The following is a 72089-nucleotide window of genomic DNA, read 5'->3' on the forward strand; positions in this document are numbered from 1 at the left end:
ATAATTACAGCCATACCCTACCTCTCTCTTTCTCTCTCTATCTCTCTATCTCTTATTCTTTCTTTTTTTCTCTCTATTTATCTCCCTCTCTCTCTCAGTCTGTTCATCATATACACACTCTATTATCTATATTTATCTTCCCTTCTCTAACCTGCCTCAGAATCCAGTCTCTCAGTTTCTCACAGCCTGAGAGATGCTGGTCTGGCTCGGTCTGTAGATGTCACTCTTGTATATGAAATGGATCTACAGGCTCTGCTGCTGCCCTGGAACGCGTACACACACCACACACACACACACACACACACTTACACACACTCGGCTCGGGTCTCAGAACGCAGACTGGAGACTTTAAAACAGACACAGAACTCAGAATAAAGAATTTAAGATCATACTCCACAGTTTACAGGAACTTTCTGCAGAAATTACAAAGAAATAATCTTCTATATCCTTATAAATAAAGGTGCTACAGAGGTTTGAGAGAAAATCCGGCCAAAGGAGGACTACTGGGTATATACATAAAGAACAAGAATTAAAGAACTAGAAATAAAGAAGTGTGAGTGTAAATAGAATAGAAATAGAAATAGAAATCAACCATGATAAGAAGTCTAATAAGTCTTTAAAATAAAAGTTTCACCACACTCACACTTCATACCTTATTACTTATTACAAAAAATATATATATATATGTTTTTTAATGGAATGAAAAGTAGTTCTACAGTGGCAGCACTGTCTTGGGTGTATAGTACATCATAATTTGCTGATCTTTACTAAGGAATCATCATCTATATCATTAAAAATACCACAAAACAACATTAAATTAACCGTAAAGCATCAACTAGCATCACAATTTTACAACAAGATTGTGTGTAAATATATATATATATATATATATATATGTATATATATACTTTCATACGCTGCAGCCAACAGCTCTTTCACTTTTACATTACATTATTAGTACATTAATATTACAAATTAAAATCAATCTAATATGCCTTAAAATTGAAACTTTACACTGGTAGTATATATATATATATATATATATATATGACTATACAAGTTTGTATTGGCCAAATGCGCACCCTGATACAGTCATATGTAAAAGTCTGGACACCCCTGATCATATATAAGTAAATGAACGAACACAACTGACATTTAGAATATGAACCCATTTTTGGTTATTTAACATAATATAACACATTTAAATGAGCAATTTTATAGGAGAAATAAAAAGTATTCCTAACTACAGAAGAAGTCAATGTAAAAAGATTGTATTCCAAGTGATTTTGGAGCATTTCTATTGGTCCATTCATCATGAAATTTGGACACGAGTATGTTAAATTCACATTATGTAAAGAAATTCAAATGGCAAAAATGCTGATACAAGTTTTGACAGTTTTATTAATGATATAAACAGGGTACAGGTGTATGTATTAATGTGAGATATCAAACTGTTAAAAACAGCAAAAAAGGAGGCATTTGGAGACATTAATGAAAGTTAACTTATCACTGCTTTAAATCGCTACTATGTTCAATAACTACACTGACCATGTATACATTGATGTAACACTGCAAATTCCCCTGATTTGGGATTAATAATTAATCCTTTGGGATTAATCTTCTCATACTTTAAAATTTTACAAAGTGACAGTGATTGTATTTATATTGATGATAAAGTTGCAAAGGATTTACTAAAAACATAGTTTTACACTTATTTAAAGTTTCTTTTATTTAAAACAGGAAACAGGCGCAGTGTTTCATTTGTTTCATTTGTACAGTTCATTTGCACTGGATGAGCAATTATTCCATTTGTTTTCATCACTGCTTTTCATAACGAGCGCATTATCATACTGTTCATGGACAGTGATAAAGTGGAAAGTGGAGGGAGTGTAATGAGGACCCTCAGTGGAGGTGCAGCAGAGGAGTGCAACACTTTCTCAAAATAAGAAAAATAAAGTTACGGATCTGACGACAGAAGAGTTTCATTCTGACATCAACACAATGCATACATACCTTACATTTACACTCTGACACACACTCACACTGCACTCCAAACCTGGATACACTGAATTTACTGCAATAATTTATGGAAATTAGTTGCCTAAAGACTTGTAATCAACATCTACGTACTAAAAACAATTAGTTATATAAACTTAAAACCTATTTGTAAATTTATTTAATGTATCTTTCTGTGTTGTATCAATTGCTTTGCACAATAATTCTACTTAGAATTTTATTGTCAGGAGAATGAAACTTGATTTTTTTTTTATTTATTCTTCTGTTAGGTTTCATTTAACAAAAAAATTGCCTCGAAATACACAGGAAATTAGAGAATGTTGGAAGGAAATGCTATAGAGTGAACACACAGATGCTAATTGTTCTTACAGCCAACAACATAGAGACCAGTCAGTTAATCATTATATACAATCTACAAGTTTACCTAAGGTAGCCTGTGGGGAATGACTACACACTGACAGTAGGGCTGCAACTATTATAATTATAACTGCTGCCACATTTAAGGTGGATTGGAAAATTTGATAAATGTGAGTGAGATCTAAATGTACTAAACAAAGGGGATACATCTTGTTTAACTACTCTAGCAGCCTCTAGTAACATTGACTAAGAGAAAAAAATATATGATTTGTATGAAAAACATTGGCTTCACTAGAACTACAGCTTGTTTTGGGACTACTGGTCGAGCTGCCACATTTAAGGTGGAAGTAAAAACTTGGGGGCTAAAAAAAATAAGTTGCTGCCAGCTATTTTAATAATTGTTTTTAATTGGTTTAATCAAATAGTTGTTGGAGCCCCAATTGACAGTGGTGCCAGAAACTCAAAGATTTCTGTTTTAATGGACTGTATATAAAATAAAATAAGAGAGCACTTCAGTTTCTGAATCAGTTTCTCTGATTTTGCTATTTATAGGTTTATGTTTGAGTAAAACGAACATTGTTGTTTTATTCTATAAACTACAGACAACATTTCTTCCAAATTCCAAATAATAATATTCTCATTTAGAGCATTTATTTGCAGAAAATGAGAAATGACTGAAATAACAAAAAAAAAGATGCAGAGCTTTTAGACCTCAAATAATGCAAAGAAAACAAGTTCATATTCATAACGTTTTAAGAGTTCAGAAATCAATATTTGGTGGAATAACCCTGGTTGGTTTTTAATCACAGTTTTTATGCTTCTTGGCATCATGTTCTCCTCCACCAGTCTTACACACTGCTTTTGGATAGCTTTATGCTGCTTTACTCCTGGTGCAAAAATTCAAGCAGTTCAGTTTGGTGGTTTGATGGCTTGTGATCATCCATCTTCCTCTTGATTATATTCCAGAGGTTTTCAATTAGGTAAAATCAAAGAAACACATCATGTTTAAGTGGTTTAGGTTTTTTTTTCCAGAGCTGTATATATTTACAGCTCAAACTCAGCGTTTGAAGTAATTTGAGTTTGAAGGAATTGTGGGTTTACAGTGTGGCACAACCAACACACTCACATTTAAACACATTTAAACACATTTAAACAGGTTTAAACACATTTAAGCACACATAAACATGTTTAAACACACTCTACACTCTACTCTAAGCATGCTGGCTCACACACACACACACACACAGTGCGAGAGATGCGAGAGATGTGAATATATCAGCCGGGCTCGGGCAGGCAGGCGGGCGGGCGTTTGGACAGCGAGTGCTCAGTCTGACGAGCCGCCGCTCTCTGATTAACTCCGAAATGTATCTTTCAGGCATTTATTATCAATTTAGGTTTTATCAGCGCCTTACAGGCGGCGTGAAATCTCACCCTCATACCAGTAATTAAGGTGAGCCGGGCGCTTAAGTGCGTGTTGATTTGCGGCGATTGCGCGGCGAAGGCGCTGAGCAGAGCACCGCTGTGACCTGCGGGGCAGGCTGAAGTGCTCCTGGCTGCAGCCGCTGCTTATTTAATTGATCTCCACAGCTTTACATCGGGATATCACGGCGCGGCGAGCGGCTGCAGATGGGTTTTGTTCCTCGGCGCGGCTGAAGGGGGGGATTATTCGCCGTGCAGATCTGACCTGATGGTTTCTCTACTCTTCTGTTTGCTCGCCCTGCGACTCGCCGCTCGCGCTCCCCGGCGTCAACTCCAGACGCTTTTAATGAATTTCAGTGACTGGGAGTGTGTGTGTGTGTGTGTGTGTGTGTGTGTGTGTGTGTGTGTAGGAGTATAGGAGTCTTTATTTTTCTTTAATGCACATGAATATGGATGTAGGTCTGATTTACTGTATATCATTGCTGTCCTATAAAAAAAAAAAACACTTATCTCCATTTTTGTGGATTTTTAGTTTATTACATAATTTGAACAGATAAACTGTCCCTTATACTGTGCCAAAATTTCTTGATGAACGGACCAATAGAATTAATTTAAAATGACCTGAAATAAACTCTTTATACATCGACTTCCATTGAAATTTTACAAGATTCTTTCTCTCTCCTGTAAAGTTGCTGTTTTGGAGATAAATGTTTTTCATTGGACAGCGACGATATACAGTGTAAAACCCAATAAATTGAGTAAATTTTAAGTTTAAGTACAGTAAATAAATACATGTTTTGAAAAGTAAGATTTTCCTGAACTTATATAATTTATTTAAGTACTGTGTACTACATTGGTTTTAGTTAACTGGTGTTAGTTATTTACATCTATTGCTTTGCACAATAATTCTACTTTGAATACAACGAGCATGTAAATAAAAATTGTAGATTTGTATTTTTTCTTCTTTTTGACTTCATTCAACTATATATTTTTTAAATATTAATAGAAAAGTACAGTAGATGAGAGCAGGAAACTGTATAGAGTGAACAGTATTGAGAGCACAGCCAACACAGAGTTACTGCAGCAGCTCAGAAAATGCTGCTTGTTCTTACAGCCTACAACAGAGATCAGTTAATCACAGTAATATATGATCTACAATTTTACATTTAACAGTCAACATATCTTTATTTAAAAAAAATTGTGTTAACATGAAAATGTAACCAATTTAACAATTAATAATTTAATTTATGTCGACATTAATTGTATTATGTAAATACTGTGCACAGTTTTCTGCATTCTATAGTATTGTTCTACTTCTGTAAAGTTGCTGGGTCAAACTTTATACTTATTTATTTTTTTCTTCCCTCTTTATTTAAAGTTACTTAAAGTTTCAGCTTTGGAGACTATTTGGAGTCGTTTTTTTTACGTGATAGTATATAGAGTCTGACTATGTACTGTTTATATATGTAACAGTTTATAGATTAGGATATAAAGCTCTGGGAAAAAATGAAGAGACCAGTTTCTGAATCAGTTTCTCTCATTTTGCTATTTATAGGTTTATGTTTGAGTAAAATGAACATTGTTGTTTTATTCTATAAACTACAGACAATATTTCTACCAAATTCCAAATATAAATATTGACATTTAGAGCATTTATTTGCAGAAAATGAGAAATGTCTGAAATAACAAAAAAGATGCAGAGCTTTCAGACCTCAAATAATGCAAATAAAACAAGTTCAAATTCATAAAGTTTTAAGAGTTCAGAAATCAATATTTGGTGGAATAACCCTGGTTTTTAATCACAGTTTTCATCCATCTTGGCTTCATGTTCTCCTCCACCAGTCTTACACACTGCTTTTGGATAACTTTATGCTGCTTTACTCCTGGTGCAAAAAATCAAGCAGTTCAGTTTGGTGGTTTGATGGCTTGTGATCATCCATCTTCCTCTTGATTATATTATATTTTTAATTTGGTAAAATCAAAGAAACTCATCATTTTTAGGTGCTCTCTTATTTATTTTAGAGCTGTATATACAAGTTTACTGACAAGTTCATATTGATAAATATTCATTAGTATTTGTATATATAGCATGTACGCATGCACAAAAAGACATATCATAAATATGAATTAACAAGTGCTTATTTAAGTGATGAACTGTGTATGCAAATGGCAGACGTGACAGATATTATTTATTTATTTTAACGTACGATAACGATGAATATAAACTGATGTTTGGATCTGTGTACACCCTACAGCTGTATGTATTAATAGCACATATTCATAAACAAGTGTATATTTGTGTATGTGACTGACAGTGTGAGTGAATACTGGCATATATATTATTTACTGACATTGACATTTATTTATGTGTGTATATACAGTATGTGTGTATTATATTTAGTAACAAAGTGGCTAAAATATATTTATATATTACATAAATTAATATAACATCACTAAGTTAAAGTGATAATAAGATCAAATTCTCGTTTTTTAGTTCAACAATGTGTAAATTCACAATTGAAGACTGAGGGCCCTATTTTAGCAATCTAATGTGCTCCAGTCAATAAGGGTGTGTGGGTGTGTCTTTGGTATTGTGAGGGCACAAAAAATAAGCCTTGCTCGGCTCGAATTGCGCAAAATGCATGACCTAATTCTCTTAATTAATCATGGTTGTGGTTAATTTTGGGCGGAATGTAAAATAAACCAATCAGTGTGTCAATAATCTTTCCCTTTAAGAACCAGGTGAGCTCTGACTTTGGCGCGTTCTTATCTTAACAGCGCAGCATGTTGTGAATCTCAGCAGAGGATACTGAGCTGCTCATTCACACTGTGAAAATACACCAGCAGTTCATTTAAGGGCACAGCAATGTTATTTTATTCTTTATTACGTTTATTGTTAAAAGTTAAATGCTGCATTGTATAGCTAAGTTGCCTGTTGTCAGGGTTTTAATCAGTCAGTGGCGCACCTGGTACCAGACCACCACGCCCATCAGTGTAGATTTATTCCTAAACTCTGACGCTATTTTAATGCTGCGAATGCAAGACGTGAAAATAGACTGTTGACAGGGTGTAAGAGATAGCAATGAGCATTGTGATGCGTCTTGCACAGGGTGTATGATAGGCCTTTATCCATAAACGGGCACCATAATTAGCATTACAACAAATCACATTAACACAACGTTTCTAAAATACTACACACTGCACTTCCCTATACTCTTACATACTCTAATATACTCACACACACACACACACACACACACACACACACACACACACACACACACACACACACACACAGCACCTAATACTGAAATGCCACATCACTGTCAGAGAGACAGAGAGATCAATAAACAATATATAAGCAATACAAAAAAAAAAACAGATAGAGAGAGAGAACTACAGAACAGAATGAAGAAACTACAAGAAAAAAAGAGAGGGAGTGAGAGTGAGGGAGAAAGCGTGGGAACAAAAGCATGAAAAAGTAAAGATAAAATGAGATGTAATAGATACAGCAGAAGTAGATAAGCAGAAACAACAGAAAACACAGAAAGAAAGGATGGAGAGAGAAACATGAAATTACAGAATGATGAAACAGGAAGAAAAAGGGGGGAACAAAAATGAGAGAGAAAATAAGTGAAAAAAATCAAAAGCATGAAAAAGGAAGAATAAGAGAGGGGAGAGAGAAAGAATATGGTAGAGAAAGATACAGGGGAAAGGGGGAGAGAGAAAGACAATAAGTGAATGAGTGATAGAGTAAGCATGTAAGAGAGAGAGAGAGAAAGATGAAATGATGGGCTGATGGGAGAAGAGAGAGAGAGGGAGATACAGTGAAAAAGAGAGAGGAATTGGGAGTGAGCGAGAGAATATGAGCAAAATGACAGAAGAAAAGCAGAAAAGCTGAGAAAAGGAAAAAGAGAGCGAGACAATAAGAGTGATAGAGAGAGAGAGAGAGTGTGAGAGAGAAAGAGAGAGAAGGAGAGGAAATGATGAGCTGATGGGAGAAGAGAGTGAGAGGGAGAGAGAGGGAGACAGAGGGAAAGAGAGTGAGATAAAGATATAGTGAAAAAGAGAGAGGAATTGGGAGTGAGCGAGAGAATAAGAGCAAAACGAAGAGAAGAAAAGCAGAAAAGCTGAGAAAAGGAAAAAGAGAGTGAGACAATAAGAGTGATAGAGAGAGAGTGTGAGAGAGAAAGAGAGAGAAGGAGAGGAAATGATGAGCTGATGGGAGAAGAGAGAGAGAGGGAGACAGAGGGAAAGAGAGTGAAATAGAGAGAGAAAAAAGAGAGAGGAATTGGGAGTGAGAGAGAGAGAATAAGAGCAAAATGACAGAAGAAGAGACAGTAAGTGAATGAGTGAAAAAGTGAGAGTGTAAAAGAGAGGGAGGAAGAAAGAGAGAGAAAGAAAGATGAATTGATGTGCTGATGGGAGAAGAGAGAGGGAAAGAGAGAGAAACAGTGAAAGTGAAGGAGGAATTGGGAGTGAGAGAGAGAATAAGAGGAAAATGACAGAAGAAAAGCAGAAAAGCAGAGAAAAGGAAAAGGAGAGCGAGACAATAAGTGTATGAGTGATAGAGTGAGAGTGTAAAAGAGAAGGAGATAAAATTATGGCCTGGTCGTAGAAAAGAGAGAGAGTGAGATTGAGAGAGAAAGAAAACTGAATTGATGTGCTGATGGGAGAAAAGAGAGAGAGAGATATAGTGAAAGAGGGAGAGGAATTGGGAGTGAGAGAATAAATGAAGAAAAGAAGAAACGCCAAAAAAGCAAAAAAAAGTAAAGAAAGAGAGACAATACCTGGATGAGTGATAGAGTAAGCATGTAAGTGAGGGAGAGAACGAAAGAGAGAGAGAGAGAGAGAGAGGAATTGGGAGTGAGAGAGAGAATAAGAGGAAAATGACAGAAGAAAAGCAGAAAAGCAGAGAAAAGAAAAGGAGAGCGAGACAATAAGTGTATGAGTGATAGAGTGAGAGTGTAAGAGAGAGAGAGAGAAGGAGATGAAATGATGGGCTGATGGGAGAAAAGAGAGAGAAAGGTATAGTGAATGAGAGAGAAGAATTGCGAGAGAGGGAGAAAATAAGAGCAAAATGACAGAAGAAAAGCAGAGAAAAGGAAAAGGAGAGTGAGACAATAAGTGTATGAGTGATAGAGAGAGTGTAAGAGAGAGAGAGAAGGATATGAAATGATGGGCTGATGGGAGAAGAGAGAGAGAGATACAGTGAAAGAGAGAGAGGAATTGGGAGTGAGAGAGAGAATAAGAGGAAAATGACAGAAGAAAAGCAGAAAAGCAGAGAAAAAGAAAAGGAGAGCGAGACAATAAGTGTATGAGTGATAGAGTGAGAGTGTAAAAGAAAGGGAGAGAGAGAGAAAGAAAGATGAATTGATGTGCTGATGTGAGAGGAGAGAAAGAGAGAGAAACAGTGAAAGTGAGGGAGGAATTGGGAGTGGGAGAGAGAATAAGAGCAAAATGACAGAAGAAAAGCAGAAAAGCAGAGAAAAGGAAAAGGAGAGAGAGACAATAAGTGTATGAGTGATAGAGTGAGAGTGTAAGAGAGAGAGAGAGAGAGAAGGAGATGAAATGATGGGCTGATGGGAGACGAGAGAGAGAGAGAAAGAGAAAGAGAGAGATACAGTGAAAGAGAGAGGAATTGGAAGTGAGAGAGAGAATAAGAGGAAAATGACAGAAGAAAAGCAGAAAAGCAGAGAAAAGGAAAAGGAGAGAGAGACAATAAGTGTATGAGTGATAGAGTGAGAGTGTAAGAGAGAGAGAGAGAGAAGGAGATGAAATGATGTGCTGATGGGAGAAGAGAGAGAGGGTGAGAGAGGTGGGGAAGGAGAGGCAGAGGCGGCGAGTGTCATCGCTGGTGAATAAGGAAGTGATGGGCATCCTCTCGGCCGTCTGGTCGGCGCTGATTTTAATGAGTCATTTCGATGCACGCTATGAAGATTAGGAGCCGGTGACGGCAGAGCGCCATCTGTAAGGCTGTAAGGCTGTAGGGTAGCCGAGCGGTCACGGTAATCCCTCTCTCGCACACTGGCAGAAGGAGTGATGGCATGGCAAGGTCACTACAGGTGGAGGGCTGAGCACGGTGACAGGACGGGCGGAGGAAGAGCCGGGCCTTTCAAAGCTTTAATGAGACGTCACCGCGTTTCTGCCGCTTTTCTGCTGAAACGAGTCGAACCCGAAGAGGAGTCGAAGCTGCGGGATGACTGAAACGGCTTCAATCCCTCATCCCGCCCATAATTACCCGTGTCTGCCTCAATCTTATTCTAATAGTACACTATATTTTGGCAATTTTAGCGCCGGTTCCCCCAATACCGCCCGGATCCCGTTGCAGTGCGGCGGCGCCTGACACATCATTCTTCCACCGAACGCCTTCATTATACATATCAAGTGTTTTTCAGTTGCCAAGTGGTGTCAAATATCTCAAAGCAAGCTGTAAAGGCAGGAGCGCACCTCGGCTATCGGCGGCAAATTATACACGGTGAATCATTCAGCGCAAAATTCTTTCTTACGTTCATTATTTTCGCAAGGACACATACGCGATTAGCGCTAAACGAGAGCCCATTTCGCTCCTTAATGGCAAAGGATTGCATGAATGACACATATATGACTCACGCTGAACGGCGCTCAGTTAATCTGCTCTCGCCGCCGCGCCGTATAAACCGTGTCCTCTGTCATAAACGTGATGTTTTTTGCTTGTATAGCTCTGTTATACGCATTTTCTTGCTTAGCTTTACGACTAAAGACAGCTAAAGCCAAGTCAAGCAATGCAACCTTCCCCTATCGGCAGGGTTAACTGTCTCTAAATATATACACTAACACAACTGGTGCGACCCCTTTCCACAACAACTTTAATGTCCACCATTTTTTATTTCATTTTCTCTACTGATATCAGTGTCTTACTGATGGCTTACTGTTGAGTTACTTGGTACAAGACAAGAAAGTTTCACAGTTTCCTTTATGTAAAAAAATATAAAAATGTATACTCTAAATCAACAGTGCATTTATACAAGAGAAAAAAATATAGTGCATCCAACAAGACCAATATCATCATCTACTGTATCATACAGTGCTGTGAACAAATATTACATTTACAAATATTACAAATATTACATTTTTTGGATTATCAAACAAAACTTTAATAAAAAAATATAACCTGAGTAAATACAAAAAGCACTTTTTAAGGATGATTTCATTTATAAAGAGAAATAAAGCTATCCAAACAAAACCTGGCCCTATGTGAAAAAGTAATTGCCCACTCATAAATAAAAAAAAAAACTGTGAAAAAATAAAACGGCCAGGTCTGATAACTTAAACAGAACCTTTCTGACATGACAAAATGAAGCAGCTAAATGTGACCCCTTTCCACAGTATCTTGAATATCCACCATTTTTTATTTCATTTTCTCTACTGATATCAATGCCTTACTGTTGATTAACTTGGTACAAGACAAGCAAGTTTCACTTTCAAGTTTCTTTTATGTGAAACAAATATATACAAGATAAAAAATATAGTGCATCCAACAAGACCAAAATCATTATCTACTGTATCATTCAGATTATCAAACAATTTTCTTTAACATCAGAAATCAAATATAACCTTATAAATATAAAAAGCATTTTCAAATAATAACTTTATTTATGAAGAGAAACAAAACCTGGCCTTATGTGAAAAATAGTAAATGCCCCCCATGAATTAACTGTGATTAACTACATTTTTGGGAATGCTCAGACTCACTAGCCATAACCAGTCCTGATCACTTAAATAGAACCTGCCTGACATGACAACATGAAGCAGCGAAATGTGACCCCTTTCCACGGCAACATGAACGTCCACCATTTTTCATTTCATTTTCTCTACTGATATCAATGCCCTACTGATGTCTTACTGTTGAGTTACTTGGTACAATACAAGCAAGTTTCACTTTCAGGTTTCCTTTATGTGAAAAAAAAATATATATATATCATAAAGTACCCTCTAAATCATTAGTGCCATACCTTTATACAACAGAAAAAAATATAGTGCATCCAACAAGACCAATGTAATCGTCTATCACACAGTGCTGTGAACAAGTACTTAAGAACTGGTTCTCAGACATTTCACCCGGTAAAAAAAAGGTTTATAAAAATACATTTTTTGAAAAAAATTCACTAGCTACAACCAGACATCTATCTATCCATCCACCCACCCACCCACTGTTCTATCTATCTATCTATCTATCTATCTATCTATCTATCTATCTATCTATCTATCTATCTATCTATCTATCTATCTATCTATACAACCACCCACCTTTCTATCTATCTATCTATCTATCTATCTATCTATCTATCTATCTATCTATCTATCTATCTATCTATCTATCTATCTATCTATACACCCACCCACCCACCTTTCTATCTATCTATCTATCTATCTATCTATCTATCTATCTATCTATCTATCTATCTATCTATCTATCTATCTATCTATCTATCTATCTATCTATCTATCTATCTATACAACCACCCACCTTTCTATCTATCTATCTATCTATCTATCTATCTATCTATCTATCTATCTATCTATCTATCTATCTATCTATCTATCTATCTATCTATCTATCCATCCATCCATCCACCCACCCACCCACCCACCCACCCACCCATCTATCTATCTATCTATCTATCTATCTATCTATCTATCTATCTATCTATCTATACAACCACCCACCTTTCTATCTATCTATCTATCTATCTATCTATCTATCTATCTATCTATCTATCTATCTATCTATCTATCTATCTATCTAGAACCTCTTTAGTAGTACTGAGTGAATAACTGACAGTAGTTACAGTACAGTAACACAGTGTGAGTGTGTGTTGGTGAAGGCCCCGGCTGTGCCGCGTGCTCTGCCGGTAGTTAGTAGTGCACACAGAGGGTGATACGGCATTAGTAATTGGGATAAAACGCGGGTTTGTCTGGCCGAGACGTCTTCGTTCCCCAGGGATCAATTACAGAAACACTCGTTCAGCCGCCTCTATTCAAACGAACACCTGAAGAGCCGGCTCCATGTGCGCTCTTTAAAACCGCAGATATTACAGGATAAACAGCATCCCGTAAAGAGCTCATCAGCACTAATGCCCATACATTTAAACACACAATCAGGAGCTTTATTTTCCTGAAGAGGGAGTGTTCTCACCCGTTACATCCTCAGATGTTATCTTATCGCCCTGCGGAGAAACAGGCTGAAGAATCGTTCTATTTCAGGACACTTCAATATGGAGCGCTTTCACTGTCCTGATGAGGGCCAGTTTCATCATAACATTTTTGATGGTCTTTGTGATTGCACTTAATGTACTTTTAAAGTATTTTTTTCTTTACTCAGATGAGTAATTCTTGGCTTAATCTGGATTAGAACATTACTTAAATATTCTATATTCACTGTATACCTGTAACTCTACCTCTTCACTACTTTACTTTAACTGATGCTCTCAAACACTTTATTAAGAGGCAAGAAATTCAAGTAATTAACTCTTGATGAGTTCAGCACAGCTGTTAACTGAAAGCCTGAATTCCAGGTGTCTCTACCTCATAAAGCTGAGAAACTGAGAAAATCCAGAGATGTGTAAAACTGATACATACTACTATAAGATACAAATATATAAGATATAAGTTACTATGCAGAATGTAAAATATGACATATTCTGGTTTGTTTTACAGTTTTTGTTTGAAAAAAAAAAGTTTTTTCATAAAAAATATTGAAAAAACAAACAAAAAAAAACAAAACACTGAATTTAAGGCATGTCCAAACTTTTGCCTGGTACTAAATAATCATATAAATGCTCTAGTTTTAATGATATCTAAAACAGTGAGTACGTTTTTTTATCTTTATTTCCATTTATGACATGAAGCACACATTTTGGAAATCATGTTTTATACATATGTAGGCCCTTTAAAATGATCCTCAACATAAAAATAAAAAAAATCTTTATGATCTCATAACATTTGTACAAATATTACTAAAAAGAAAACAATACGGAAACTATAACAGCTAGTGCTGCTAACCAGGGGTTGCTAAATGAATTATAGTTGTTTAAGTAAGTTGTTTAAATTAGGTAAAGAATACTAAAAAGTGCATTTTTTTATTTAATATGTTTTATGAAAAGACACATTAAATATATATATATATATATATATATATATATATATATATATATATATATATATATATATATATATATATATATATATATATATATTCTCTGTATTTCCATAAAATGTGTTTTTAAGAAATGCTTTAAATTATATGTTGTGTTGATAGGAAAAAATAAATAAATAAATATATATATATATATATATATATATATATATATATAGTCATTAAATACTGCTTAAAGTGCACTGTATTAAAAGTGCAGTGTATTTTATTCCAGTAGCATTAAGCTGTACACAATATGTGCATCAATATGCAAAGTAGTACATTCACAATATATTCTAAATGTATTAAAAATTATGTTAAAAAAACTTGTACTTAAATCTACATAAGCTTGCAGAAGTTGTACAAAAAAAACTAATTTAATGCTTTTATGTCGTATTACAGTTTTTCTCCATTGGTTTGGCTCATTTCTTGAAACTGAGATGACATTCTCAAAATAACATGGACAAATTCCCAAACTAACTTGCAGTTTCTCATAACAGAATGGCATTTCTCATTGCTTTCATCACATTTCAAATGCTTTGTACATGTCTCAAGCACTTAGTACATCTTTGCAAATGGTTTTGTACAATTAGCCTACACTTAACACAATCATCCTACATTTAGTACATTTTCCAAAAGAATGCATCTTGTTGATCTATCTTAATTGGTTAGTTCTCAGTGTAATGGTTGTTCTCTTCAAAACATGTCAGCACAATTTCATCATATAAGTCATCATCTGCAGAATAGTCTGCTCAATTCTCAAAATGAATTAAGAAATTGTAATACAATACAGAACACATATTTTGGAACATTTCATAAATTCATTACAATCAGGTGAGTAGGTAACAGGTGAAAGCAGGTTTTGACGAAAATGAGTGTCCCACATTACTGGTGACCAATCCATCAGTTTGTTGTCTATTATTTTGAATGCTGGCATTGCTCTATATACAGTGGATATAAAAAGTCTACACACCCCTGTTCAAATGCCAGGTTTTTGTGTTGTAAAAAAATTAAAGCAAGACAAATAATTTCATAACTTTTTTCACATTTAATGTGACCTATAACCTGTACAATGCAATTGAAAAACAAACATAAATCTTTACAGCGAAAAAATATAAAACAAAAAACTTAAAATCACCTGGTTAAATACATATAACTAATACTTTGTTGCAACATCTTTTGCATTTATTACAGCACTCAGTCTTTTTGGGTAGGAACCTATCAGCGTGACACATCTTGATGTGGCAAAATTTGCAGGCAAAACTGCTCAAAATCTGACAAAATGTGAGGGCATCTTCTGTGCCCAGCCCTCTTCAGATTACCCCACAGATGTTCAATGGGATTCAGGTCTGGATTCAGGCTGGGCCATTCCAAAGTCTTAATCTTATACCGCTGAAGCCATTCTTTTGTTGATTTAGATGTGTCCTTTGTGTCATTGTTGTGCTGAAAGATGAAGTTCCTTTTCATCTTCAGTTTTCTACCAGAGGCCGAAGGTTTTTGCCAATACTGACTGGTATTTGGAACTGTTCAAAATTCCGTCCACCCTGAATAAAGCCCCAGTTCCAGCTGAAGAAAAACAGCCCCAAAGTATGATGCTGCCACCACCATGCTTCACTGTAGGTATGCTGTTCTTTTGGTGACGAGCAGTGTTGCTTTTGCGCCTAATATACCTTTTGGAATTATGTCCAAAACGTTTAACCTTGGTTTCATTAAACCATAACACATTTTCCCACATGCGTTTGGTAGATATCAGATGAATTTTTGGAAAATTAAGTAGAGCTTAGATGTTTTCTGGATGTTTGTTTTGCACAGACATATGAAGAAGTCGGCAGATTGTTGTCACATGTACTACACAGCCAGTACTTGCCAGAAATTCTTGCAGCTCCTTCAGTGCTGCTGTCGGCCTCTTGGCAGCCTCCTTGACCAATTTTCTTATTGTCTTATCATCAATTTTTGTCAAATGTCTTGTTCTTGGTAATGTCTTGTTGTGCCATGTTTTCTCCACTTGATGATGACAGTCTTCAAAGTGTTCCATGGTATATTTAATGACTTTTGTAGCCTTCACTTGACTGATATCTATGAATAATGAGATACCTCTGATGCTCTGGCATCTCTTTGTGGACCATGGCTTGTGCTGAAAGATGTGGCTACAAAAATATCAGGACAAGCCTACTAGAACAGTTAAACTTTATTTGGAGTTGATCAGAGGCACTTTAATTGTTGACAGGTGTGTGCTGACTCCAATTTAAAGTGAGTTCGAAGGTTATTGGTTAAATTTGAACACAGCAACACCCCTAGTTATAAAAGGGTGTGCACACTTATGCAACCTCAATATCTCAGTTGTTTATTTTTACTTCACCTCCCTGAAAGATTTCTGTTTGTTTTTCAATTGCATTGTACAGGTTATAGGTCACATTATAGGTAGAAATTATTTGTCTTATTGTAATTTTTTTTACATCACAAAAACCTACCATTTGAACAGGGGTGTGTAGACTTTTTCTATCCACTGTATACATCTTGGCCTGGTGCTAGTTCTTTGATGCTAGTCCTGTGATTATATAATGATTATATAGTCCTGTGGCGATCAGTGTAGAGGATGGCTCAGGCATTCTTCCCACAGTGCATTGCTAAAGAACATATCAGATGCAATGTTGATGAGAATTTATGGCCAAACAGACTGCAGCGGATGGATGGCCAGGAAGGTGATGGAGAGAGGGGAGTGACACAAAGTAGTCAGAATGTTACTGTATTGCATTTGTGATGCTTGACTATTTTTTTTACCTACTGTAATGTGTTTTGTTTTGTTTTTGCAGGTTTTTGTAATTTGTATACATAGTATATTTGATACATTTTCCTTAGTATTTTCTTTTCTTTCTACCTACAGTAATGTGTAAAAATGTACTTGTAAATAAAAATAGTTACAATTTCCTCAGCAGAAAGAGTGCAGTGTGTGTGGTGTGAACATTGTATTCCTTTAGCTAGACCTCTGCCATAAAGACAAAACATCGAAGCATTTTGACTTGCAGTACTTACACAATGCCAAAGGGACAATGCATTTTGGGGGCACTGATGATTTGTGTGAGAAAGGAAATCAGTTTTGACACGTGGGTAAACTGTTTTTGGAGCGATATGAGCAGTGATGAGGATCCATGTAGTTTTGCTGCACCGTCCAGTTTATTTTGACAGATGGACAAAATTAATGAAAATGTGCCAAAGCAATTGAGAAGGATCTATGCCATTTTTATGGTACTGACTATTTATATGGGAGAAAGACTTCATTTTGAAGCAAGAATGAACGTTTTGGGAGACATATGACATTTTGCTGGTTATCTGAAGTGTTGTGAAGAACTGTAAGTCTGTTTGGCCAATTTACCTTTTAGTTATAGGAATGTCATCTCAGTTTCAAGAAATGAGCCAAACCAATTGAGAAAAACTGTAAAATATAGCTTAATTACAACTAAAATATGCTTAAATTGTTTCAAAATATTACATTTATTATGCATTCACGTACATATTTTAATTTAAAAAAAAGTATTTACTTTTCCACGTTAAGTATACTTTTAAAAATATATATATTTAATACACTTTTCTTTTACAAGGGTAGTTTCGCAAAATGCACTTTATAATCCGGTAGGCCTTATGTATGAAAGTAGACCAGAATATAGATGTTCATTGACAGTGCGCCTTATAATCTGGTGCCCCTTATATAGTGTGAAAAATATGGTCAATTGTTTTTAGGTTAATACGCTAAAACACGCCTGCAGTTTAGAGGGTTAAAGATTGGGGTGTTGGGCTCAGGCTGCTGGAGGCCGAGGCCGGGGCTGTGTGCCACTGCAGAAGAGCGTAGCGGGCGCGAGGATGGCACCTGTCTGGCTTTGGGTGGAGTTAATGACGGGCTCGCAGGTGAGCAGCCCCCAGTGGTAATCAGTTACTCACTCTCCAGCACTCCATCACCACAACGCTGGAGCTGATCTCAGCACCGCGTGCCATGTCCTACCGAGAGCGGCACACTCGCCCTCCAAACACACACACACACACACACTCCGCCACGGTCAGGGTGTTCATCAGCCACTAAATTAATGCTCCATCCATCACAATCTAACGTCCTCATTTTTATAAAACATCCACACACTTCTAATTTTATATATTAAACCTCTCTTGTCTGTAAAAATCGTTCTTTAAATTGTTAAAATGTTATTTGTTAATATAAATGAACAAAAACTATGTATTATTTCACTTTAAAAGCTGCATATAGTTCCTTTCAGAGCTCAGTGCTTCACTTTAACTCATGAAGTCCTTAAAGTGACAATAAAACACCCTTTTTTTGCTGACTCCACTGAGTGATGTATGGGTTTAGGGGTGGGGCAGGAGGGAGACTACTGCTACTGAACAACTTAAAGTTTTGACATTACACACGGTAGTGTGTGAGTGTGTGTGTGTGTGTGTGTGTGTGTGTGTGTGTGTGTGTATACACATACACAGTGTATTTGCAAAAGCAAGTCTAAATACTATGCATAGCTTTTTTTTTATTGAATACACATAATTTTTAACAACTGTTATCTGTTAGTGACTAGTAGGTATCATTTTTCTCAGAACTACATCATGTAAAAAGGTAATTCTTTGTTTTTTACACTAATCAGGTTCCAATTAGCCCAAATGGCAAAGAGAAATAAAAAATGCAAAATGCACACCATTAAAGCATTCAGGTCTTAGGAGGTTAAGGGAACAGCAATATAATTATTTTTCTTACATCTGTGTGCATGTGTGTTTAACGAGCGCCGGGAGCACCTATAGGAATGGACTTGACTGTTGTCACGATTGACTGTTGTTTTAATTAGTCAGTGGTGCACCTGTGTGTTTTCCAACGCCAAAATACAATAGAAACATGACAGAAATTGACCTGAACACACCTCACTTCCAGACCATTTATTTCTAAACTCCGGCGCTATTTTAAAGGGGAGGCGTGAAAACAGACTGTTGACTGGGTGTAAATGCAGGCTTCAGGTCCTTCTTGGAAATTCCTACTTATGAGGTTGTAGGTCATAATTACCAGTGCTTTTTTGGTCAGGTGGAAAATGGACACCATTAGGAAAATCCTTTTAATTATCTATCCTTTTTGCTATTTTCATAAAAAAACAAAACAAAAAAAAAACAACAGGAGGTTCATTTTGCCCGACTCCAAGAGAATGAAGACATTAAAATGGCAATAAAAAACTGTTTAAAATATCCGCGCATAAAATCAATAGATGTGCACAAGGCAACACTTTTTGGGTCTTTCAAATTAGATTTGTTGCTATTTATTTTAGTTGCCCTCAAAACTAAACTTATACAGCTAAAAACTATTTCTAATAAGCTTTTTTTTTTTTTTTTTTTTTTACCATTTACTGTAGGAGCAGGACCTATACTGGCAGTTCCCATGACCTCCTTCCCAACTGGAAAACTCTCAACTTAATTGACAAAAAATCTGAGTTTCCCACTGGTAAATAGTTGATGGAGTTTATGGTGGCGTTCATGTGCTCTCACCGACACAACTTGAAGGCAGAATAAGATAGCAATGAGCATTGCGACGCTCCTTGCTAAACAGGGGGTTTGGAGGGCCCTAAAACCATCACCAAACTGTTTTTAAGTTATTTAGTTACTTGCAAGTGATTATTCTCTGGAAGAGCTCCAAAGCAGCCCTCTTATAGTTGATCAGGGCATCTAAAGCTGCCCGGTGACACCGCAGCAGCAGCAGAAAGTCACCATGTAAATAAAGTTGTGTTGAGTGGAGCTTCTGGCTCAGTGTGGAGTGAAGAGGAGCCAGAGGTGAAGCCGCTCCGCCTCTCTGAGTCTGGAGTGAGGGGGGTTTTGGCGCTCTGACCGGAGGCTCAGCTCCACTCCTGGCTACCTCTCCTCTGCTGGCCTGGCCTGTGGACGCGGGCGGCTGAACAGCTGGCCTCCCCCTGTCCTGCTTGGACACGGCAGGCCGTGAGTTTTATTAGTGATGCCCAGTGCACCAGCTGATCCTCTCTGAGGGTCGCTGTCACGCTGATGTCTTCATCGCTAACCAGAGCAGACGCCCGCTCCTGGCAGCCACTGGAGGTGACAACAAATCCAATTATCTCCCCTCCATGGTGCCCAGGCAGCCAGGGCCGGTGTGACAGGGACGGGGGGATGGGGGGGACGGGCAAAGAGTGTCCTGCCCGCCACCACCAACCACCACCACCACCACTCTCTTAAAAACAAAGGTAGTGAAAGTGATTATTTGGAGCAGCGCCATAGAAGAACCACTTGTGGTTCTCTAAAGAACCTTTGGTGCCTCATAAAAGGTCCAACTAACATTCAACTGTATGTTTATTAAATTCAAATGAAATATAATGTAAAAGTAAATGATTCTCTGTTTATTGTAACCCTTCACCCAACTCTAACCCAAACTCTAATCTTAACATAATTAAGGCTAGAATTATAATTTAGGGTTAGATTTTAGGTTTAGGGTTAGATTTTGGGTTTAGGGTTAGATTTTGGATTTAGGGTTAGATTTACAGTTTAGAGTTCAATTTTGGGTTTAGAGTTTGATTTTTGGTTTAGGGTTAAATCTGGGGTTTGGGTTACATTTTGGGGTTTGGGTTACATTTTGGGTTTAGGGATAGAATTAAGGTTTAGGGTTAGATATTAGGTTTAGGGTTAGATTTAAGGTTTAGGGTTAAATCGGGGGTTTGGGTTAAATTTTGGGTTAAGGGTTAGATTTTGGGTTTAGGGTTCAATTTTGGTTTTAGGGTTAGTTTTAAGGTTTAATGTTAAATCAGGGGGTTTGGGTTAAATTTTTGGCTTAGGGTTAGATTTGGGGTTTGGGGTAAATTTTGGGTTTAGGGTTAGTTTTAAGGTTTAATGTTAAATCAGGGGGTTTGGGTTAAATTTTTGGCTTAGGGTTAGATTTGGGGTTTGGGGTAAATTTTGGGTTTAGGGTTAGATTTAAGGTTTAGGGTTAAATTTTGGGTTTAGAGTTTGATTTTTGGTTTAGGGTTAAATCTGGGGTTTGGGTTACATTTTGGGGTTTGGGTTAAATTTTGGGTTTAGGGTTGGATTTAAGGTTTTGGGTTAGATTTTGGGTTTAGGGTTCAATTTTTGGGTTTAGGGTTAGATTTAAGGTTTAGGGTTAAATCGGGGGTTTGGGTTAAATTTTGGGTTTAGGGTTAGATTTTGGGTTTAGGGTTAGTTTTAAGGTTTAGGGTTAAATCAGGGGGTTTGGGTTAAATTTTGGGCTCAGGGTTAGATTTGGGGCTTGGGGTAAATTTTGAGTTTAGGGTTAGATTTAAGGTTTTGGGTTAGATTTTGGGTTTAGGGTTAGATTTATAGTTTAGGGTTAGATTTAAGGTTTAGGATTAAATTTGAGGTTTGGGTTAGATTTTGGGTTTAGGGTTAGATTTATAGTTTAGGGTTAGAATTTGGGTTTAAGGTTATATGTATAGTTTAGGGTTAGAATTTGGGTTTAAGGTTATATGTATAGTTTAGGGTTAGATTTTGAGTTTAGATTTAAGGTTTAATGTTAAGGTTAGGATTATGGCGGGGTTTTAGGGTTGATTCATGGTTGATGTTAAGCTTAAGATTAGGGTTAGGTTCTATAGAGGATCATTTACATTTAACTTGGGGGTTAAAGTTGTATGTAAAAGACATGCAGTTAAATGTTATTTAAGCAACTATGAATCATATATAATGGACCATTATATGTACCACAGTGAACCACAGTGAGAGCTATTATTCACTACTGGAGAAAACATGGAGCGACTGGCCAATGGAATAGTATGGAAAAAGTTCTTAATGGATTTAATGATGTTGTTTGATTACAGTTTGATTTGCTTTTTTTATAGGACTCCAAAATCTGGTTTATGCAAAACCAAATGGACATTTTTCCTGGGATTGGCATCCAATTACTCAAAACTGTTATTACTGCTAGTATCACTGGATATTTGTACGGAAATTACTCCAAAGGGCATGGACAACTCATCCAGGAGGTCCCAAAATATTTGCCAAAAAACATTTTGATGATCCCCTGAACTAAAACTAAAATAGGAACTTTTTGAACGATGTATGGAACATTACAACTAACACATAATTTCAAAAAAGAACAAACACACACACACAAAGAAAAAAGAGAAAGAGAAAAGTAAGAGGGCGTAGAAAAGCTTAAGAAAGATAAAGATAAAGAACTGACAGGAAAAAAGCCTAGAAAAGTGACAGTAAATGTGTGTATGTGTGTGTGAGAGAGAAAAAGAGAGGTGATGGTGTTAATTCAGTTCTCAGAAGCTGGTTAGGACTGAGAGCAGAGTGAAGCTGCTGCTGATGTGAGAAACGCATGGGGGGGTGCAATACTTTAACTCTGCTCTTAAATCTGAATCTGTTCTTTGCATTGAGCTGAACAGCTGTGGAACTGTGACTGCTGTCACTAAATGCAATCAAATCCTCACAGCAATGTTTCAAAACGCTTTCTTCTGCTCTAGCTGTAGAGACCGGCATTAGCTATTTAGGAACCATAAGAACAAATGCTTTCTGGTGCCCCCAACCCCTTCTTTTTCTTAGGTTTGGCCTCCCATTACTCCAAATCGCTACAGTAATATCACTTGATACTTCTGTCATTATAAGTATAAAAAAGATTCTTCATGGATTTAATGGTGTCGTTTGATTACAGTTTGATTTGCTGCTTTTATAGGACTCCAAAATCTGGTTTATGCAAAAACAAATGGATATTTTTTCTAAGTTTGGCATCAAGTTACTCAAAATTGCCACAGTAAGATCACTTGATACTTGTATCATTAATGGTATGGAAAGGGTTATTTGTGGATTTAATAGTGTTGTTTGATTACAGGTTGATTTGCTAGTTTTATAAGATTCCAAAATCTGGTTTATGCAAAGCCGAATGGACATTTTTCCTAGGTTTGGCATCCAATTACTGCAAAATGCTACAGTAAGATCTCTTGATACTTTTGTCATTAATAGTATGAAAAAGGTTCTTCATGGATTTAATAGTGGCATTTGATTACAATTCGATTTGCTGGTTTTATAGGACTCCAAAATCTGGTTTATGCAAAACCAAATGGACATTTTTCCTAGGTTTGACCATCCATTACTCAAAAACACTACAGTAAGATCACTTGATACTTCTATTATTAATAGTATGGAAAAGGTTCTTTGTTGATGTAATGGTGTCATTTGATTACAGTTAGATTTGCTTGTTTTATAGGCCTTCAAAATCAAGTTTATGCAAAAAAAAAAGACATTTTTCCTGGGTTTGGCATTAAGTTACGCACAATTGCCACAGTAATATCACTTGATATTTGTATCATTAATAGCATACAAAAGTTTCTTCATGGATTCAGTGGTATTGTATGATTACAGTTTGGTTTGCTGGTTTTACAGAACTCCAAAATCTGCTTTATGTGAAACTGAATAGAGGTTTGGCCTCCCATTACTCCAAAATGCTACAGTAAGATCACTTGATACTTCTGTCATTAATAGTATGGAAAATGTTCTTAATGGATTTAATGGTGGCATTTGATTACAGTTTGAGTTGCTGCTTTTATAGGACTCCAAAATCTGGTTTATGCAAAAATGAATTGACATTTTTCCTGCTACAGTAATGTCACTTGAAACTTGTACCATTAATAGTATAGAAAGTCTACTTTAAGACAGTAATAGTGTCGTTTTATTACAGTTTGATTTGCTGGTTTTATAGGACTTTAAAATCTAGTTCATGCTAAATCAAATGGACATTTTTCCTGGGCTTGTCATCCAATTACTGCAAGTTGCTACAGTAATTTAACTTGAAACTTACATCATTACTAGTATAAAAAGTATCCCTTAAGACAGTAATGTGTCATTTAATTACAGTTTGATTTGCTGCTTTTATTAAACTCCAAAATCTGGTTTATGCTAAAATAAAATGGACATTTTATTCTGGGTTTAGCATCCAATTACTCCAACTTACTACAGTAATTTAACTTGAAACATCTACCTTAAATACATGATGAAGTGATCTTTAAGAATTTAGTGGTATAATAAAATTACCCTTTGATTTTCATGTTTTATAGCACTCCAAACTCTGATTTACATACAACTAATAGGAAAATGTCATACATGTTCAATCCCATTAATTCAAATGTATTACTGTAATGCTCTTCTAAAACAAACCAGAATATGTTTTATACTTTAGATTCTTCTAAATAAGGATCAAATTTATCTTTAAGGACAGATCTGCACACTCTTGGTATTTTAATCTCAGTCTCTTCATGAGGGAGAGTCACCTGGAATAGTTTTCTCAGCATCTTGAAGGAAGGAGTTCCTGGAGGTGCTGAACAATAGTTGCTGCTTTTCCCAAATTTGGGATTCCCAATGTAATTCAGTATGTGTCCCTTGATTGTTTTCATGTCTTTAACATTAATCTACAGTGTAGAAAATAAATTAAATAAAATAATGAAGACGAACACTGAATGAGAAGTTGATGCATCGTTATCTTCGCTGTTACCCTTCAGTCAAGGTGTTTCTGGCAGATAAAACAAGTCCACACAGTCAGATGTGTTATTCTACACTGCACACGCCGTCAGGAAGGAAACTGTCCTAATGAATGCACAACACCAGCCTCACACCCATGACTGTTTACGGGCGGCTCGTAATGCGTTAACCTGTAACTCAATTAAATCTCCATATACAGAATGAACCCAGAGATGTAAGTTAAATGCGTGTCATATTAATGGAGTATCGATTACTTATCTGCATTTAAAAGTCTTCCTCACCTTCCGAGGACAACTGGAGAGACACTGGAGGACAGTTTTTCTTAATTTTTTTATTTAATGTATTTTCTACATTGTAGATTAATGTTGAAGACATGAAAACGATTAAGGGGCACATATGGAATTACATAATAAACAGTAAAAAAGTGTGTTAGTCCTCCACCTGATCAATCCCCTGATCTAAACCTGATGAACTGATATTAAGGTGATTTGAGGTGATTTAATTGGGATGAGCTGGAGCTTCACAGCAAGAAGGAAATGTAGCAACTATTGTTCAGGACCTCCAGGAACTCCTTCAAGATGACTAAGAAATGGACTAAGAATTTGCATGCATTCTAAGCAGGTTTTGAGGAGCTTTGCTTTTGATAAGCATGTTCACGTATAAGGTCCTTCCTAAACATAGAGCCAATCAGCTTGCTGGTAACACCACATAAGGTTCTCACCATGTCAGTCAACCGTGGAGCCTTAAAAGTGGCAACAGTAAGCAGGGAAAACAGCAGCAAAAAATATGATATATATATATATATATATATATATATATATATATATATATATATATATATATATATATATATATACATAACATATATACTGATACAACACTTAAAGAAAATCAGATTTTGGGATGGTTCTGGGACAATTGTGACAAAAGTTCCTTTTTTTTAAAAGCCTGGTGAGGTTTTAGTGGTTTTATTTAGCAAACAAAAGATATTGTTATGATTAATTATATTGTTTTTTTAATCTACTGACACCACTAATATAAATCTGATGCCATTTTGACAATTCTTTCTTTTTAATTATTTTATTTGAATAACATCACTGTCCAATGAAAAACAAGTATCTACATAAATTAACTATATAATTTAAACCGACATTTCTTTAAAATGACCTGAAATAAACTCTATTTACATTGACTTCCATTAAAGGTTTAGAAGGCTTTTTCTCTCTCCTGTAAAGTTGCTGTTTTGGAGATGCTTGTTTTTCATTGGATAGCAACAATACGAATACAATTTTGTTGTGATTAATCAGGTTAATTTTAGATTTTTTTAATAATAATTATATATATAGCATTTTGTTAGATATATATAGAGCATTGATAGACTGATAGATCCTACTTTTTCAGATCTTAATGTAATAAATAAAGAGTTCAGATAAATAAACGTGAGGTTCTTCATCAGTTCCTATCTCTCATTCACTTCACATCAACTCAGGCCTCTTCCTCCATATTCCACAGTGTGGGATGAATGTGGAATGAAGGCATGAAGCCCGTCTGGGTGAGTTTGGGCCGGGCAGCCAGACGCTCACTGACAGACAGAGATGGGCACCCACACTTAATAAAACATCCATATTCATACGCAGGGGCAGGCGCCGCTGCAGCTGCCTCCGCTGCCGCCACCGCTACCGCCACTGCTATTTGAAAGGGAAAGCAAGGATTCTGGGTTTCTCTGTGGATGAAGCCCCCTGATAAAGGCAGCGCGACTCGGGGGCTTCATGATATTCAGATGAGCCTCAGCGCGGGTGACTGGCCACTCAAAGCGTGCGTTTGAGCGTGGAGTTGGAGGACATGCCCAAAGGGAAATACAAAAAATTCTGATGGACCAGCTCATCCAATGGGCCATTTCCAGAGGAGAGAGAGAGAGAGAGAGGGAGAGAGAGAGAGAGAGAGAGAGAGAGAGAGAGAGAGAGAAAGAGAGATATGGAATCCTCTTTTTTTCCAAATATAAGCCAAAGTGTTCCACTGTAAGCTTCTGGAAACAGTCCAACAGACTGAAGTGCTGAAGTTGAAGTTTACTGCAGTTTGGCTGTACAGTATATTTTATATCGTCGCTGTCCAATGAAAAACAAGTATCTTCAAAACAGCTTTTTTACAGGAGAAAGAAAAAAAACATCTTAACTTCTTAAAAAACAGTTTATTTCAGGTCATTTTGGAGAAATTCTATTGATCCATTAATTAAAACATTTTGACACAGTGTAAGGGACAGTTTGCTTGTTTAAATGTTACATGGGTAACACTTTACTTGGATGGTCCATTTGATGGCCTCTTTGATGCTCAACTGACATTCAACTAACATTCAACTACATGTCTATTAAATGCAAATGAACTTAAAGGTGAAAGTAAATGATTCTCTATTGAATAAAACCCTACACTCAACTCTAACCCAAACGCTTATCTTTATATTTTAGGATTGGGTTTAGGGTTAGATTTTAAGTTTTGATTAAGGGTTAAGGTTAGGTTTAGGTGTAGGGTTAGATTTTAGGGTTGATTAAGGGTTAAGGTTAGGGTTAGATGTAGGGTCTGATTTTAGAGTTGATTAAGGGTTAAGGTTAGGGTTAGGTGTAGGGTTAGATTTTAGAGTTGATTAAGGGTTAAGGTTAGGGTTAGGTGTAGGGTTAGATTTTAGAGTTGATTAAGGGTTAAGGTTAGGGTTAGGTGTAGGGTTAGATTTTAGGGTTGATTAAGGGTTAAGGTTAGGGTTAGGTGTAGGGTAAGATTTTATGGCTGATTAAGGGTTAAGGTTAGGGTTAGGTGTAGGGTTAGATTTTAGGGTTGATTAAGGGTTAAGGTTAGGGTTAGGTGTAGGGTTTGATTTTAGGGTTGATTAAGGGTTAAGGTTAGGGTAAGGGTTAGGTGTAGGGTTTGATTTTAGGGTTGATTAAGGGTTAAGGTTAGGGTAAGGGTTAGGTGTAGGGTTAGATTTTAGGGTTGATTAAGGGTTAAGGTTAGGGTTAGGTGTAGGGTTTGATTTTATGGTTGATTAAGGGTTAAGGTTAGGGTTAGGTGTTCGGTTAGGTTCTATTTTTAATCATTTAGATTCAACATAGGGTTAAGTTAAATTTAATGGACATTCAATTCAGTGTTAGTTGAATGTCAGTTGAGCATCAAAGAGGCCATCAAATGGACCATCCAAGTAAAGTGTTACCATTATATGTAATAAAATACAAATCAACAAAAATGGAGATATTTGTTTTTTTGTTTTTTTTTTATTGGACAGCGACAATACATTTCTAGGGTCTATTTCTTTCTTGATCAGGTTAAAACCGACTTGGTACCCTTCGAGCAGTTCGATTGAGCAGGTGTGAAAACAGTAATCACACACAGGTGCGGATCAAAACTATTGGACCGAGACCTGCTAGAGGAGGTGGTCTTGGTCCGATCCCAAACGAACTCTGGAGTGGTTCGATGTGGTGAGAACTTTATGGAACCACTTTAAAATAAGACTACCTTTATAAAGGGTTTATAAATGGTTTACAATTAGTTTATTAATGGTTACTAATTAGGTTGTAAATGCCTTAAAAATCATTAATAATCAGTTATAACACATACGTAGAAAGGGAAACAATGACCTGTAGTGAACCCACAGCCATCTATATTGTTGCCTTTTCTACGTATGTGTTATAACTGATTATTAATGATTTTTAAGGCATTTACAACCTAATTAGTAACCATTAATAAATTAATTGTAAACTATTTATAAACCCTTTATAAAGGTAGTCTTATTTTAAAGTGGTACCCTTTATTTGGTCTTGATCCGGCCCAGCTATTAAATATACTTGTACTTACAGTTTAATCTGATATATTAGCCAGATAACACTAAATACCACAGCTATGAACAAACTCTGTCTCTACTGCTGCTCCATGCTGTTTACACTTACGGTCTGTGCTGCATTCACTGCTCGCAGCCGTGTGATTCATTGTGTTTAAAAGGAAAAATACTTTTTTTGACTGTTTACTACATAATTCCATACAATATGTGTTCCTTAATTGTTTTCATGTCTTTAATATTAATCTACCATGTAGAAAATAAATTAAATAAAGAACAAACATCAATGAGAATCTATAATAATAATTTTGCTTTTGTTTTATGTTCATAAGTAATGTAAATCAAAACACTTTTCAATAGAAGTCAATGTAACAATTAATTTCAAGTCATTTTGAAGCATTTCTATTGGTCCATTACTTTAAAAGTATGATACAATATAAATATAAATTACATGACAATTATGTTTTTTTTTATGTCTATCAGTGATGATTTAGGTATTATAAAATTATGCAGATATTGTCAGGGTCATGCCTTGTAAAGACCTTGTATCTCCAAAACGGCAAGCTATTTTGGAGCATTTTTATTGGTCTGTTCATCATATATGTGTATGATACCTAATAATCTGATGAATATTCTTGTTTTATCAGTATCAATGTTTATTTTTGAGACATATTCTATCTGTTATTAATCCCACAATGGGAAAATTTGCATTGTTACAGCAGCACAGAGGAAAGGACAGAGAAACAGGTCAGGAAAATATATAAACAAATAATAATAAAACTAAATATATACATCTAGTGCAGCTAAGATAAGGTCAGAGGAGATATGATTATGGTAGGTTGTGACAAGGATTATTGCACAAAGTGTAACGGTTGATAAAAATGTGAGAAAAAATATTGCACGTTAAACATACATATTGCACAAATTGTATGTCTGTTTATATGTATTTTATGCTTTTTTTTTAGGCCGTCACTCTTTATGCTCTACTACTACTACTACTACTACTACTACTACTACCAGTTTGTCTTTAATACTTTCATACACTCTTCTTCTTTCACCTCCTTTCCCCACTACAACTCACTCCCCCCTTCCCTTACCGCTCCCACCCCACTCTCCCCCCTCTCTCTCTCTCACCCCCCCATCTTCTCCATCACCATCAAATGAAAAAGAAGAAGAGAAAAAAAAAAGAAACCTCCTTCCTGCGAAACTGTAGGTCACACCTCTGACTGCACTGATGGGGGGAAAGTAGAGCTATTAAAATGACAGGGAGACAGATCAAGTGTGACACATCAAAGAGGCCGGAAAAAGCTGGAAAACTGAGCAACGCACCCTTGCCTAACCCCCCCGCACGGCGGGCGGCGGCGGGGGGAGGGAAAAAAACAAAGCCGACATGCACGCGCCGCATGGTCAACACACAGCACCCAGAGACACACTCCCCTCGGCCGCCCCCAGACCCAAACACCCACCGTCCCCCGCCACTACACGTCCAATGATTACACTATACGCGCTCTCGCGCTCAGAGGGGCTAATTAATGCTTTAATATGCAAATGAGCGCCACAGTAAATTACACAGCTGGCAAATATGCCTGTTTTGCCCCCGAAAATACATCAGGAACTGAGCAAGACTGTTTGGATTGAGGATACGAGTGTGACAGAGCGAGTGAGAGAGAGAAAGAGAGAGAGAAAAAGAGAAACAGAGAGAGAGAGAGAACGAGAAAGAAAGAGAGAGAGAGATACTTCAAATGAAAAAGACAATTTTTCCTCAAGTTTCCGAGGGCTGGGAATAAAGTTTACAAAGTGTCACTTTCAGAAAACGACCACATCACTGTGCTGCACTCGTTAATGGGGATTTAATCTTTTGAGAGTTTGACTCCAAAGTGTTCTCCAATTATACACTCTACACTGTAAATTTTAACTTAAATTAACTGAATTAATTGAGTCAAAATCTTTGCACTATAAGGCGCACCAAATTATAAGGCGCACTATCAATAAAAGTCTATTTTCTGGTCTTATTTTCATACACCGGATTATAAGGTGAATTTTAAGGAACAGGGTTGTCGCCATGTTTTCCTTCTAATTCAGCAGGTCTTGCACAGATTTCTCTTCCTAAAACTGTCTATTTAACCCTTGTGTGGTTTTCATACGTTTGTTACTCGTTTACTTTGTTACTTGTATTTAATTCAGCAAAATTAAGCAATTCTACATTAAAATGCTTTACACATGCTCGCTTCACCTAAATTGCAAGCAATATAAACAGCTTACATGGTTAATATTTACCCTTTACCTTTCTTATGTTACATTTCTTTTAAAAAGTGCTACTCTTTTTTTATTAGTTTTTTAATAAAATGTAAAAGAAAATGAATTAAACTCAAGATATGAGTAGAAAATTTGTTTAGTTTCAAATTTACAAATGAAGCAATGTTTATTAGCCCTTGGCCAAACATACTGTATGTAATATAAATGTGTGTGTGTGTGTGGGGGGGGGGGGGTGTACAGTGTGTGTTTATCGAAAATGTGTTTTGATATATGTTTTTCACAAAAAATGAGCCAATGCCAATGAGTTTGAGTTAGAAAAAATATTTTTTTAGTATCATTTGATGAAAAATGAAAACGGGTCCCACAGACCCGAACACCACACAAGGGTTAAGTAAGTAAGCTTAGATTTCCAGATTTCCACTAAGGCTGCATTAATTATTATTAGCAGGTAACCGCTAGCAGGCCACAGGCCGATAATCCTCATGTCTGAACAACAAAAGAGCTATCGTCTTTAGCCGGTAATCCTAATGCCTTTAGTAAGGTACCACTGGATCCTGGCATCATTTACTGTATTTGCATACTGGGTAACCCCCCTCCCTCCCCGTTTGCTCACCATTAGTGTGTAGTCTCAACCAGTCTACATCCATATAAGTGTCCACGTGTATAATACATTGTGTAGTATTTGCCTGGTCTCAGTGTTGAAGGCTATAAAAGCAAGTCTCTCTAATGCTGAACGCTAAACGTTTTTGTTTCATTTTAATTTTTTTTTCCAAATTTTCTCTAAATTTAGCTAAAGGCCAGTTGTCCCCCCATTCAACTGCTACTCAGCTGTTTATCCCCTATCACTAGTGATGCCACAACACAAGGGCAGTAAAGATGAGCACATGCCTCCTCCGATACATGTTAAGTCAGACTCCTCCTCTTTTCCAATTGCTGCTAATGCAGCATCGGAGGAAAGCGCAGTGACTCGGATCTGATACATCAGCTTACAGACGCCTTTTGCTGATCAACATCACCATAAGAGTGATAAGGGGAAAGGGCTCTGGCAGCTGATGGCAAGCTGCATGACTGGGATTCGAACCAGAAATCTCCCAAACATAGTGACAGCCCTTTAGACCGCTGGACCACTTGGTTAAGCGAACAGATCACAGTTTGAGCAATGTCAATTCATTTAATTATTATCAAGTACATAGGTTTGTCTTAGTTTAGTGTCTTATTTTAGCTTAAACAGATTTACCATATTAAAAATGCAATTGGTTTCCTCCAAAAATGTGGGTTATCTAAATTTTCCAGGATTAACAGTGTAATACAGTGTAAAGTTCAACCCCCTCTACTTGAAAAAGAGGTGATGCAAATTGAAAAGCTGTTAAAAAAGGGATGTGAGAAGAGGATCTGACAGGAAATGGTTCTGGGAAAGTAGCACTAAGATACGGAGCACGCCGTCAGCTTTCCCTGTGTGCACTAAGCGCTGTGCCGCTAACTGAGAACATCACTTAAAATCCTGGTGTCATAAAAAAAGAGTACAAGCTGAAATCCCTTAGCTGCATTAACAGTAAATTTAGCTCCACTCTTCCCACCTAATGTCATCAGTGCTTTATCTACAGCTGAAATCTACTGCAGCCCTAATGTTTATAAGAAAGATCACTGTGGGTACTCGCTGTAATGGCTTATGTTCCATCTGCAAGTATTTTATATCTAAGTATTATATTTGTAGAATATTACTCTCTCTCTAACTTCATTTTCAAACCCTTTAAAGCTCTATACACATCAGACTTTAACCTAATCAACAGCAACCTCAAACTTCCTTAAACTACAAACTACAAACTCAAACATAGTCAACTCCAACAGTCAACTTTATTTAAGCTAAATAATTTTTTAAACTCCAACCTCAAACTCTCTCAATATAACCTGAATCATTTTCAAACTCCAACCATATACTCTCTTAATTCAACCTGAAACTCCCCCTACCTCAACCTTCACTCATACACATTCTCAATCTAACCTTAACCTCTTTCAAACTTTAACAAAAACTCTCTCAATTCAAGCTGAAGCTCTTTAAAACTCCAACCTCAAACATTTTCAATCCAATTTTAACCTCTTTTAAATCCAACTCAAACTCTCTTAATTCAAGCTTCAACCTCAAACTCTTTCAATTCATCCACAAACTCCTCCAAAATCCAACTTTAACCTTTTTTTTTTAAATCTAGCATCAAACTCTCTCAATTCAAGCTGAAACTGTTACAAACTTCAACTTCAAACACCAACCTCAAACACTTCCAATCCATCCTAAAACTCCTCCAAACTCCAATCTCAACCACCAACCTCAAAGGATCTCCATTTAACCTCAACTTCCAACCTTAATTTCTCTAAATCCAACCTCAACCTCTTCCAAACTCCAACCTCAAACTCTCTCAATCCATCCTCATACTCCTCCAAACTCCAACCTCAACCACCAACCTCAAACTCCTCCAAACTCTAACCTCAACCACCAACCTCAAACTCCATCAATCCATCCTCAAACTCCTCCAAACTCCAATCTCAGCCACCAACCTCAAACACTCTCAATCCATCCTCAAACTCCTCCAAACTCCAACCTCAACCACCAACCTCAAACTCCCTCAATCCATCATCAAACTCCTCCAAACTCCAATCTCAACCACCAACCTCAAAGGATCTCAATTTAACCTCAACTTCCAACCTTAATTTCTCTCAATCCAACCTCAAACTCCTCCAAACTCTAACCTCAACCACCAACCTTAAACTCCCTTAATCCATCCTCAAACTCCTCCAAACTTAAAAGCCATTCTAAAACCCTCTTAATTCAACCTAGAACTCTTTCAAACTCAAACTCTCTCAATTGAGCCTCTGTATATTTCAAACTCCAATCTCAAACGCCAACCTCATATTCTCTCAATTCATCCTCAACCTGCTTCAAACTCCAACCTCAAACCACAAACTCTCTATTCAACCTGGAACTCCTTCAAACTCCAACATCAAAAACCAACCTCAAATTCTCTCAACTCAACCTGCAACTCCTCCAAACTCCAAACTGAAACACCGTCCACAAACCCTCACAACCTCAAACAACAACATTAAATTATTTCAATTCAACCTCCAAACTAATCTATTCTCAAACTCCTCCAAACTCCAACTTTAAACTCTACCAATCCATCCTCAACCTCTTCCAAACTTCATCCTCAATCTCTATCAACCTACAAACTCAACTTCCCTCAAACTTCAACCTCAAACCCCAACCTTTCACTCCAACCTCAGACTCTATCCAAGTTCTCTCAGCTCCAGCAGTACCCGCCCCCTGAGGTTTAACTGTATTTAAACTGTATTTACTGAGGCTCCCAGCAACCCCACCAATGTTCTGCCCAGTGACCACGTCCGTGATCAAACAGGAGGACGCGATTAAATCAACGCATCATTGTAAACTTACGCTCCACAAGACGAGCGGATTGACCAGCTCCAAACCAATATTTACCCAGCAAACAAACAAACAAACGAACGCTACACGACACGGTGAAAAAAACCCTCAACCTTACATGATCTTCATGAATACGGTCGGTTCGTTAGGCTGACGAAGTGCCCGATAAGAAAAATAAACACAGCCACCTTTCTACAGCCACTGATAGCCTGCCCTCGGAATCCGGCGCTTCGTAAGGCTTCGGTTATGAATATTTCAGATGAGTAAATAATTAATAATTAACGCCAAATAGGCCAGTGATCAAATGAAGCAGAGCATCAACAGACACGCCAAATCAGATGCTGTAAACAAAGACCCAAGGACCGACATTTTCTTCCTGCCACCTTCCTTCCCTTTTAAATATGCGCATCCTAAATTACACCACACACACACACTTTCACACAGCTCCTCACACACTCACACACACACACACGCACGCACACTTTTCTTTTGAAAAATGAAATTTTTACTTTCCGTAGGCCCAGGGAATTCCGCGAGACTGAATCAGAACACTTGATCTGACCACCCGCTGATTTCTGATGGAAAGATTTTCTTTTTAATACAATTGTCACTCCTCCTGCCACATTGTGCCCGGCCTAGACAAATCCCAGCAGTGTCTCCGGCACACACACCGCCGCCACCGTAAAATATGCCTCATTCTAATCGGTTAAATATCACCCTGCTGTAATCTATCACAGTAGAAATGTTAATAACATGGTGCTGGATTTCTGTTGAGTTTAAATACAGCGCAGTTATGAAAGACACAGGCCACATTTACAGACTGTTTATATTAAAGCGCAGAGGAAAGAAAGAGGAGAAGAATATACATACATACTGTTTTTAGTATTACTGCTGCCACACAAAAACATAGTGTTTCTAAAATGTCAATTTTACATGAGAAGTTTAAAATAATCCTAACTAAAAAAAAAAAGGTAAAGATTCCTAGTCATTCTGTATAGGAATGCAACAAAAATATATATATATATAATAAATAAATAAATATATATATATATTTTTTTCTGACCAAATAAAACTATGTTCAGTTTAATTACAGTTATATTACACTTAGTTTTGCCTTTTAATATTTTGAATAAATCTGCATGGATGCTGTATTTAACCACTGCAATAATGGCTAAAATTCTGTAGTGCCCGATGCAGTCCTCCAGGTGGACGGTTGTTTCCGGTTGAGAGTATGCTGTGCACTATTGGCTGCATGTGTGGATGAGTGCTGAGAATAATGGACGTGTGTAAAAAACATGTACATTTTAAAGCGTTCTTGGGTTTCTAGAAATTTGCTATATAAGTTGAACTTCATTCATTCCTTTATTCAGTGATTCATGCAATACAACATCATTTGCTTCTATTAAATGGCCACCATCTTGGAAACACTTGAATAATTTCCTCTCATAGATCATATACTTAATATATTTAATCAATATAGCAAATAGCAAAACTACAATGGAGATGAATATTTTTTGTGTGACAATGATGATAATGATATGACAAGGCATCATATGAAAAATCCAAACTAATCCCAGTAAACAGATTTTTTTTTCGCAGGATATAATATATAATGTAAGTTTTCTGGATGCTTTTAGAATATTTTAATTTTATATATTTTTGACATTACAGTAAGTTTTATCAGCAATTTGGGCTATTTAATTAAATAATATTTAATATATATTTCATAATACTATGAAAGGGCATAATTTAAAAATAGTTTTAAAACATTGTAGAGTACCGTTTTTTGTTAAATATTGCCTTTAGAATATTTGAATTTTATATTTTTTGACATTACAGTACAAGTTTATCGGAAATATGGGAAATATTCAATTAAATAAAATAGAACTATTTTATAACATTATAAAAATGTAAGGGCTGGTGGCCGACGGGGGCGTCCTCCGGGGCATCGGAGGGTGCGCCAGGCCAGCGCAGAGGGTTGATTGGCTAATTACCAACACCTGCTTTGAGCTCTTTAAAAGCAACGCCAACCAACCACTCGGCGCTGGATCTTTGAAGCTCGTGGGAGCGAATCTATGCCGGTTTCTAGACCGAGCCTCTGCTCTTTTTTTTCCCCTTCTCTTCCTGCTATCCCTTTGGAGAGAGTATGATCCAGCACCGCTGGCATACTCCTCCCGCATAAGTAGCTTCCTCTGTCCCTTTATAATCTCGAGTGTGGTGTAGTCGCGTTGAGCGGTGTGCTCCGCGGCTAACCCCCCTTTCTCTCGGGTCTGTGTGTCTGTGTTTGTGTGTGTGTGGTAGCCGCTGCGAGGCACGCGGTGTGCTAACCTTTCCTCTCCCCTCGCTGTTCCTCTTCTCTCTGGTGGAGCAGCGTTTAATCCAAAAGCACCCCAATTCACTTCTTTGTTTAGTTTGGAAGCTCTTTTGTTTTTACCTCGCGCCATAAGAGGTAGCCGTTAGCTTCCGCGGCGAGTCTTGTTTACATTCTCCCCTTCTCTTTCACTCACGCTAGGCGTGATTTTGTTTTGCACCCATTTTCCTCCTCCGCCCGTTCTCGTTGCTCCGCCCCTTTCGGCGGAGGCTCTTAAAGGGCGATTAAAGCGGCCGCGTCCCAATCCACTCGCTGGTGTAGTGGTTAGAGCATTGGGCCGCGACCGCGACAGCCTCGGTTCGATCCCCGCGTGGAGCGGGGTTGAATATTAAGATTTACATGTATAATATTATTATATAATATTATTATATATCTTATTAATATATATATATATATATATATATATATATATATATATATATATATATATATATATATATATATACACTAACAGTTGTTGTTGTTATTATTATTATTATTATTATTATTATTATTATTATTATTATTTCCCTTTTTTTGGGGTTTACCTGCTTTGAGATCTACTGCTTTGCAATTGGATTCTGCAACCCTCTGGGCTGGAGAGCCTCTGCTCCCCAACCCCCTTACAGAAAGATCCAGCCCAAGACATGAACCCAGCAAAGCAGTTAGATCTCGAGCAGGTAAAAACTACTCTTGCTGAGCAGGGTGTGGCTATTGGGAGTCATGAGCGGGTCCTGCAGCAGGTCCTTTCTCAACTGCAGGGTCTGACTGATTTAATCACCCAAACCTTCCCACATCCCACACAACCAGTTCCTCAGATGACTGAGCCACCCCAATCAGATGAGCCTGTAGTTATACAGGGCCCTCATGCAGAACCCTCCCTGCCAGCCCCAGAGCGTTATGGGGGCGAACCAGGGGCCTGCAGAGGGTTCCTGCTGCAGTGTTCGCTCTCCTTTGAGCAGCAACCAACCCGCTTTAAGTCAGAGCGTGCGAAAGTGGCGTATATCATTTCCCTTCTTACGGGCAGGGCCCTGGCCTGGGCCACCCCTGTGTGGGAGAGCCACCCTGACGTGTGTGCCTCGGCGGCCCGGTTTGCTTCTGCTCTCTCACGAACATTTGACCTCCTGGTTCGTGGAGAGGAGGCTGGGTCTCGCCTGTTGCACCTCCGTCAGGGGAAGAAGTCAGTGGCAGATTACGCCATACAGTTTCGCACGCTCTCGGCTGAAAGTGGGTGGAATTCTAGTGCTTTGCTCTCGGCTTTTCAGTATGGGCTCAGCGAGGAGCTCAAGGATATGCTGGCATACCGTGACCCCCCAGCTTCCATTGACGAATTCATAGACCTCACACAGCGATTGGACAATCGCATCCAGGAGCGGCGTAGAATGCGGGGTCGCTCTTTTCTCAGTCCAGGGTCTTCTCAGGTCTGTAAAGAGCAGCTAGCCCATGGTGTCCACCCCATGCAGTTGGGGCACACTCGCCTTCCCCGACAAGAACGCGAGGCACGCATGCAGGAAGGGAGGTGCCTCTACTGTGGAGGGGTTGGCCACCTCCGGCCGGCCTGCCCCGAACTTTCACGAAACACCAGTGCTTGTCAAAGGCAGGGGGAGCCTTTGAGGGATGTATCGGCCGCCCCCCGGAACCAGGGAGTGTTCCTTAGTACCACACTTGTGTGGGGCTCATCCGAGGTCCGCTTGCCTGCTTTTGTTGACTCCGGGGCAGCGGGCAACTTCTTGGATCTCCACCTAGCCAAGAGATTGGCTCTGCCATTGGTGCCCTTAAGAGAACCCCTGCCCATTGCAGCAATCGATGGTCGGTCACTGGAGCCAGGGAAGATTTCCCACCAGACTCGCCCTATCACACTGCATGTCGGTTCCCACTCTGAGCAGATGGTGCTATATATCATCAGTGCTCCCGACCTGCAGTTGGTCTTGGGCTTTCCTTGGCTTCAGCGACACAATCCTCACATTGATTGGCTGTCTCGGTCAGTCTTGTCTTGGGGACCAGCCTGCCAAGCTTCTTGCCTGTGGCCATGCAAGGAGCCTCAACAGGCTGACACTGACCCCGGGGATCCTGAACTCTCCATGGTGCCCAAAGAGTACTGGGATCTCCAGAAGGTATTCAGCAGGCAGCAGGCACAGCTCCTGCCCCCACATCGTCCATACGACATCGCTATAGACCTTCTCCCTGGTACTAGCCCTCCCAGGGGTAGGCTGTTCTCCCTGACAGGGCCAGAACGCCAGGCGATGGAGGACTATATTCAAGAAGCCTTAGCCCTTGGGTTCATCCGGCCTTCAACGTCCCCGGCCGGTGCAGGGTTCTTCTTTGTGGGGAAGAAGGACGGGGGTCTGAGGCCCTGCATTGATTATAGGGGTCTCAATAAAATCACTATAAAGGACCGCTACCCCTTGCCCCTAATGACCTCTGCCTTCGAGGCACTGCAGCAGGCCTCCATCTTTACCAAACTGGACCTGCGCAGTGCCTACAACTTGGTTCGGGTGAGACAGGGGGACGAATGGAAGACGGCGTTCATCACCCCATCTGGGCACTATGAATATCTGGTGATGCCGTTTGGGCTGATGAACGCACCCGCCGTCTTCCAAAGATATATTAACGAGGTCCTTAGGGAGGCATTGGACAGGTACGTGTTTGTCTACCTGGACGACATTTTGATTTACAGCAAGTCGGTAGACGAACACGTCGCCCATGTTCGGCGGGTCCTCCAATTACTTTTGGAGAACCACTTGTTCATTAAACTGGAAAAGTCGGTGTTCCATGCGCAGACTGTTTCTTTCCTGGGATTTATCGTCTCTCACAACACTCTGCGCATGGACCCGGCCAAAACCAAGGCTGTCGAGAACTGGCCCAGGCCTACCTCTGTGCGTCTTGTCCAGCGCTTCCTCGGCTTCGCTAACTTTTTCCGCCGCTTTGTGCGGAATTTCAGTACAGTAGCTGCACCGTTGACCGCCCTGACAGGAAAGACCGCAGGGCGATTCAAATGGTCCACCGAAGCCCAGGGAGCATTTGACGGCATCAAGCGCCTGTTGGTCGAGGCCCCGGTTCTCCAGCTGCCCGATCATGATCTCCCATTTATAGTGGAAGTAGATGCATCCGAGGTGGGGGTGGGTGCAGTCCTGTCCCAGCGGTCAGGTCCTGGCCAGCGACTGCACCCATGCGCCTACTTCTCTCATCGCCTTACCCCGGCCGAGCGGAACTATGACGTGGGTGACCGTGAGTTGTTGGCAGTAAAACTTGCACTGGAGGAGTGGAGACATTGGTTAGAGGGAGCCAAGCACCCCTTCCTGGTCTGGACGGACCATAAGAACCTGGCCTACATTCAGCAGGCCAGGCGTCTCAACCCCCGTCAGGCCAGGTGGGGGCTGTTCTTCACCCGGTTCGATTTTACACTGTCCTACCGGCCGGGCTCTAAAAACACCAAACCAGATGCTCTCTCTCGCCAATGGGAGCCCTCCTCTCTGCCAAACATGCCCACAACCATTGTTCCCCCGGCTCGGGTCCTGGCTCCCATCCGTTGGGCCCTCATGGAGGAGGTACAGCGAGCTCACCTCACCGAACCGGATCCGGGTGGTGGTCCTCCAGGCCGGGTGTATGTACCCCAGCCACTGAGAGACCGGGTCTTGCAGTGGGCCCATACATCACCCCAAGCTGCACACCCGGGCACCACACGCACACAAGAGCTCCTTCAGCGACGCTTCTGGTGGCCACGTCTGGAGGCCGATATACGAGCTTTTGTTTCAGCGTGTTCTGTGTGCGCACGGTGCAAGGACCCCAGAACCAAGCCCACAGGTCTGCTTCAGCCGCTAGCCGTCCCATCACGCCCTTGGAGCCATCTGTCACTCGACTTCATCACCGGGTTGCCCCCATCGCGGGGTAACACGGTGATTCTGGTTATCGTGGATAGGTTCTCCAAGGCCGGCTGCTTTATTGCCCTTCCCAAACTGCCATCTGCGAAGGGGACGGCAGAGCTGATATTGAAACAGGTAGTCCGAATCCATGGACTACCTGCAGACATAGTGTCAGACCGTGGGCCTCAGTTTACCAGCAGGTTCTGGGGTGCCTTTTGCCGACTGTTGGGAGCAGAAGCCAGTCTTTCATCTGGCTTCCATCCCCAATCTAATGGCCAGACAGAGAGGGTTAACCAAGACCTGGAGCGAACCCTCCGCTGCCTGGCCTCTTCCTCCCCGTCTACCTGGTCTGACCACCTCATGTGGGCGGAGTATGCCCATAACACACTTCGGCACTCATCTCTTAAGATGTCTCCCTTTGAGTGCCAGTTTGGGTATGCCCCGCCTGCATTCCCTGGACAGGAGACGGGGACAGGCGTTCAGTCTGCTGAACAGATGGTCAGGCGGTGTCGTAGGGCCTGGAGGAAGGCCCGCAGAGCCCTCCTGTCTGCCGTAGCCTCCCAGAAACGCTACGCTGACCGACGAAAGCTTCCGGCTCCGAATTTTCGCCCGGGGCAACGAGTCTGGCTCTCTGCCAGGGATATCCCGTTGCGGGGTGCCCCTCGTAAACTGGCCCCACGGTATTTGGGGCCGTTTAAAATCCTTCGCCGGATCAATCCGGTGTCATACCGGCTCGCCCTGCCACCTGCCCTTAGAAGGGTCCACCCGACCTTTCACGTGTCCCGCCTTAAGCCCTACCTCTGTTCTTTGGGTCCGGCTGCTCCTCCGGGTCCCCGTACCATTGGTGGTGCCCCCGCCTACACCGTCCGCCGGCTCCTGGACTCCCGTAGGGTACGCGGGGGCCTCCAGTATCTGGTGGACTGGGAGGGGTACGGGCCGGAGGAGCGGTCCTGGGTACCGGCTCGCCACATCTTGGACCCGGAACTGGTCAGGGCTTTTCGGCGGGACCGTGCGGCGGGCTTAGGGCCGTCGGGTGCCGCCCCTCGAGGGGGGGGTCCTGTAAGGGCTGGTGGCCGACGGGGGCGTCCTCCGGGGCATCGGAGGGTGCGCCAGGCCAGCGCAGAGGGTTGATTGGCTAATTACCAACACCTGCTTTGAGCTCTTTAAAAGCAACGCCAACCAACCACTCGGCGCTGGATCTTTGAAGCTCGTGGGAGCGAATCTATGCCGGTTTCTAGACCGAGCCTCTGCTCTTTTTTTTCCCCTTCTCTTCCTGCTATCCCTTTGGAGAGAGTATGATCCAGCACCGCTGGCATACTCCTCCCGCATAAGTAGCTTCCTCTGTCCCTTTATAATCTCGAGTGTGGTGTAGTCGCGTTGAGCGGTGTGCTCCGCGGCTAACCCCCCTTTCTCTCGGGTCTGTGTGTCTGTGTTTGTGTGTGTGTGGTAGCCGCTGCGAGGCACGCTGTGTGCTAACCTTTCCTCTCCCCTCGCTGTTCCTCTTCTCTCTGGTGGAGCAGCGTTTAATCCAAAAGCACCCCAATTCACTTCTTTGTTTAGTTTGGAAGCTCTTTTGTTTTTACCTCGCGCCATAAGAGGTAGCCGTTAGCTTCCGCGGCGAGTCTTGTTTACATTCTCCCCTTCTCTTTCACTCACGCTAGGCGTGATTTTGTTTTGCACCCATTTTCCTCCTCCGCCCGTTCTCGTTGCTCCGCCCCTTTCGGCGGAGGCTCTTAAAGGGCGATTAAAGCGGCCGCGTCCCAATCCACTCGCTGGTGTAGTGGTTAGAGCATTGGGCCGCGACCGCGACAGCCTCGGTTCGATCCCCGCGTGGAGCGGGGTTGAATATTAAGATTTACATGTATAATATTATTATATAATATTATTATATATCTTATTAATATATATATATATATATATATATATATATATATATATATATATATATATATATATATATATATACACTAACAGTTGTTGTTGTTATTATTATTATTATTATTATTATTATTATTATTATTTCCCTTTTTTTGGGGTTTACCTGCTTTGAGATCTACTGCTTTGCAATTGGATTCTGCAACCCTCTGGGCTGGAGAGCCTCTGCTCCCCAACCCCCTTACAAAAAAGGCATAATAAAAATGTAGTTTTAAAAATGTAGAGTACAGTTTTTTGTTGAATATTGCTTTTTGAATATTTGAATTGTATATTTTTTTGACATTACAGTAAAGTTTATTGGTAATATGAGCTAATAAATATAATATAATATTATAAAGGCATATAAGGCATAATTAAAAACTGTATTTAAAAATTGTAGAGTACAGTTTTTCTTGTTGAATATTGTGCATTACTGTAATATTAGTGTGATTTAATTTTTATTTATAGTTTTATAAATGGGATAATTCAAATATTTCTATAATGAAAAGTTTTTTATACGGTTACATGCTCCTAAAACGTTTCTAAAACGTTCTCTGTGAGCTGGGGACCCGTGGAGCTCTGAAGGAGAGCCGGCTTTGGAGTGTGTTTTAAAGTGAGCATTACTTTCCTTAGAGAATTTAATTAATGCTTTAATATGCAAATAAGTTTGAGGAGATAAAATCATGACAAACAGATGGCAACTGAGCTTAATTATTTTTTTTTTCTAATGGAGCAGGGGCATGCATTAAAGCCGTGGCATCATTTTTTCAGGGCTTTCACAGTCGTATTGGAAGTGGCACCTTGGAACTCCAGCAGCAGTAGCAGCAGCAGCAGCAGCAGCAGAGGCTGTGGCTGTGGGTGTGTATCTGTGAAGGAGTCGGGTGGTGAAGTTTGGCAGTGAGAGCGTTTAGCCTGGAGGGAGAGCAGGAGCTGAACTACTTTAAGGAGCAGTAAGTAGTGTTTTTCTGGTTTGGGAGAAACCACATATTACTGGCTTCCCACCACATGCATGATTGATTGCACGGACAAGCGAAAAAATTACTGCATGTCTGACAAATCCACAACTGAAATATAACCATCAAACTCACTGAGAACAGTTCAGACTTATATAAGTATATACAGCGCTGAGAAAAATTATCTAAACCTCTACTGATTTATTTCTGCTTTTTTATCATTTTTATTACATTTTTATTTTCAGATTAACAAACACATTTTGTAATATCAGACAACGAAAACCAGAATAAGCATAAAAAGCAAATGTTTTTTGTCTTGGATTTCTCCCATAGAAACCATTTTCACCCAGTTTTTTTTTATATTATTATTACTATGTTATTAAATCATTAACACTGACCATAACTGAGGCGAGTGAGGCCTGGGTTCTTTTGTGACCTCCTGGATGAGTTGTTCATGCCCTTTTGGAGTAATTTCAGTCGGCCGGCCACTCCTGGGAAGGAGTAATAGCTCTCACTGTGGTTCTCTGGAGTCCCAAAGCTTTAGAAATGACTTTATAACCTCTTCCAGACTGATAGATGATCAATGACTTTTTTGTAATCAGGCCTGGTTGTGGTTAGTAGTAAAATTGAACTTAGCTTTACAAAAAGTGTGATTAATCACAGTTTCTTTTACAGTTACTTTTATATTTACTCAGGTTATATTTGTCTGATATTAAAGTGTGTTTGATAAAACAAACTTAATACGATCTATAAATCTGGTTAAGAAATCTGATAAAGATGGCTCTTAACAAGAGTATTATGGGATGTCTGAGTCTTCACATGTGTAAAAACAGAAAGTTTCCAATGAAAGGATATTATATTCGGATGTAAAACGACAACAAGTGTTTTAAAAAGAAAATAATATAATTTGCCATGATCATTTTTGGGGAAAAATATCATAAAAAAACCCCAAAAATACAACAAATGTTGTGACAGACCTATATAGAGATATAAGCATAAATTATTTATTAGATAGATAGGACAAGGATGTGACAAATGTATAAATACAAAAACTATACAGTGTGTGAAAGTAACCAGCCATAGTCATGAGGTAGTGCAGTAATACAGGATATATTAAGTATAAGAGATAGCAGGTATCAGCAGATACAACAAATAAAATCTTAGTAGAGGTAGACTGAAATTTTATATAGAAATGTTAACTATGTATAGTTCATTTTAAATTAATATGCATGCTATTAACCATTTATTAGCATCATGGGGAGGAAATTACGTAGACAATAACAGAGATAAGAAATTACTCTATAATGAAAGTAACCAGTGTTCATAAAGACCTACCTTCTCCTCTTTAGGGTTCTGGTCCAGGTCTAACCTCAGGACTGAGTGGTTGATCCTCAGAGCCAAAGCCAGCGCCATCAGTCCAGCGGTGAGCACCCGGTTCTGCCTCACATCCACAGTCTGCAGAACCCGACTTTCAGCCAGAACCTCAGCCAGAACCACCGCACCTGCACCATCACAAACACACAGCAGCTCTGAGTGATCCTGTAGTGTAGTTCTGTATCTGTTTCCCTGAGGAAAACCACCACAGAACAGCTATTATTACCGCCATGGATTCCATAGCAATGCCTTAGCAACCACTTAGCAGTACCTTAGCAACCACCTAGCAACTGCTCAACAACACTAAAGTAAACACCACTGATACCATAGCAATGCATTAGCAACCACCTAGCAACACCTTAGCAACCACCTAGCAACTGCTTAGCAACATCATAGCAACCACCTAGCTACATCTTAGCAACCACCTGGCAACTGCTTAACAACACCATCGTAACCATCACAGACACCATAGCAATGCCTTAGCAACCACCCAGCAACTGCTTGGCAACACCATAGCAACCAGCTAGCAACACCTTAGCAAACACCTAGCAACTGCTCATCAATACAATAGTAATCACCACAGACACCATAGCAATACCGTAGCAACCACCTAGCCACACATGAGCAACCACCTAGCAACTGCTCAACAACACCATAGTTACCACCACAGACACCATAGAAAGGCTTTGGGAACCACCTAGCAACATCTTAGCAGCCTCCTAGCAACTGCTCAACAACACCATAGTAACCACCATGGATTTCATAGCAACGCCTTAGCAACCACCCAGCCACCCCTTAGCAACCACCTAGCAACTGCTTAACAACACTATAGTAACCACAATTGATACCATAGCAAAGCCTTAGCAACCAATGCATTGAAACACCTTAGCAACTGCTTAGCAACACCTTAGCAACCACCTACCAACACCTTAGCAACCACCTACCAACTGCTTAACAACACTACAGTAACCACCATTGATAGCATAGCAACACCTTAGCAACCACCTAGCAACACCTTAGCAACACCTTAACATCCACCTAGCAACTGCGTAACAACGCAATAGTAATCACCACAGACACTATAGCAATGCCCTAGGAACCACCTAGCAACACCTTAGCAACCACCTAGCAACTGCTCAACAACACCATAGCAATCACCATTGATACCACAGCAATGCCATAGCAACTTAGCAAGCTGAAACATTTAAGAGTGACAACCATGCAAAAAAAATAAAAATAAATCATGAAGGGGCGAACACTTCTTCACACCACTATATATACAGCTCTGAAAAAATAAGAGAGCACTTAAAAATGATGAGTTTCTTTGATTTTACCAAATTAAATACCTCTGGAATATAATCAAGAGGAAGATGGATGATCAAAAGCCATCAAACAAAACTGAACTGCTTGAATTTTTGCACCAGGAGTAAAGCAGCATAAAATTATCCAAAAGCAGTGTGTAAGACTGGTGGAGGAGAACAGGCCAGGAAGCATGAAAACTGTAATTAAAACCAGGGTTATTCCACCAAATATTGATTTCTGAACTCTTAAACTTTATGAATATGAACTTGTTTTCTTTGCATTATTTGAGGTCTGAAAGCTCTGCATCTTTTTTGTTATTTCAGGCATTTCTCATTTTCTGCAAATAAATGCTTTAAATGACAATATTTTTATTTAGAATTCGGGAAAAATGTTGTCTGTAGTTTATAGAATAAAACAACAATGTTCATTTTACTCAAACATAAACCTATATATATATATATACACAGTTCTAGATGGCTTGATTCAGGTATATGCTGAGCTGAAACAGAGCACAGCGTGGGACAGATGGTGGGCCCCAAGCACTGGTTTAAGAAGAAATACTGGGGACAAATCATCAAAACCGGTCTCAGAGGGAGAGATACTACAGAGCACAGAGGTGATAGAAAGATGGAGCTGAGAATAAAGCAGCAACAGGGAGCGAAAGGAAATGGAGCAGGCCGAAGATCCCCACCTTCACATGTTATTCCCACTGCGGCCAGACTGAGCTGGGTTATGGAGCGGTTCATCATCAGCGGCTCCTTCAGCATGTGGACCCCCTGGTTCTCCAGGTTGTTCTTGCTGAGGTCCAGTGTTTCCAGTGTTCTTAAGAAGGGCTGAAACATTATGTAAATTATCTGATATTTTACAATACGCTGGCCAAGATAGCAATGATATCACAGTATCTGATATCTGACAAGACAATTCTCTATTAAACTGTACAGCATCTGAACTAATGAAGAGGATAAAATACTCTTAAATAAGCAGATATCAGGAATTATGGATTTTTTGGAGTCAGTTTCAGAGAATTTTACAGAAGGTTTTCCCTATTCATTTGATTATAACAAGACCATGTTGAGTAATGAAGCAGTTACTTTAGTAAGTCTAATTAAGGAGGATGGGTTTTAACCCTCGTGTGGTGTTCATATTTTTGTTACTCGTTTATTTTGTTCCTTGTATTTAATTCAGCAAAATTAAGCAATTCTACATTAAAATGCTTTACACATGCTCGCTTCACCTAAATTGCAAGCAATATAAACAGCTTACATGGTTAATATTTACCCTTTACCTTTCTTATGTTACATTTCTTTTAAAAAGTGCTACTCTTTTTTTTATTAGTTTTTTAATAAAATGTAAAAGAAAATGAATTAAACTCAAGATATGAGTAGAAAATTTGTTTAGTTTCAAATTTACAAATGAAGCAATGTTTATTAGCCCTTGGCCAAACATACTGTATGTAATATAAATGTGTGTGTGGGGTGGTGGTGTACAGTGTGTGGTTATCGAAAATGTGTTTTGATATATGTTTTTCACAAAAAATGAGCCAATGCCAATGAGTTTGAGTTAGAAAAAAATTTGTTTTAGTATCATTTGATGAAAAATGAAAACGGGCCCCACAGACCCGAACACCACACAAGGGTTAGAGAGTTTAGAGTGCCTATTTCTCAATTAAAATATAAATATTTGATGCCACGCATAGATAATTTATCATAAACAAAATACATGATAAAATACAAATGTTCTGCATTTTAGATTAATACTAAAGTCATCCAAACTATGAAGAAAAACATATAAAATGAATGTTAAACAAACCAGAATATGTTTTATATTTTATTTTTTAGATTCTTCAAAGTAGCACCTCTTGCTTTATGAGGTAGAGTCACCTGGAATTCAGGCTTTCACTTAACAGCTGTGCTGAACTCATCAAGAAATAGAAATCACTTGAATTTCTATTTCTATTTCTACTATTATTTGGGTGGTGGTCCATTATTATTCTCAGCACTGCAGTGACTCTGAGCACTGATTATCATGGTGGTGGTGTATGAGGTGGTGTTAGTAGAGTGTGTTGTGCTGGTAGTACAGTGAGTGTATCAGATACAGCAGCAGTGCTGCTGGAGTTTTTAAACACTATTACACACTCCTACATATAGTTGCTTCCCCTTGTAGATAAAGTAAGAGACAGAAGCTCTAAATCTGATGCTAATTATTGTGTTGGTCATCCTGGGACAGAATGGTGCCCAAAGGACTCTACCCAAAGGACTTGTTTTAGTGTATGGTCTTTTGTGACCTTTTGGATGAGTCGTTGCTGCACTCTTTGGGTAATTTTGGTTGACTGGCCACTTCTTGGAATGGGAGTTAATTTCTTGATTTTCTTTCCTCTTAATTTTAGTTTGAGAGCATCAGTTGTAAAGTAGTGAAGAGGTAGAGTTACAGGTATACAGTGAATGTTGAATATTTGAGTAATGTTCTAATCCAGATTATGAGAAGAAACAACTACTCAACTAAATAAAGAAAAAAAAAATAATTCAAGAAAAAAGGAAGATCAGTCAATCCTAAAAAAGAAGAATTTCAAGAACTTTGAAAGTATTCCCAAGTGCAGTCGCCGCAAAGACCATCAAACATGATATAATTATGAAACTGGCTCCCATCAGGACCGCCCTAGGAAAGGAAGAGCAAGAGTTCCCTCTGTTGCAGAGGTTAAGTTTATCAGAGTTACCAGCCTCAGAAACACTTTTAAGTTACTACATGATTTCGTATATGTTTCTTAATAGTCTAGATCACTTTACTATTCTTTTACCATGACTGAAAAAAAGAAAGACATTAAATGAGATAGATAGATAGATAGATAGATAGATAGATAGATAGATAGATAGATAGATAGATAGATAGATAGATAGATAGATAGATAGATAGATAGATAGACAGATACTTTATTGATCCCAGTGCGAAATTACGGGCATCCATTAACAACAGGTATACACAGGACACGGAAGTTACAAAAAAAACAATAAATATATTTTAAAAAATATTTAAAAATATATTAAAGTACACTCTTTTTTAGTGTGTGTAATCTGATTGAGAAATCTGATAAAGATGGCTGAATTTTAGATTAATAATCAGATTTCAGAGCGCTTGTAACCTCTTAACAAGAGTATTATGGGATGTCTAAATCTTCATATGTGTAAAAATGGATGTAAAACGACAGCAAGTGTTTTAAAAAGAAAATAATATTATTTATCATGATCATTTTTGAGGCAAAATATAATAAAAAAAATGAAAAAATTATAGATAAACTGTTGTGACAGACCTATATAGAGATATAAGCATCAATTATGTATTAGATAGATAGATAGATAGATAGATAGATAGATAGATAGATAGATAGATAGATAGATAGATAGATAGATAGATAGATAGATAGATAGATAGAGAGATAGATAGATAGATAGATAGATAGATAGATAGATAGATATTATAAAAAAATATTATAAAAAGAAGGTGAGAAGGTGTTTCCAACCCTTTAACTGGTACTCTATCACACACTACTCTAATAGATGGTATTATAGTTACAATATTTGACAATATATTTGATAAAATCTGACGTAACGGACCTAAATAAAGCTCTTGTGCTTCTCCGGGTCTGTGAGTGCGGTTCTGGATGGTGAACGCATGTCACTGTGTAAGCTTTTGAGTGTCATCCACGCTGCACAAACAATAGACCGACTCTCCAGAGCACATTAGCGGCAGCACTCGTGAAGCGCATGATTAGGATGCGTAGAAAGCAGGAGATGGCAGAGGACATGAGGGAGACGCTGTGTTGCAGAACAGAACACCACGCCAGTTATCTGCTCTCATTACGCTCGCAGAGAAACTCAAACAAACACACAGCTAAACTACTCCAAACAAATATAACTCCATACAATATCCACAGGTTGGTAGTATACACTGGACTGTAGGTATACAGTCAACACTTAATATGGATTTATTAGTGTCAGTTCCCTAATACTGCACAAAGCTAATAAACAAAATCTCAATTATATCAGAGTGTATCCCCCAGTACTTGGGGTTGGTACCAATTATATCAGGGGTTGGCAATAGGTGGCCAGATGTGGCCCACAAGCATGAAACATCTGGTCTGTGAGGTTGTTTGAAGTATAAATATATATATATAAATGATAAAAAAAATATAAAAAATAAATAAATAAAACGCTTCTCTGGCGATCTTTTGTTTACATCCCTCCCCTGTCTCTTTCTCAGCATGACTTTAGTTTCCACCTGTTCTTGTTTTTCCACCCGTTCCACTCCTTATAAGGGCGTTTTTTCACTGCCGTGTCCCAATTCACTAGTAGGTGCAGCGGTAGTGTATTGGAACGCGACCCTGACGACACAGGTTTTGATCCCGCGTGAGGAGCAGTGTGTTTATTAATTTTTTTTTTTTTTTTCCTTTCTTCTTGGGTTTACCTGCTTTGAGATCAACTGTTCTGCAATTGGGTTCAACAACCCTCTGGGCTGGAGAGCTACTAGTCTGTATCACTTCATCCCATTACATTACAAACAAACAAACCCAAATACTTGGTTTCTAAGGCTGGTAACTCTGATGAACTTATCCTGTGTAACCAAGGTAACTCATTTTCTTCTTTTCCTGAAGCGTTCCTGATGAGTGCCAGTTTCGTCATCAAGTTTCGCCATCAATTTTTGATGGTCTGCAATTGTGAATTCTTTTAAAGTTTTTGCTTTACTTCATCACCTTTGACCTGTACTAAAAACTTTGTTTAAAAACTTCAAAAAAGCCATCGCTTGTGTGAATTGGTTCGGTTTTAATTCATTTTTTTACGGAAACAAACACAGACCAAACAAGTCTTCACTGTAAAATATTTGTTTGCAAACAGTTGCTTCTAAAGGAAGCAGCATGATGGATTTATTCAAAGTAAAAAAAAAATCAATTTAGCTATAGGCTGTATATCCCCCATCACTGGTAAAGAAACCACAGCACAAGGAGGGTAAAGACAAGCACATGCCTTCTACGATACATGTGAAGTCAGACTCCGCCTCTTTTCGGAGCAAAGCTTAGCAACTCGGTTCTGATAATCAGCTCACAGATGCAGCCTTGCGCTGATCGACATCTCCCTAGGAGTGATGAGGGAAAAGGGCACCATCTACTGTACCCACCCAGAGAGAGAGACCGACCAATTGTGCTCTCTCAGGACTCCGGCAGCTGATATTGAGCTGCATGACCGGGATTCGAACAGGCGATCTCTCACCATCATAGTGTTTATTTTTTTTAGTAGGGGGGAAAAAAAATCTTTTTTAAGATCATATTGCCCAGTTCTACCTTAGAATTACTTACATTATTAATCTGATTTAAAGTATGACGTGTTGAAAGAGGTAAAGATGTTTCGCTACACATCAGCTCACAGACGCAGCCTTGTGCTTATCCACATCACCCTATGAGTGATGAGGGGAAAGAAAGAGCACCATCTATTGTACTCATTCAGAGAGAGAGCAAGACCGACCAATTGTGCTCTCTTGGGGCTCTGGCAGCTGATGGCGAGCTGCATGACCGGGATTCGAACTGGTGATCTCTCACCATCATAGTGCTGATTTTTAGTAGGGGAAAAAAATGATTAAAATCTTTTTTATGGTCAAATTGTCCAGCTCTACCTTAGAATTACTTACATTATTAATCTGATTAAAGGTATGGCGTGTTGAAAGAGGTAAAGATGTTTTGCTATACATCAGCTCACAGATGCAGCCTTGTGCTGATCCACATCACCCTAGGAGTGATGAGGGGAAAGAAAGAGTGCCATCTACTGTACCCACCCAGAGAGAGCAAGACCGACCAATTGTGCTCTCTCAGGACTCCGGCAGCTGATAATGAGCTGCATGACCGGGATTCGAACTGGCGATCTCTCATCATCATAGTGGTGATTTTTAGTAGGGGAAAAAAACGATAAAAACCTTTTTTTTGGTCATATTGTCCAGCTCTACCTTCGTATTACTTACATTGATAATCTGATAATCTTAAGGTGTGACGTGTTGCAACAGGTAGAGATGTTTCGCTATACATCAGCTCACAGATGCAGCCTTGTGCTGATCCACATCACCCTAGGAGTGATGAGGGGAAAGAAAGAGCACCATCTACTGTATCCATTCAGAGAAAGAACAAGACCGACCAACTGTGCTCTCTCGGGACTCCGGCAGCTGATGGCGAGCTGCGAACAGGAGATCTCTCACCATCATAGTGCTGATTTTTAGTCTTTTTTAAGGTCGTATCTTCCAGCTCTGCCTTAGCATTACTTACATTGTTAATCAGATTTAAGGTGTGATATATTGTGACAGGTAAAGACGTTTCGCTGGATACATAACATGCAAGTTGTCCATAAACGTCACCTAAACATTAGGGACGATATCATGATTCACGCTCCTGCTCTGACCGAGCGAATAACCCATTCATCCCTCCTGCTCTCGCCTTCGCTTAAAGGCAACCCGGGAATAAAGAAATACACACAGGAAAAAAGCAGAGAGGTTAATAACAGCCCTTCCTGTGTCATATTTGACACGACCAGCCATTGCACTAATTATATTCATTATGGTCGCATGGATGTCTACTTATTCTTCTTAATGACAGAGCGCATGAAAAAGCCCACTAAACACATATCTATTATTTAATCAAACTGTGCTCGTTCGGCGGCGCAGGCGGAGTGGAGGGAGCCAGCTTTATTTTTGGCCTGGATGGATTCAGCGCCGGCGTGCCAGCGGCCGAGAGGAGACAAAAGCGGGCCTTTAATTTGTACCCTTTTGATTTGGATCGCCATTCAAATGACAGAAAGGTACAGTTTATTCTGACAATCAGACGCACTAAAGAGGAACGGATATTATTAGGGATTACACATAAGCTATCTGCTGAGGAGAGACAGACACGTCCTTTTTGTTCCCGTTTCTTTTCTCCCAGTTCGTCAAACCACTGCTGGGGACAATGGGATGCAGGAGCTGTCATGTATTAAATGCATTAAAAATGATGTTGAGGCATATAAAAATCACTCGTATGCCCCATTTAAAATAACTTTAACTACTTAATATCATCTTCTTGGTATTAATGAAAAAAAAAAATGAAAAAAAAAGACAAATGATAAAGCATTAAACTAAAGCAGACTTAAATGTTTTATATATTTTTGTATTGTCTACACTGTAAATGAATGAGACTGGAGTCATCCAGACTACGTTAAGTGTTAAAAAGTGTTAAACAAAGCAAAAAAAACATTTAGGTTTTAGGTGCTCTTATCTGTGCTGCTGGTAACTGCGATTAACTTATCCTGTACAACAGAGGAAACGCTTGCTCTTCCTTTTTTACTGCGGCAGTCCTGATGAGAGCCAGTTTCATCATTATAAAGTTTTTGATGGTCTTTGTAGTGACTGAAATTCTTCTTTTCAGATTGACCGACCTTCCCTTTGCTGATAACTTTAATGGAGATGCGGATTTTATTTTTCAGCAGGACTTGGCACACTGCCCATACTGCCAAAAGTACCAATTGGTCTAATTTCTAAAGCAAAATAAAGCTTGGATTTTTCTATATATTTTTTTTATTTTTTACATTGTAAATGAATACTGTAGTAATCCAGACTATAAAGTAATAAAAGTGTTAAACAAACCAAAATACTCTGTGAAGAGTCCTGTACAACAGAGGAAACTCTTGCTCTTCCTTTTTTAATGCGGCAGTCCTGATGAGAGCCAGTTTCATCATTATAAAGTTTTTGATGGCCTTTGTGTAGACTGCACTTGAGGAAACTTTTAAAATTGTTGAAATTCTTCTTGACTGACCTTCTTCTTTAGATTGACTGACCTTCCCTTTGCTGACAACTTTAAAGGAGATGTGGATTTTATTTTTCAGCAGGACTTGGCAAACTGCCCACACTGCCAAAAGTACCAATGTTAACTGTTAAAAAGTGTTAAACAAAGCAAAATACTCTGTGAAGAAGCATTTAGGTGCTCTTATCTGTGCTGCTGGTAACTCTGATTAACTTATCCTGTTCAACAGAGGAAACTCTCATTCTTCCTCTCCTTGGGCTGTACTGATAAGAGCCAGTTCCATCATTATGAAGTTTTTGATGGTCTTTGTGGTGACTGCACTTGATGATTTCCTTTAAAATTGTTGAAAAACTTATTTTCAGATTGACTGATCTGGTAATTCTGATGAACTTATCCTGTACAACAGAGGAAACTCTCCTTTCCTTTCCTATGGCTGTCCTGATGAGTGCCAGTTTCATCATTAAAAAGATTTTGATGGTCTTTGCGGTGACTGCACTTAAGGACACACTTTCAAAATTGGTGAAATTCTTCTTTTCGAATTGACTTATTTTACTTAGTTGAGTAGTTCTTGCCATAATATGAATAAGAACATTATTTAAATAGGGCTATTCACTGTATACCAACTCTACCTCTTCACAACACTAAAATACTTGGTTTCTGAGGCTGGTAACTCCGATGAACTTTTCCTGTACAACAGAAGAAACTTTTCCTTTCCTGCGGTGGTCCTGATGAGAGCCAGTTCCATCATTATAAAGTTTTTAATGGTCTCTGTGGTGACTGCACTTAAGGAAACTTTGAAAATTGTTCATAATCTTGTTTTCGGATTGACTGACAAACTGTATTTTCTTAAAGTTTTTTTCTTTTATTTAGTTGAGTAGTTTGCTTCTCATAATCTGGATTAGAACATTACGCAAATAGAGCTATTTACTGTATACCAACTCTACCTTTTTAAAACACCAAGGTACTTGGTTTTTGAGGCTGGTCCTGATGATAGCCATTTCCACTAGGGGTGTCACGATCTCGATATTTTATCGAAATCGAATCGAAATGAAGTCATGGTCTCGAGTATCGAAGTCAAAAAGAGGATCGACAATCCCTCCCGCGCGCGCTACGCAAATAGCGCAGCGCGCTACGCAAATGGCGCGGCACCAACACAGCGCATCATGAGCGCAGCCCCGCCCTCAGTTCTGCTGTGTGAGAGACAGCTGCCTTTCAACCACGGAGGAGAAACTGAAAACGGATTTATAGAAATATAGACAGGGCTCTCAAGTTTTGAGTGTGATCACTGTTTTTTATCTGTCCAACGGGGGAGGGGGGCGGGGGTTGGGCGCGCAGGTTTTGTATCTGTATCTAACGGAGGGGTGGGTGCGCGCAGGTGAGAGCGTGTGAACTCGCTGAAATGCGTGTGTCAGTGTGACTTGAGAACACTGACTATAGATCACAGTGAGGTGGATTAAAAATCTTAAACTTATAATTGACTACACCTGTTGCTTTCCATTGAATTAAAAAACATCTTTCTCTCAGATAAAGTAAACACAAGCGTGTTTCTGACTAAAATAAAAGCTTTTCAGGAGAGATATAAGTTATGTGTAAATATTTATAAGACAATACCTGACAAAATCTGTTTTAATGACGTTAATAAACATCACTGTGACAGCGCTAGTCACAGTTTCACCACATCACTTATCTAACCAGCCTGTACTGATTTCTGCCCCCCAATAATGCTTTCAATGACCTCTAATAGCCTTTAATAGTCTTCAGTAGCCTTTAAAAGACTTACCTGGCGCGTGGTGTGTCCACTAAACTCCGTAGTTATAAACATCCTGAGGTTAGCAGCGCGCTAACTGACCTGTTTATAATGTAATCCGAGCAGTGCCTCCGTGTCGGCTGTTCTAACCTGCTGCTGTTAGCTGCTTGGGCTGAAAGATTAACTGTAGTGAGCTGTATTATCCGGTTAGTGGGGTTAAAACCTTTATTTGTTTACAGAAACAGTAAAAACGGACTGGCTGAGCTCTGTAGCCCGTGGCTGGGCTTGTGCTGCTGCTGCAGCTCCGACTAGTGGTTGGATGAAGAACTGCAGCTTCATGTAAGTGAGCAGTTTCACCAGCCATCCACACACAGCTCTGATAAACTGCTTGTTTTAATAGTGCACACTGTTGCTACCAAAAAAAGTCACTAGATGGCATTACCATATATATCTTAATAAATAATAATAATAATATTTATAATAATAATAAATATATTATTTAAATTTTATGAGGCATAAAATAATAACAAGAAAAAAAAACAAGAAAATCGAGAATCGAATCGAATCGTGACCCTCAAATCGAAAATGAAATCGAATCGAGGATTTAGAGAATCGTGACACCCCTAATTTCCACCATTATGGAGTTTTTAATGGTCTCTGTGGTGACTGCACTTGAGGATACTTTGACAATTGTTCAAATTCTTGTTTTCGGATTGACAGTTTTTTTTCCCCCTTTACTTAGTTGAGTAGTTCTTGCTACTCATAATCTGGATTAGAACATTACTCAAATAGAGTTATTCACTTTATACCTGTAACTCTACCTCTTTAAAACACCAAAGTACTTAGTTTCTGAGGCTAGCCCTGATGAGTGCCAATTTCATCATTATAATGAAATTGGCAATACGTTTTGATGGTCTTTGCGGTGATTGTACTCAAGGACACTTTCAAAATTGTTAAAATTATTCTTTTCAGATTGACTCACCTTAATTTTTTTATTTTTCATATTTTTTCTTTACTAGTGGAGTAGTTCTTGTTTCTCATAATCTGGATTAGAACATTACTCAAATAGAGCTATTTACTGTATACCTGTAACTCTACCTCTTCACTACTTCACAACTGATGCTCTCAAACACATTAGACTCTTGACGAGTTCAGCACAGCTGTTAACTGAAAGCCTGAATTCCAGGTGACTCTACCTCATAAAGCTGACTGAGAAAATACTGTCTTCATACACTTTTGACTGGTACTGTATATATTTTTCTACATTTCCTTGCCCACTTTATAACCTTTTCATGTGTCTTACTAATATTACACTCCACATTTAATCTAAAAAAAAAGGTTTCTCCTAATATTACCAAAGTCGTGAAATTTGCTTTTCAGTAGAATTGAATTGCATATTTCCACAGACAGTCTCCTTTTAGTCTGCATTTCATGGCTGTAAATTTGAGTCCTAATTGATTAACGTATTACGCATGTCATCAGACCAATTATGCTGCATAAATGTGCTCTTACACCCTTTTAACGTTACAGTTAATGAACACACCACGCAACTCACCAGAACACTTTTTAGATGAGTCATGCCGTGGTGGGTGATTTGGTTATTAGACAGCACTAATGTTCTCAATCCAGACTTCTCCACTCTCAGACCATCGCAGAGTTCCTCCAGCCCTGAGGGAGGAGAGCAGACACAGTGTGGGAAAAGGTCAGGCTGTGAACTTCATACACCAGCAGGATTAAAAGCACATAACTGATTTTTTCTTGTTGTTATAAGAAACACACATAAAATATTATTATTATTTTTTAATTTTGTGTTTTTTACTGTACTTGAGAATACCAAATGCCATGCGGAAGATTATTATTTATTTTAATCTAGTCAAAACATCTAATATTTATAATGTTGAGATTGTTAGTAGAATATCAACTTACATATTTATATTTAACTCATCATAAAATGTCAGTTTTTAAATAACTGTGATGCTCCACTGACTGTAATAAGTAAAGTAAACTGGCATTTTTTTATTGTTGATATTTTTTTCCGACTAGACATGCTGCTAATTGCTGCTATAACTTTGGTGAAACAAGTAGGACAGCAATAACAATAACTGTGCAATGCATATTAGTGTAAAATATTAATTTTAATATTAATCTAAAATCTCAGTCCACATGCAACTATTACTTCAGATGCTGCTTCATGATCTCCCAGCTTGTCCAGAAATGCTTGTGTAAAGTGTGTCCTTTAACATTCCTCAAAGCAGTGATTCAATTTCATGACTGTAGATGTAGTCCAGAAGCAAGAAATACAGTATTATTGTAAATGTATGTCAATTTTATGCCACATATAAGGCAACTCATTAAACTACACACACACATTGCAGCTTGAGTATTGAAAATAGTCACGTTTCCTTATTAAATTATCACAATGAGGTCCTGTCCATACATTGATACAATACTAGTACAGCTTTAAAAAAATTTAATATCATTTAAAAAATACTTTATTTAAGTAATTTAGTTCAAAATGTGAAACTCATATATTATATAGATACTTTTGGCAGTGTCCCAAGTCCTATTGGAAATCCTGAAATCTGCATCTCCACTTTAGACTTGATAATAAAACACAGTGGATCAACACCAGCAGATGACATGTCTCTCCACACCATCACTGATCATCAGTACATTTTACATTTCATTTAAAGTAAATCAAGGGAGCAGAGTCTGGAGGAAAAGTGAGTCCAAACTGCTCAAGGTCTAGTGTGAAGTTTCCACCAATCAGTGATGGTTTAGAGAGACATGCCCATCTTACAGCACTTTATGTTTCCCTCTGCTGACAACTTTTTTTGGAGATGCAGATTTCATTTTCCAGCAGGACTGCCAAAAGAACCAATTGGTCTTATACAATATTCAAAATTTTTAAAACACAGATTTTTGGGTTTTCATTGGCTGTAAGCCATGATCATCAACAATAAAAGAAATAAACACTTAAAATAGATCACTCTGTGTTTAATACATCTATATAATATATGAGTTTCACATTTTGAACTGAATTACTGAGAATCGTTTGAGATGCACTTGTATGACCACTGGAACTAAACTGAGCCCTTACCTGAGTCAGATACGGCGTTATTTCCGAGGTCGATGGTTCTCAGGGTGCGGTTGTATTTAAGCAGTTCTCCAAGCTGCATGGCGTCCTGGTAGCTGTTGAGCTCATTGTCACACAGGTAAAGCTCCTGCAGAGCGGCGTTCTTCTTCAGGGCCCCGACTCGGGAGAACAAAGAGGAAATCATCTTAACACCTGGAGCTGCTAACAGCCATTATTTCATTACAGAGAGAACGCTGGAATATATCAGTCTGGAATAATGGGGTGAAAAGGGAGAGGATTTAAATATTAGCCAGGAAATGAAAAATAAATAAAAATGCATGAACGCCGGGAGCCAGCGGCCCGGGAACGCAGAGGCCTTTCCAGACAAGGAAGAAGTTCTATTCAGACTAACTTTATTATTATTCCTCCAGTCCTGACTAGTGTATTTACATCAGTACCATTACCATGGTCATCACTGTAATCGACAACATCATTCCCACACACCCAGGACATCACCTGTTCTCCCTCCTGCCTTCTGGACAATCAAAACCAAAACAAACAGACTTAAAAACAGTTTTATCTCACAGGCAGCTAAAAGCATTTCCCCATCTTTTTTATGTAGGCCCATGGTGTAAGCTGTATTTGCATATTTCGCATGACACTGCTATTTATATAGTTTTTTTTTCCATCTGTTTAATTTCTGCTGTCAAGCGAGAGTGAATGATATAAATTGAGCGAGATGACAATAAATCGATTCTGATTATGTGTCCTTTCAGGATGGGGACCCTTTTTGAGCTGCGCAAGATGTACTTTTCCCGTCGCTATGATAGCAAAAACACACTGACACGCCCTTAATCAAGCTGCACGGTGCACTTAGTTAGCAGTAGTTAATTTAAAAAAGTAATCTGATTACTGATTACTCATTTAAAAAGTTACTAAGTTACTTTATGGATTACTTGATTTTAAAAGTAACTAAGTTACATTAAAGTTACTTTCTTAGTTACTTTCAGCAGCTGCTGTCAACTTTTCCAGTGGAAAGATGAGTAGAAACTGGGTTAAAGTGAAGTACTGGGCAATTTTTGTAGCCTGCTTGGTCATGACACGAAAATAAAACGAGTGGCCATAGTAAAACAACAAAAAATAGCTCTTGCTGCAGCTCCTAGGTGACTACATCCCCACACTACAATTCCCATAATACATTACATTTCTCAGCGTTAAACCCCTTACTTTCTCAACGTCTGTAAGCGTCTTTCTCGTCCATCCTTTCAGCACATCTAGCCGGATGCTACAGTATCTTATCATTTTTGGAAACAGGGGAGTTGAGGTGCACATTTGAGGAATTCTGCCGTGATTTGATCAGCCGTGGTTTTATGTTTTTTGGATACAATCCGGGTTAGCACCCGAACATCCCTTTCAGACAGCTTCCTCTTACAGCATCCACAGTTAATCCTGTTGGATGCGGTTGGTCCTTCTTGGTGGTATGCTGACATTACCCTGGATACCGTGGCTCTTGATGCATCACAAAGACTTGCTGTCTTGGTCACAGATGCTCCAGCAAGACGTGCACCAACAATTTGTCCTCTTTTGAACTCTGGTATGTCTCCCATAATGTTATAGTGTGCATTGCAATATTTAGAGCAGAACTGTGCTCTTACCCTGCTAATTGAACCTTCACACTCTCTCACACTCTTACTGGTGCAATAATGTGCAATTAATAAAGACTGGCCACCAGCCTGCTCCAATTTAGCCCTAAAAAAACCTCCCACACTAAAATGATGACAGGTGTTTCAGTTTCATTGTCCAACCCCTGTATATATGATTATGATTATTGTATTGGAAATAGTATGAAGCTTTTCCAGGGCTTTTTCGAGGGCTTGACGAAGTTCTTTTTCAGACTAACTTTATTATTATTCTCCAGCCCTGACTAGTGTATTTACATCAGTGCCATTACCATGGTCATCACTGTAATCGACAACATCATTACGTGTCCTTTCAGGACGGGGACCCTTTCATGGGCTATTTGTCTGTGGCCTCACACACAGCCGTCTGTCCGGATCAATGCGGCAGATTTGATCAGACCCTTTTGGTTGCATGCCGAATGCCAACATCGCCATCACGCACAGTGGGAACCAAATGGAGGGATCGTTGGATTGATTGGTGGGAGTCCACTCTGCGAGCCAGCAAGTCCCGCAATCAGGGCCCCGCCGATCAATAGCAATGATCAGCAGCTGGGCGTCCCGCCGAGAAGCGCAGGGGGGCGGCCGCACGGCCCCAAAATATCAAACGGATCCAGGCATTGCTTAAAGAAACAGAGCCCCGCGAGCAGGATGTGCCACCGGAGTCGTCCCGCTCATTTAAGGTCTTCCCACACTGCTCTGGCTAATGGCCTGTGTCCAGAGCGTCTCCGGCTCCTCTCCGCTGAGACATTACCGCCATCAAACAGCTGCAGCTCCGCCTAATCTGGACATTAAAGCCAAAAAGGACAAGAGACTCGACAAACTGTGCGCGCGATAAAACGCACGGCGCGAACATTACAATTACCACTAATGAGTTTCAGTCAATTAGTTATGACTTCTCGCAGCTGTCCGTCAAAACGCTGAATTCTGCTCCCTCAGACCATCAGCACCTTCCTCTGCTCTCCAGAGAAAAGACTAGAGGAGAAGGAGCTTCACATTATCACACTATCGGGATACAGTACTGTTACTGTAGAATTAAAGCACTGAATTGTGTATTAGAAAAGTTTAAATAGAAAAAAAATTAATATAAGTAGTCATTAAAATTTATCTAAAAAATGAAAAAAAAAAAAATATATATATATATATATATATATATATACATATATATACATATATATATATATATATATATATGTATATATATATACATATATATATATATATATATATGTATATATATATATATATATATATATATATATATATATATATATATATATATATATTATTTTAAAAGGATACTGCATTTCATTTCCAAGCATTTATAATTATTTTAATATTTTTTTTCTAGAAATGTCTAGAGAAGAAGAAGCTTCACATTATCACACTGTCGGGATGCAGTACTGTTACTGTAGAATTAAAGCACTGAATTGTGTATTAGAAAAGATGAAATAGAAAAAAAAATAATATAAGTAGTCATTAATATATATCTAAAAATGTAATATATATATATATATATATATATATTATTTTTAAAGAATACTGCATTTCATTTCTGAGCATTTATATTAACAGGAATATTTTCTTTCTAGAAGAGTCTAGAGAATCACACTGTCAGGATACTGTAGAATTAAAGCACTGAATTGTGTATTAGATAAGTTAAAATGGACAAAATTCTAATATCAAGCTGATTCATTCAATAAAATAGAATTTTTATATAAGTAGTGTCATTAATGTTTATTTAAAAAAAAAAAAAAAAAAACTGACTGACCTGACTTTTCTATATGAACAAAAATAGTTCAAACATTGGAATCAGACTATGTAATACTTTAATACAGCACCGGTCCAAAGTCTGGATTTTTTTAAACTGAAATAAACCAATCAGTGTGCCAGCTGTCATTCCTTTTAAAAGCCAGGTGAGCTCTGACTTTGGCGCATTTGTATCTTAACAGTGCAGCACTTTTGAGAGTCTCATCAAAGGATACTGAACTGCGTGTTCACACTGTGAAGATACGCCAGCAGCTCATTTAAGGGACCAGCAATGTTATTTTTCTCTTTATTCTGTTTATTGTGGAGTTTAAAGTTGAGTTTGTGAGCTGCAGTGTGTTTATTTGTATGTGTAACAAGCGGGGGTGTACGTGCACTGAGGGCGGCTGACTGTTGACTGTTGTCGGGGTTTTAATCATGCAGTGGTGCACCTGTATTTCCTGCCGCAAAGATAGAAACACAGCAGAAATTTACCTGATCACACCTCACTTACAGACCACCACAGACCATCAGTGTAGATTTATTCCTAAACACTGACGCTATTTTAATGGCACTGGCGCAAAGCGTGAAATAGACTGTTGACGGGGTGTAAGATAGCAACGAGAATTGCGATGCGCCTTACACAGGGTGTACAATAAGGCCCTTAATCCTAAAACATTTTAGGAAAGCCTATTAAAAAAAAAAACATACAGTACAGGCCAAAAGTTTAGACACACCTTTTTATTCAATGAGTTTTCTTTATTATTTTCATGACTATTTACATTGTAGATTCTCACTGAGGCAACAAAACTATGAATGAACACATGTGGAGTTTTATGTACTTAACAAAAAATGAGCTGAACCTCCACAGTCACCGGGCCTGAACCCAATCCAGATGGTTTGGGGTGAGCTGGAGCACAGAGTGAAGAAGGCAAAGGAGCAACAAGTGCTAATAAACACCTCTGGGAACTCCTTCCTTCCTTCAAGACTGTTGGAAAACCATTTCAATTTCAGGTGACCACCTCTTATTGAGAAGCTCATTGAGGGAATGATGCCAAGAGTGTGCAAAGCAGTAATCAGAGCAAAGGGTGGATAATTTTAAAGAAACTAGAATATATATTTTTTTAGTTATTTCACGTTTTTTTGTTAAGTATAAAACTCCACATGTGTTCATTCATAGTTTTGATGCTTCAATGAGAATCTACAATGTAAATAGTCATGAAAATAAAGAAAATGCACTGAAAAGAGAAGATGTGTCCAAACTTTTGGCCTGTACTGTATATGATCACACAAAAAAATACAATGCAGTGCACTGGACTGTGACCATTCATTCATATGTCTTCAAATCTACAGTATATATATATATATATATATATATATATATATATATATATATATATATATATATATATATATATATATATATATATATAAAATACAGTATATTAACAGTATATGTATCAGTACAGTATCGCCGGGGCTTGGTCTGTCTCTGCTCTCTCTCGGCTGGAGTATTGTATCTTTAAAGGAGCTAATATTCAGGCAGCGACTCTCCCTCATGGTGAGCTGGCCACAGCGGCTCCCGCCGATCGGTGCAACAGTGTGTAAAGTGACAGGCAGAAGATTAGGACATCTAATCCTGGCCGAGTCTGACTGTTAGGGTCACGGGGCCAAAATCTGCCACTCCTCTCCTCTCGCTGTCCTCCGTCATCTGTTCCTGCTGGCCAGGGCCACGCATGGACAATGCTCACTCACACACACACACACACACACACACACACACACACACACACACTTATACACCCACTTTTACACACTTATACACACACACCTCACCCTGGGCCAGCATGGACAGCGTACACGATACAGCAAGACTCTTGGACCATTATTAGGACAGTTTCTGAATCAGTTTCTCTGATTTTGCTATTTATAGGTTTATGTTTGAGTAAAATGAATATTGTTGTTTTATTCTATAAACTACAGACAACATTTCTCCCAAATTCTAAATAAAAATATTGTCATTTAGAGCATTTATTTGCAGAAAATGAGAAATGACTGAAATAACAAAAAATATGCAGAGCTTTCAGACCTCAAATAATGCAAAGAAAACGAGTTCATATTCATAAAATTTTAAGAGTTCATAAATCAATATTTGGTGGAATAACCCTGGTTTTTAATCACAGTTTTTATGCATCTTGGCATCATGTTCTCCTCCACCAGTCTTACACACTGCTTTTGGATAACTTTATTCCTTTACTCCTGGTGCAAAAATCCAAGCACTAAATAAGTTTGATTCTTTCTCAGCTGACTGATTTGCTGTTTGATACATTAGGTGAAGAGTAAGGAGGAGAATCTTCCACAAATTCTATTCTAAAAATTCTACAAATCCACACATGAATAAAACACCTGCATTTTCCAGGACGCACCCTTTTGCTAACTTTAGGACCTATAATAAATAATACATTGAACCCTATTTTTGCTAAAAACTAAACTACAAATAAGGAAGCAGCACACCACACAAAAACTACTATATTTTTCACACTATAAGGTGCACTGAAAATCCTTTATTTCTCCCCAAAACTGTCAGTGCGCCTTATAATTCGGTGCAACTTATGTATACATTTTACCAGTCAGGTATTAAGGAGCAGTAAAGACACTCTGTAAAGCCACAGTTTAGTTCTCCAGTGCTGAGACTGGAGCTATTTCGAGGTGATTATATCAGCTTGTAGCCTGCTGCTAACCATGCTTAGCACTACTGGAGCAGATTTAGCATTAGCATTAGCCGCTAACCACACCAAGCCACACCAAACCATCTTTCTCCATTCAGAGGTGAGTATATCGGCCTGTATCCTGCGCATTTTGTTAACCCTTGTGTGGTGTTCGGGTCTGTGGGACCGGTTTTCACTTTTCATCAAATGATACAAAAAAAATATTTTTTCTAACTCAAACTCATTGGCATTGGCTCATTTTTTGTGAAAAACATATATCAAAACACATTTTCGATAAACACACACTGTACACCACCACCCCCCCCCCCCCCACACATTTATATTACATACAGTATGTTTGGCCAAGGGCTAATAAACATTGTTTCTTTTGTAAATTTGAAACTAAACAAATTTTCTACTCATATCTTGAGTTTAATTCATTTTCTTTTACATTTTCTAAAAAACTAATAAAAAAAGAGTAGCACTTTTTAAAAGAAATGTAACATAAGAAAGGTAAAGGGCAAATATTAACCATGTAAGCTGTTTATATTGCTTGCAATTTAGGTGAAGCGAGCATGTGTAAAGCATTTTAATATAAAATTGCTTAATTTTGCTGAATTAAATACAAGTAACAAAGTAAACGAGTAACAAAAATATGAACACCACACAAGGGTTAAAACAAGCAACATGGGACAAACTACTAGCTAATATCACCCTGGTTTACCGGGGTTCCTCAAGGTTCCTTAGTGTAGTGCTGTTGTAATGCTAATGCTGCTGCACCCAGCCTTAGTGGAAATCTGAAAATCTAAGCTTGCTGTAAATAAATAGAAGCGCTTTACTCACCCAAATAAAAGTTTTTTTAGGAGAGAAATCTATGCAGATTAATATCCAAAGAAAATGTTTTTTTTTTTTTTTTTTTTTTTTAAGAATTACGGTTTTGGGTACCACTTTAAAATAAGACTATCCTTATAAAAGGTTTATGCATAGTTCACAACACAACAATTAAAAATGCAACAGTGATCCATTGTTTGCTTAGTCACATAAATCAACTTAGTCATTTAATTGATTTATTTTGAAAGATCTGAAGTTTGAGAATATAAATAAGTGTGGAACCACATTTGAACATTTTCAGATCACTGTTGCCAATTTATGTGTTGTTATATATGTATTTTTAACTGCTTATTAATGGGTTTTAAAGTATTCGCAACCTAACTAATAACCATTAATAAACTCAATTATGACCATTCAAAAAGCCTTTATAAAGGTAGTATTATATTTTAAAGTATTACCCCATTTTGTAGTTTTGTTTACCTAACTTAGCTTTTAGAAGTTTTAGAAGGAAAACATGGCGACACCCCTGTTCCTTACTAGTGTCACATAATGCGGCTTATAATCCTTAGCCTTATAGCCTTACAGTGCGAAAAACACAGTGCTTTCTTTAAAATGCATTAGTAAAGTATTATTTTCCCGCTGTTTCAGTACTCTCTCTCTCTCTCTCTCTCATTGAATATAATACTCTGCTGAACTTAAGTGAAGTGTAATGATAACCATTAAAATCAAAGTGTGAATACAGCAATCGAATACAAATCAGGTGGAAGATCAAGTCATAGTTTTTAGAAGTTTTAGAAGGAAAATATTGCGACACCCCTATTCCTTACTAGTGTCACATAATGCAACTTATACAGTAATCTATTGCGTCTTATAGTGTGAAAAATACAGTACTCCCTTTAAAATGCATTAGTAAAGTATTATTTTCCCTCTGTTTCAGTACTCTCTCTCTCTCTCATTGGGAGATTGTAGCACCTCGGGTGCGTGTGGCGTGAGGAGCATACCGAGTGTGAAGAGGGGCTTGCCACTGAGGCAGGTGTTTTCAAGGTGTAGCACTGTCAGTCTGCTGGAGAGTAGGGCTTTTGACAGGGCCTGTGCGGGAAACTCCAGCAGGGGGATGTTACAGGCATCCAGTCTCCACAGGCATCCACTCTGAAGAGGCCAGACAGCAAGCCATCACAGGGAAAAAGAGAGAGAGAACGAGGGGAAAAGAGGGGAAAAGAGAGAGAGACACAGGGAGTGAGTGAAAATGGCCTGATTCTGCCCTTTCTGCGGACTGGCCTCTCTACCTTTCCAGACTTTCATCAAACACTATCCCCTCTGAAGACGCGGGGAAACGTCAAAACCGGAAAAAAACAACCGTGACAGGAGGCAGCGATAGATCTAGAGGCCATTGTTAGGTTTCATCCCCTCGTCCACTGCTTCAAAAGTGTCCAGATTTTTTTTATCCCTTCCTTTTGTTGTTGGTGAAAAATTCGACTGATCTCGGGTAATACCACCTAAGAGCATCGCCTTCGGTTTGACCATTGAAGTCCGCGCTACAGCGAGGGGTAGTTCAGCCGTCTTTCATCTAGCCGCGCCGCTAATTGAACATAATACTCCGCTGAACTTAAGTGAAGTGTAATGATATCCATTAAAATCAAAGTGTGAATACAGCAATATCCCGCGGTGTGAATATTTTCATCTATGATGCATGATAATTCATTACTTCCGATGCACCTCGAATACAAATCAGGTGGAAGATCAAACCTGAGAGCTGGGGAAGCGCCGCTGCTCGCGCTCCGACGGCGAATCGGAGTCTTCCGACTCATAAATCCCATTCGTTCAAGGGTACAAATTACATTTCCAGCGCAATCTGATTTAACACACTTTTAGTGCCGGGTTTCTGCATTAGAACTGAAAGAAATAATAAAATATATAAATAAATAAATGAATTAACTACCTGTTAAGTAACTATATGTATTATATTTGTTCATTTTTAGTGGCTATTTCTGTATATTTACCTAATCTTTTTATGTTATTTGATTTATTTTTTATCAAATAAATACATTTTTATTCATGGTATCTGCAATGTACATTTAATAGTATTTGTTATTTGTGTTTTATATATCCACTAACACTTTATAATAAGGGTACATTAATTAACTTACAAAAGAATGTCATGCTAAGACATTATCAATCATATCTGTTCATAGTTTTCTGTATATACCTAATTACATTTTGTTACATTTTGTTATTTTACTTTTTTATTCATGCTATCTGCAATGTACATTTAATTGTATTTGTTAATTATGTTTTATATATGTTTTAAATATTCACTAACTTTTAACACTTAATAAGGGCACATAACTAACAGTTCTTACAAAATAATGTCTAGTTAAGACATTACTAATCATTACTACATTTTAATCTATTGTCTAAATGTATTATTATAATGGATAACACTCATAGCATTTATACTTAATAATGGTTAATTATCCCTTAACTGTTGCCTAAAATAAATAAATAAATATTTTAATTATTTAACTACCTTTTAACTAACTATATGTTTTTCTGTTCATCTGTTTATATTTTAGTCTCTGTATAATTACCTTATCTTTTTATGTTATTTGAGAAATACTAAATTATATAAATAAATAAATAATAGATTTAACTCCCTATTAAGTATATGTACTTATATCTGTTCATATTTTAGTGTCTTTATCTGAATATTTATCCTTTTTATGTTATTTGACATTTTTTCTCAATTCAATTTTTAATCATTCAACACTTTACAATAAGGGTAAATTAACTAATAGTTGTTACCAAAGAATGTCTAGTTAAAACATTAATAATTACCTAATTACTACTTTTTAACCTATTGTCTCAATTATTATTGTTTAATAATCCCTTAACTATTGTTTAAAATAAATAAATGAACCATCTCTGTATATATCTATTTACTTAATCTTTTTGTTATTTTACTTTTTTCTCAAATAATCAAACTTTTAATCGTGCCATTTGCAATGTACATTTATTAATATTTGTTATTTCTGTTTTATATATCCTGTATCACTTTACAATAAGGGTACATTAACAGTTATTACAAAAGTATGTTGAGTTAAGACATTAATAATTACTTAATTACTACTTTTTAACCTATTGTCTCAATTCATTATTATTATTTATAAGACTCTAAAGCATTAATACTTGAATATAATGTTTAATAACAGTCCCTTAACTATTGTCTAAAATAAAATAAATAAATAAATAAATAAATAAATAAATAAACTACCCTAGCTATATGTACATATATCTGTTCATGTTTTAGTGGCTATCACTGTATATACTTATTTACCTAATATTTTTATGTTCTTTGACTTTTTTCTCAAATAATTAAAATTTTTATTCATGCTATCTGCATTGTGCATTTATTAATATTTGTTATTTGTGTTTTATATATCCTGTATATAACCTTACAATAAGGGTACATTAACTAACAATTCTTACAAATGAATGTCGAGTTAAGACATTATTAATCATCGCTACATTTTAACCTGTTGTCTGAATTCAACACTCTTAAACATTAACATTTAATAATGTTTAATAATTTCTTAACTTTTGTCTGAAATAAATAAATAAATGAATTAATTAACTACTTTTAACTTACTACATGTACCTAAAGTATATCTGTTCATGTTTTAGTAGCTATCTCTGTGTATACCTACTGTATTTACCTAATCTTTTTATATTATTTGACCTTTTTCTCAAATAATTAAGGTCCCTATCATACACCCTGCGCAAGGCGTGTAGCGTTGCGCGTTGCCATCGTACACCCTGTCAACAGTCTATGTTTGCGTCTTGCGCACGCGTCCTTAAAATAGCGTTGGACTTTTGGAATATATTAACGCAGATGGACGTGGTGGTCTGAAAATGACGTGTGTTCAGGTAAATTTCTGGCGTGTTTCTATCTTGGTGGCGGAAAAAAGCATTGCGCGACTGATCCAGTGAAACCACGTCTAAAATCAACAGTCAGAGCGCACTGAAGGGAATTAATACGGACACACTGATTGGTTTATTTCACGTTACGCACAAAACACACCCATGAATAATTAAGAGAATTCGTACACATCGTTGGAGCTGCGCAAGGCGTATTTTTTTGTATTTTTCACGCCCTTACGACACCAAAGACACAGGACACGCCCCTAAATCCAGCTAGGCAGTAATATCGCCAACATTTTTGAGTATTGTGAGTGATATTATACCCTGAAATATCGTGCCATATCACCCACCCCTAATTATCACACTACTACTTTTTTTTTTTACTGTTTTTAGCAAAAGAAAAATTCACACTCATTCTCATTTCCCATTATATATCTACTAGAGACTAGACTATATCTGTCCAGTATCATTTATTTTACATTAATCCTGGATACATAGAGATATTTTAAGTGCATTATTATTAGTATCATGACATTCTGGATCATTGACTTCTGTTACAAATCTGATCAAATACTTGTATTTTTTATTATCTCAGTTAGGGGTGTGCCAAATCATATCGCATGCAATAATAAAATTGCATTTATATTTTGTTGCAGTATTGTATTTTTAAAATAATTTCTTTGATTTGGTGTTTTGTCATATTGTTAAGAGTATCATTTTCGCGAAAATACCACGAAATATTGTGATATTTTTGCTATTCATAATTTGCTATTTATACGACTTTAGCGAAAGGTGTGAAAATAAACTGTCGGTGGGGTGTAAGATAGCAATAAGCATCACAAAGTGCCTTGCACAGTGTGTAAGACAGGATCCTGAGAGTTATTGACTGTCTGAAATCTGAAACGTGTGGAAATCACCAAAGGCTAGATTTCTGCTTCTGTTTTGTAAGTGAGAAACCACTCAGTGGGGTTAAGGTCAGATTACATCAAGAACACTTCATTTCTATGCCTGAAAAAGCTCTTGTACTGTAGTTGCTGAGTGTTTGGGGTCATTATCAGTCATTATCTATTTCTACTGGAAAACACTGTCCTATCAATTTTGCAGCATCACAGCAAATCTGAGTATAAAGGACAAATTAAGGATTATATTTCTATAGTAACTCATAATGTGATCAGGATGTATCATCAGATATTAAGGAAACCTGCTTCCGTTTAAGCACAGAGAGCTACTGTAAGCAGAGATTCAGCCAGTATTTTCTTATTTAAACTCGGTTTTAGCCATCAAATCTGCCCACTGCCATTCCTCCAGTACCATTTCCACACCCCAGGGTGCCAGGTATAGAACAAAACAGCACAGGAACAGTGTGCTGCAGTCAACTGGGTATTTTTTTCTGCTGAACAGGTAATCACTGAGCTTCAGTAAGGTTGCTTACTATTGCTAAGTAATTTACCAAAACCACTAGTGTAATAGAGGCGGGCATTTTGGACATTGAAACAAATATATTCACTGATCAGACACAGATTAAGACTTGTCGAGGCTTACCGTTGTGTATCAATCTGGCAACCTGTGTAAGCTACATGTCTGGGAAGGAGCAGGTGGGGCTGGAAATTAGCCATTATTGACTATTTCTTTAAATTAGAGCTCTGTACACTTTAGAACTCGTCCTGTTACTTGTATCAACAGCAAACTTAATGCATAATAATCATTTTCTACCTGTCTGAGTAACCAAGAGAGAGCCTGCCAGCCTGACACGCCCATACTCGAACTGGAGGAGATGTCCAGGTGTGTGGCCGACTCATAGTAGAGCATCATCTCCATCAGTGAGGACGCCCCCTACAGATAGAGCAGTAACAATGAGTCAGAGAGCATGACTTTTCTTATTGAATGCTGTACATATTAATGTCTATTGGTATTATATGACAAAAAGTTCTTGGCCAGTATCATATAGCTTACATTCTCCTCAAGCTCCGCCCCCTGCAAGTTGATCAGGTTGAACTGGACTGATTTCAGGATCTCCTCCAGAGACTCACAGGAGCGGTAATCTAAATGAACCCCTGAAAGGGAGAAATCAAAACAGATACAGAGCTTTAAAACAATAATCCAACACTTTTTGCATCCTAATCTACACTATTAATACTGCATATGTAACACATATAGGTTATAATAACCACAGATGTAAAAAAATGCTTGATGCTTTCTAAAAGATGGAGCCTTCATTCGTTTTAATAATTTATTTCTAATTTTATCCCATTGTGGATAGGCCAAACTCCACTAGTAATGACACTAGGGGCACTATTTTAACGCACCGTTCAACATAATTTAGAGAGTGTTGGTGTGTCTTTGGTATCATAAGGCCACAAAAATATGCCTTGCACGTCTCGAAACATGTACTACTGTACTAATGTACATGTATTAATTATCTAAATCAATCATAGGGGTGTTTTAGGCGTAACGTGAAATAAACCAATCAGTATGTCTGTTGTCATTCCCTTGAAGCACCAGGTGTGCTCTGACTTTGGTGCATTGATATCATAACTGTGCAGTGCTTTGTGCATCTCAGCATTGTATACTGACCTGTGCATTCAAGCTGTGAAGATACACCAGCAGCTCATTCAAGGGAACAGCAATGTTATTTTGTTCTTAATTCTGTTTATTATTGGCATAAAAGCTGGATTGCTGAATGCCCGATGCTCCTGCATGAATATGATAGGGTTGAACGGCTGACTGTTGACTGATGTCAGGGTTTATTATAATTTTGTTTCAATTTTTTTCCCCATTTTCTCCCCAAGTTTATTCAGCCAATACCCAACCCACTCATTAGGACTAGTGATGCCCCAACACACCAGGAGGGTGAAGACTAACACATG

The sequence above is a fragment of the Astyanax mexicanus genome, chromosome 14 (assembly GCF_023375975.1).
Source record: "Astyanax mexicanus isolate ESR-SI-001 chromosome 14, AstMex3_surface, whole genome shotgun sequence".
NCBI classification, from domain to species: domain Eukaryota; kingdom Metazoa; phylum Chordata; class Actinopteri; order Characiformes; family Acestrorhamphidae; genus Astyanax; species Astyanax mexicanus.